At 31.0% G+C, this 59,075-nt stretch overlaps 2 protein-coding genes across 2 annotated transcripts; both read left to right on the top strand.

The window, feature by feature from the left end:
- Window positions 1–1,782: 1,782 nt before the first annotated feature.
- LOC143252638 (MOB kinase activator-like 4) lies at window positions 1,783–28,957 on the top strand. Its single transcript, XM_076505070.1, has 7 exons — window positions 1,783–1,915; window positions 9,368–9,430; window positions 14,708–14,808; window positions 16,340–16,382; window positions 21,516–21,682; window positions 23,710–23,821; window positions 27,757–28,957. Exons 1-7 carry the CDS (start codon window positions 1,856–1,858, stop codon window positions 27,877–27,879), a joined length of 669 nt encoding a protein of 222 aa, XP_076361185.1. The 5' UTR covers window positions 1,783–1,855; the 3' UTR covers window positions 27,880–28,957.
- A 2,615-nt stretch (window positions 28,958–31,572) lies between these two features.
- On the top strand, window positions 31,573–53,240 carry LOC143251621 (sepiapterin reductase-like; the record flags this gene model as incomplete). The annotated part of the gene is made up of 7 exons (XM_076502889.1): window positions 31,573–32,071; window positions 32,362–32,388; window positions 34,941–35,090; window positions 36,364–36,478; window positions 48,681–48,979; window positions 51,332–51,481; window positions 52,756–53,240. Coding segments are annotated over 7 exons (1,359 nt in total), but the record flags the coding sequence as incomplete, so codon positions are not given.
- Window positions 53,241–59,075: the final 5,835 nt, after the last annotated feature.

The following is a 59,075-nucleotide window of genomic DNA, read 5'->3' as shown; positions in this document are numbered from 1 at the left end:
TGATAATAAAGCATTTTACTTCTTTGACTACAAGTTTTAATGTGCTCTCATCTTGCAGAAGAAATCAAATGTTCTGAATGAAACAGAGCAAACATGTTTATGATGCTACCATAAAATATTGTTATACTATCCTAACTTCACACATTACCAAGTAAATAACTGAAAGCTTCGTTAGAGCAAGGTTTGAAGCATAAACTAGACTGACGTTTTATGACGTAAGAGTACTTTCACCATAAGTCCATCCTTATGACATGTTACAATAAACATTTTTTCATTACTCAGCTGAGTCGTCTCAAAACTTTTATTTTATTAAAAGTGGTTTCCTTTTCATCAAGTTTTAACGTATATATTTCAGTTTTGAGATTTCCCTGTGTCAAACAAAGCTGTGCCTTTGTTCTCAGGCTTAATGGAGCTCTCGATTTTGCCTGCTTATCAGTCGCAACTCGCAAGTACTTTGCTGCGTACAAGAAAAAGTAATAGATGTACTGAAGAGATATTTAGCAGAAGTAGGAAATGAAAAGACAAATGCTATGTTAGGAATAAAAAGTGGTTTACCAGTTTTTTTTTATGCAAAGTTTCGTGGCACTATATCTATGTCAATGTCTTTGGTCAACAAACTGGAACTAGTTCAATGTGATTACATTTCACATGTTCTAGAGATTACAGATTAATATTTTCTGTGTTTAAAATTTATTGTAGTGCATATCATGAAGCTTAAAACCAGATGAAATTATGGAATGTGCTCCAGAGCCCAAAATGGGGACAAAATATTAACAAAACACTAATTATTAGATGTTACTTCAAGTACGACAGCAGATGTTGCAGCTAGAAATTGGATGAAATTATCTATTAACATATTGATAAAGTTATGTGTAGATCGGAACGAAGATAGAAAAGTAAATATAGCATACTTGGGACTAGCAACTATGTTGGTCAGCAAAAATTTTACTGAAAGCGTACAGTTATGAAGATGCTCTGAAAGATGTCTTGCAAGTTACAAAGACGAAGTTTAACACTTTTTGGAATACGTTTATCTTTACCACTTAAACCAAATTGTTGAAATCATTAATGGATAAATAAAGAAAGCATCACTCAGAATAGTATAGAATTTAAGAGCCTTTCTCCACAAGTTCTTGGCACAGAGTTTGTTACTAGCAATATAAAAACCAATTCTATGAGTCAGGTGAACAGCATGACTAGTTATTCCATAGTTGCCTCTCAAAAAGTTTTGTCTCTTGAGATGAGGAACGCCTGCAAGAAACAATGCAATGTATAAATTAATTAATTTTTTCTTCTCTAAAAAACAAATAAACTGTCATTAAAGTCATAACCCCTTTTAGAAAACACAAGAAAGCAGTTCGAATTTTTGAAAAATTACACTTTGTGAGTGTAGGCAGTAATCTTTCCACTGGTAGATACGATGGTACTTAATAATTGCTATACATGATCATGTCTCACCGTTAGGAACAAAATGTTTTACAGAACTACATCTCTTATTTCACAAATAGCTGTTTAAAACTTAATACTGTTCGTAAGTTAAGCTTAGTACTTCTTAAAAGCAATAAAACTATACAAATAGCCTTCCCAACACGAATAGTTATTATCACCTAAGGTATTTCATATAAACTACTAATCTATAAAACATGACAGAATACAAACATCACACATATTCCACAGGTATTAATAGATTTGAAATGTAATGTAAGTATTTACACAAAATAAAAATAAATAATTGAATATTTCATTTTTAATATAACTTAAAAAGAATGTAGATGGCAATAATATTTTATGTAATTTATAGAGGGATTACCAGCAGTAAAATTATTCTTATTTTAAGTTAAATTCAGTAAGCAAAATGAAGATGGCTGACAGTGCTGTTGTTCTGAGGCGTAATCGGCCAGGAACAAAATCAGAAGTTAGTTTATTAATACTAATTCCTTGTAAACTTATTACACTTGTAATTTCAAATCAATGTGAAAAAGAGTTTTTCGTCGAAATACATGCTACTGCTTAATGTAACCAGTATTTGTTTAACTTTTAAGCCTAATCACAGCACAGCCAGCTGTAACAAATAATGAAGCATACTAAATAAGTTAATTACCACGAGTACTGATAAAGAATGAAGTGTGACACTGATATAGTTTAGTAATATTAAAAGAAAACGGTCATTGTAACATAAATTTACAAAATTCACGCCAAATATCGTAATTGAAAGCCATTAATAATGATAATGATTATCTAAATTGAAATTGGCCATGTGAACCGAGTCTGAAGCAATAAAAGTTTTATTAAAACTGAGGTATATCCCACTTTTGTTTATTAAATTGAAGTGAGAGATAATTTTATTTGCTTTTAAGATTAATTTGTATCGTGACTTAGAACTTGCAAACTTTTATAGTTGTATAGATTTTATTCAACTAATTTTTCTTGTAAATGAGATGGTTTGAGTTGTAATGAATTTTTATTTAAAATTCAGTTTAAAGTAGTGATTCAAGATGTTGCTCTCATGAGATATTGCTAACTAGTATAGTAACGTCAACCATAATTGTTGCACTATTCCATGGGAATAAATCTGTCATATGTGCTTAACTCTTTCATGCTATGGCTTTCAGATTTTTGACACAGTGTCAGTGTAGGTGTATGATATAAATAAAGAGACTGATTTTTAACATGAGGATGGCAACAACAATTTGATCATACAAGGCTGTCTCTATATATCTGCCCATAAGAAAAGTAATAATTTAAACCAACCTTTTATTTTTCATAATATCAATTCCTCTGATAACTTCCTCAGAAGTGTTGGATACCACTACTGCCAATGACAACTCATTCCATAACATCTTGGGGCAACATGAGACCTATTTGAACTAAACTAAAATTGATAATAAATAAGTTGAAAAAAATCAAAAAATCTTAAAGCTAACTATTAGCATTCACATACTTATCAAACTTTCTTTTAAACTTACTTAAATTTACTAAAATTAAATGCAGCTTTCTTGGACCACACTGGGGAATACATAATCACTCCCTGGCTTCCAGGCATTCTCAAGGAAGCATTTTTTGGTTTCAGCATTTATCTAAAGAGACAGAAAGACATAGTTCTAATTAAGTTATTTTGTACATAGGAAAGTTTGTTATGAGAGTACAATAACCTCGAAGAGAAAGGCTTAGAGCTGTACTTCACAGAGCAGGCCTAACATCCTGTGGCTGTAGGCCTACAATCACTAGCAGCAATGAATATTCAGTCTAAAACTCATCAGAGTGTTTGCATGATTTTTAATACAAAAGTAATATAATGAGGAGTCAACTTACTTGTTTACCAATGCTGACATCATCAGAAATGTAATTTCCAATGTCCCAGACTGGATCTGAGGTGGTAGTGGCAGCACTGGTAGAAGGCCATGGTGATGACTCTGACAATTCAGTTGACAATTCTGATTCAACCTGATTGGCTGCAGCAGATTGATCAGGTTCAGCCTCATGAATGGGTTTAAAGAACCCGTGCAGTATTTTTTGCATTTTCAGGCTTGACATAGTGAATGATTGTTTATCGCAACTTCTGTTTGTCAACGTCACATTCTTTTTGTCAACATTACATTCACAATACCATTGGCACCATCTATAGTGAATGATTCACTATAGATGGTGCCAATGGTACTAGGTTAGTACCATGGTGCTGCCAGCCTGCTACAGCGCCACCCACTGTTTATTTGTGAAGTTAATTCTTGAAATCCAGGGAATCTGAACATACACTGTCCATAATATTTGAATACAGATTATAGACATTATACATATATTTTGCACTCTCATGAGTGACTCTATATTTTGTGTTGTTGACAGGACTTCAGGCCTACTTTGCTGGGCCTGATAACTTTAAGTTATATATTATATATATAGGCCTATATATTTATTTATGATTAAAAAAATAAGACAAAAACCTCAGTGTGCCATTCTCAAATTTGCCAAAAAGGTAATCTCAGAATGCATAATTCAGGCTTTTCTTTTATGTTTTTATTTAAAAAATTTTCTGGGGGGGGGATGCCCTCAGACCCCCCTAGCATGGCTTTGTGCCTGCAGTACTTGCATCAAGCACCAATGGCCATTTCTGGCTACACCCTGAAACTTACTGGCCCATTTCTCTTTAACATCTACTTCTATCAATTTTTTCTGAATACCAAGCCATTTCGTATTCTCGAGAACAAGCTTACCAACGATGCAGCTAAGTCTGTCTGCTCTGGTGCTATCACTGCTGTGCCTGTTCCATCCATGGACTACGCTCCTGCATTCAAGGCTCATTTCCATGCCAGTTGGCAGTCGACTTGGAGTGAGCAATATGAAAACTAGCTTTTTGAGATAAAAACCATCTTTTAGACTCTGGCCATCTTGTTTCTGTAAGGATCAGAAAGAAGTTGTCCTAACCAGACTATGCATTGGTCACAGTTTCTTGATTCATCATTTTTTTTCATCTGGGACTGATGCACCAGTGTATGGTCTGTGGAACACTCAGGTCACAATAGACCACATTTTACTGTCATGCAGTTGTTATTACTCTAAATGATAGCACCATTTTAGACAGCATTTTTGTTCCAGTGTTTACCCCTGACACTGGACAGTGTCATTGGCAATGGTGACACTGTCCACCTTACAAATATTTTTAGTTTTTTAAGGGCTATTGGCCTTTTTAATACTGTTTAAGTTTTGAATTCAAAAATTAGACTTTGTTATGTCATATTTGGTATTCTGTTATATCTGAAATCAATTTGAAAGATGTACTTTTAATTTATCAATGAATATTTCAATAATCACTTTACTCAGTGGGGGAAACAAGTTTTTAAAAATGTGACAGTAAAGTGTTGCAATTGATTAATCAGTGTAATCAATTATCTATGAGCATTGTTTACAATGATTAGTGAAACATAAAATAATCAGCTAATGAAAATTAGTGTTTCTGTTTGTTACTGTTCTTAATTATTCTTACTGTCCAAGTGATTAAAATATTGCTGTTATGATTATTCATTATTATTATTGATTAAATCAAGATCGTTCAGTTGGATTGATTAGTATCGTGAGTCGTGAAGATAATCAACTAATCAAAATTAGTTGCTCTGATTATTACTGTTTTATATGCAAAAACGGCTCGTTTGGGTTGAGAAAATATTTTATATGGAAGAGAACACGTTTTCGACCTTCTAAGGTCATCGTCAGGTTCACAAAGAGGGTAACTGAGAGCGAAGCTGACCACATGTTACACAAAGGGTTGTGTAACATGTGTCAAATGTAGAGGCGGTACATCTTTTTTTGTGAACCTGACGATGACCTTCAATCGAATGCTCAGCTTCTATCTATAAAATATTTTCTCAAACGATGCGCTTTTCTATGCTCTCAACAAGTGGGTTTCTCGACATCACTGATTACTGTTTTTTGTTATTCTAACTACATAAGTCTCCAGAGAAGTTATTAACCAAACATAATTGATTAATGAATTCACAATCACTTATCATATTCCACTAATCACCCAGCTGTATATTTGTGTGTATGGAAGCTGCTTGAGTACTTGTGAAACAACAGTTGAACCAAGTAGATATTCTTTAAGATTGAAGGGCAGCTTTGGCATAATAAAAATTAGTTCTTTTACAGTTGAAACTGGTCTTTCACACCATTATATGTAACAGGTGTGAGAGGAGGCATATCATGTGTCTTACACATGTAGTACATATATAAATATCATGTATATTTATCTTATTTGACCAGGTATGCCTATTACACAAGATATAGATAACATTCATTGTTTTATTCCTGTGTTCTATGTGTGATCTTTCAATATAGTGCATGTGGATGGAACATATGTACTTGATGCATGCGAGGTAAAGTCATTAGCCTATTACATGTGATAGTTATAATACATTACAAATAACTAATACAGTGTACTCTGTAGAAATATAACAAAATTAATCTAATCTTGACAGTAAAGTTTCAAACATTGAATTACAAAATAAAGTAGCTAAAGAGTGATCAACAGAAAGCAATAAAAGTACATTGTGTAGATTTTCCATTCAGATAAAGCAAAATAATATTGTAGCTCTTCCAACATAATTAACATTAAGGAATAGATTGAAAAATACACATATCATAGTTTTTGTTTTTTTACCAGGCTGTACATTTCAAAGTTTGTAAATAACAACTAAAAATGTAAGGTGACAAAATTCATGGTTGCATAGCCAAAAAATAACCCTTAAAATGATTTTAATAAAATAAATGTACATTTATATGTTATTAACAAGGGCTTCGTAAGTGTATATTTTCATATTCATTATTGATAACAGTTTATGTACGGGGAATAAGTTATTACAATATATATATGTATAATTTGAATGGGAATGAAATAATAATATGTGTATTTTTATATGTAATTAATTTAATACACTTGTCTGTTCAATGATATTTTTGTAGCAACACTATGATTTTCAGTCTGGTCTTTTTTCATTACTTGGCAAGTTTATGTGTGTGTGTGTGTGTATACATATATATTCGAGAATCCTCTGCAACATCCACTCTGCCCTTGATGTTATTATCAAACATCTTACATCATTTTAAGGACAGATTATTGCTTAGTGTTGTTATCAGTAGCTGAAATTATATTGCAAAAAACAACTCTGTTTAGTAATTTTTAAGAGCAAAATAAAACATGATAAACTATTTCACTAAATCAAAATCACAGAATACATAGATTTAGCTGAAAATATTTGTTCTGTGACATGATGTAAAACCTCTAGAAGATTAATTGTTCTGCAACCTGATGTGAAGCCTATAGTAAGTTAATTGTTCAGTGACCTAATGTCAAACCTAATTGGTTAATTGCAACATTCTTTCCTTAATGTGACGTTTGAACTGTAATATCATACACTATGAAGAAAGATGCATCTATTTAAGTATCATTCATATACTAGAAGTCAAGGTTTACAATTGGTTAAATGATATCAATTGACTTCTTAAATTTTGACTGTTTGAAAACTGGTTAAGTAATCTAAAACTTATCTTAAATTTGAAAAGGAATGAGTTTTTAATCCAAACAAAAAATTATGTTCATTGTGTCATAGCATAATATTTCTTGTTTTATGTACTATGTAAATATATGTACATTAATACTAGATACATTTGTGTGTGATCCTCAAAATTGTTCTGTTTCAAGAGTAAACAAAACTCAAAATAAAAGTTAAAATTTTTTTTTGCTTTTGAAGTTTGTATTTCATGCTGTTCTATAGTATATACAGTGCATAATTCTTCTCATGATTCATGATATACACACATTTTACTGATGTCATGACAATACAAACTGCAATGTTAAGCTTTCCTTATATGACATTGTTTAAATGCCTGATGATTGGCTGACAGACAACACACTACAGTATAGTGATGTAAATTGGTGAAATGTATTATCCTTCCAAGTGGCCTTTCCCACCCTCCATATTGTGAAAATAATGAGTTTTTGCTCTTTTTTTTTTATATGCGAGTGATTTTATATTATTCTGATTTGTAATGTTGCAATTTTAAAGCAACCAATAGCTATGAGCTTCATAAACTTTCCCTGTACTTTCATAGTAGTGACATATTATTACAAAAGAGATCATAATTTAATATGATAACTGTTAAGATCATTGATTTATGATCACAACAAAATTGCAACATGTTATATAGCACTGGCTAATTGGTAAGCTAGAGACAAACATTAAAGTGATTTTTTTTTATACTTTTGGTTTATTTACACCAAACTAAGAAAAATTCAGAATAAACAGTAAAGGTAAAAAAAATAATATGTAAAATGTTTGACTGCATGTGACAATAATTTACTGATCAGATTCTCAACCATGGCAAATTTACTTACTCTTGATGAACTAAGAAACAATGGAATACATAATAATGAAATACCTCTCCTAAAGTTACAATTCCAAAGGTCTTACTGTGTTTATTAATAAACTGGAATGGGTAAATTTCCTGATTTTGGTTTGTTTTGTTTTGAATTTTGCTCAAAGCTACACAAGGGCTATCTGTGCTAGCCATCCCTAATTTAGCAGTGTAAGACTAGAGGAAAGGTAGCTAGGCATCACTACCCACTGCCAGCTCTTGGGCTACTTTTTACCAAAAAACAGTGTGATTGACTGTCACATTATAATGTCCCCACACCTGAAAGGGCAAGCATGTTTGATGCGACAAGGGTCCGAGCCTGCAACCCTCAGATTACGAGTTGAACGCCTTAACCACCTTTGTGGGCCTGCTAGTAAGGTATGATTCAGTTAATGCAAAGGGAGACACATCCAAGTCTCACATGCTTGTTCCTTTTCAAGGTACAAGTGTAAATTAGGATTTGTGATATACAATTTTAGAAATCTTCCATGGATTTCTGTACCTCACAGTTGTTTAGATGGGCCCTTAAAATTCATCATTCCATATATTTGAAGATTATAGACAGTGCTGATCTTGGTATATTTGACAAAAGCATCTTGCAGTGCAAATTACACTTCAGAATGATAAGCCTTAACGAGTATCATCACATTAACACCATTGGTGGTAGGAGAAACTGCTGTAAAGCATGGGCACTAACTTCTGTATTGTTATATATTGTGAACACACTTTATATATTCTATGTGCTCTGTATTTGTGTCCTGATAAAAGTTTCAGATGTTCACATGGTTAAGCTTATTTGTAATTATTAAATTTGAGACTGAAATAAGTAATATGTAGTTATGCGTAATATTTTAAGTGTATAACTACTGTAGACACCATCACACGGTTATTTTTTCTGTAAGTAGTTATTATTTGCAATTATTGTTAGACACCACATTTTTCAGTTGATGATTTGTATAAACAAATAAGAATGCAGTGATATTCCTAACCATAATAAAGAATTTCACAAACCATTTTTTTCATAGTGTTTGTATTTGTTAATACTGTGTAATAAAAGTAATTATGTTGAATGAGTGATTTATTAATATGTATTAATAACTAGATACAGTCTCACAAAAGTAATGTTTATCTTTACATGACAGTTATATTGAAAAAAGAAATACTCTTAATAATCACTATTTTTATAAATATTTTTCAAATTCATGTAAAATACATTTGATAAAATTTTAGTTGTATTAAATTAACTTATGTTCAAACCCAGGTATATGTAGGCTATTTATCAATGTTTCAATATATCTTGTGTAATGGTATAATATGAGAGTGTCTTTTAATGATTAACTGTCACACAGTTATTTTACTTTCATAATATTTAAACACACAAAACATTGTTATTAAATTAAATAATTTTGATCTTACGTATATGTAGGAAAATAATAAATATGTTATTCTCTCTTTTTATCTTTAGAATTTTTGTAACTGGCCAGATGAACCATTTGAAGAAATGGATAGCACCTTGGCTGTACAACAGGTGATGATTGTAGATTTGTGTATGACTTTAATAGTAGATTAATTACAAAGTAACAAACTTCTACATTTTATCCTATGAAAGTTTACTTAAGCTGTTTTTGAATATAATTTTTTCATCCCTTTTAATGTTAAACATGAATTAAACTTGTATTTTGTAATTTTTATATTGTTAAACATACAAAAAATGTGGACATTTAAGCAAAACTTATTGTCCTTTTTTAATGATATTTTGACATATATTTGTATTAAATTTTATTAGGCTCACATTTCTTAATCTTATGTGTTTGGTGTTGCAGCATCAATTACAAATGTTTTCATGCTATGTGCAAAAATTGATTTAGAGTAACATAATATTAATGGACAACTGGTGACCTTTTGCTTTACCTAGGCTTTCCTATCCATGAAATTAAACAATAATAATAATAAAAATATTAAAACCAGTCTTTATTATTTGTTGGCTTTTCACCAAGATGCTGTACGGTGCTAAGCTTTTAACAGTGTAGCATATCTCTTTGTTATGCTTCAAGATAAGTCAGGGACAATGGGTACTAACATTTTATCTTTCATTGTGGATAAAAAACATTTAACAAACAGACTTACCATCAAACAAACACAAGCCAGAAATTCTACAGACACACAGTTAACAACTTTCAAATACTTATTCAGTACTTTCTAGTACTTGTCAGAAACATCCCTTAGTATGACATCTCAATGTTTCACTCAAACAAGTTAGTGAAGAAGTTCCGATTTGGAAACACACTGATAAAAACCTCAAGACCACAAGACAGTGAATGCCTTTTGAAATATGCCACACGTGTAGTTTTCATCAGTGTCTTCATTCATCATACCATCACACTACTCCTTTCCTTGTCGCTAGATAAAAAGTTATCTAACAAATCATGATGATTTTATCAAGCTAATGCCATTTTCCTTCATCATTATGAGAGACTTAAATGAACACAATTCACACTGGGATGGTGAAAACATGGTGGGAGGGATTAATCTGTGTAGCATGTTTTTTCTGATTCGTCTTTCTTTCTCCAGCCCTAGAGATTATCCCTAATTACATTTCCTGAGTCAGGCATCATTTAGTGCCATTGACAAAGCCTCTTATTCCCTAATTTTCTTGGAAGATAGGAAATGATCCACAAGACCATAATAATTTATCCATAATTTGAGGAGGATTGGCTACAGTTAATATCATTGAACTTGTATGCCATTGTAAAAACTGAAAAGAATAAACTGGCTTATCTTAACCCTTTAATTACATAATTAGATCTCATGGTCAGTTCCATTCAGTGTTATTTCTCCATCAAAAAACATTGTAAATTAGTAGTATATTTCATTGTGTTATACATAATGATACTTAAGACATGCTTACTTTGCATATCTGGATGTTACGTGTCGATAAATTACCTAAATTATGTAAAACACAGTGAAAATATAACAGTCAGTTGATATCTTCTTGCATGGGTACTTTGCATCATCTGATGGCTAGGGCCCCAGCCAAATGATTGTTGCTTATACTTGTATTTTGCACTGATGCTTCCAGATGTTAGCACACCTGGTGTCAGATGGTCAGTTCAAGCTCATGGAGGGTTGTCACTTTTTGCTGCAGAGGGAAAAATTTCTTGACCATGGAGAAAAAGTGTATATCTACTTTCAAATACAATTAACCTTCCATTAACTTTTATTGCTATCTGTGGTGAAAGGGTGAACTTAGAACTTAATCCAACCATAACTAACACACCATTTATTAATGATTGGAAAAGGAGAAGTAATAGATCACATTATCCAACAGCTGTACCTACAATCCCTACTTGTTGATCATAGTTCATGAAGTAGATGCTGAGAAAGTAACATAGAGAAAACAAACTCATAAAAATGAATGGATAAAGTAGGTTTTTTTTTAAAATTCTTTCACACGTTATCCAAAAATGGTATGGTGATCTTAGATTTAGGATGTTGGAAAATTTTCATCACTGATAGTGTTACAGACACATGCTGCTTTATAATATATCAACATAGTGTAAATCTTCTTTAAAAATAAAGTTTTCCTTCTGCGTCCAAGGTTTCAGAAATTTTTCATGTGTTGTGCCAGTTCAGAGTTCTTTGAAACATATTTATAAAAATCATTATTTATAGTTTGTTTATTGTTTTGTTTTTTTTAATAGAATAAAACAAGGAAGATCATTACAAAATTATTAAGATGGATAAACTGAGAATCTGCAAAAGGTTTTGTAATAGTTTCACAACATTTACTTTTGTAAAAGTTACAGGGAATTTGTTAGCAATTTTAAAGTAATGGCTTTATGAAACAAGTAATACTTGTTGTAATTATATATATTGTTTTTTTTATTCTAATTATTGTGTTTGAAAAATTTTAATAGAAAATTGAACACAAGTTTTGAATACTCATTTTGAAACAATTCAACAGGCCGTCAACCACACTGTTATTAACGTTAATGCTACTTATAGAACTATTTATGTTACTCAGGTGTGGGTGATTGTATTGTTTAAAAGTTGTGCCTAAAGAAGGTATGGTAGAATATTGTTAATTCCTTTCTGAATGGCCCATTAACTTTAGTATGAAGGAACAGAAGTACTGATTCATCAAATACATAATATGTTTCATTTTGAAATTGGTAAAATGTGGAAGGTTTATTAGATGTATAGCTCAACCATATCACACTATTTCAGTTTTGCTTTCTGTTGCATCATTAATCATTTCAGCTCTTATCTGAATATTTAAGCTTGATACTTGCCTCTCTTTATACAGTGTGCATTAGGGTGCTCAAAAAAACAAAAGTTGTGACACTCAGTCGCCGCTTATAATTTGATTCCATTCAATGAGAAACATATGCTAGCGTAAAAATCAATCCAATACATTAATATTTTGGGGTTGTGCAATGCGCACAAAATAACAACATGCTTCCGGAACCAAACGAAAAGTTGACATTAGTGAAAGGCTAGCTTCGGCTTTAGACAGAACCCAGATCAGTGACCGAAAAGCCGCGCAAATTTTGCTTCCTTTGCAGCTCATATTGGACATAATATAGAGGATCTTGCCATTAGCCCAAGTTCCATAAGGAGGAAACGAATTACTAATCGTACTCTTCTAGCAGCTGAATTGAAGGAAAGTTTTTCTCCAAACGTTCCTTTGACATTACATTGGGATGGTAAGCTGATGCCTGACTTGGTTAGCAGAGAAGATTGAACGTTTGGCAATTTTAGTTTCAGGTAAAGGTGAGAAGATTCTTTCAGTGCCCAAGATTGATAGTGGAGATGCAAATTCAGTAGCTTCTGAAATCGGATCAGTTTTAGTAGAATAGAATGTAAAAGACAGAATTAAATTGCTTTGCTTTGACACCACGGCGACCAATACAGGATCCAAATCTGGCGTCTGTCTGAGGATTGAAATGTTACTTGAACGTGAGCTCTTGCACCTTGCCTGTAGACATCACATTTTGGAGATTCTTCTGAGCTGTATTCTCTACTCGTGATAGAGACATCATTATGTATTTTTGAAACTTTTGTTTTTACCAGCATCAATAAACGGAGAGAGCAATGGATGCTTCCGAACGCCAGATTAGTCTCATGTTTCACATAATTATATGCCAAGAGCAGCTGTCTGGAAAGCCAGAAAGCTTAGTTGGTCACCAAGACTTTTTCTAATGCCTTTGTTGCAGGACCTACTTTTTCATGATCCTCACAAGGTAATAGGATAAGCTTCCTCTGGGTGTTATTAGATTCTCCTCAGTATCATTTCTCTCCTCCTGTGGGCTTATTGTGCAAAATAAAATAATGGATTTATCCTCCAGATTCTCCGGTGTTGAAATGGAAATTACAAGAATGATTAGGCTCAAAAAAAGACTTGAATAGAACTGTTTGTTGTATATGCATCAGTATCACATATATGAACTCATGGTTCTCCAGTACACCTTGCATTGGAAACTTTTTACGTGATATTTGAATTTTTGTATTGTGGATTTTGTATAAAAGAAAATTACTTAAGGTATCATCAATAACACCGTGTATGGTGTTATAGGGGGATCAGATAGTGTGTAGTCTTTGTATGTTTGTGTAAGCCTTTAATTATGAAGACTTTCTTTTTCAGATGAGATATCAGTTATATTTACATTCTGATCTCATCATTTTCAAAGATATATAAATATTAAAATATTAAAGAACTTAATCTTTATTTTGTTATTTTGTTGTCTTTGGATCTCGTGAGATAACATAGGGAAAGTTTAGTGTTAAACGACAACTTGTTTATTCAAGACATGATTTAGTTGAAGGCTTGCATTACCTTTAACTTTTATTCCTTTATTACAGGACGTCTTTTCAATCTTTATTGCCAGTGACTGTTTTATGTAACTTTTGTCGCTCAAATCGTACATCATTTTAATTCAACAGTTTACGGCAAAGGGCAGCACCAAGAACGAAGATCAATTTCAGTATATGATTCAGGTGGCAGAAGAACATCGGCGAACATAATGCGAAGGGGGCAGGCAAGATAAAACTTCAATGAAATAAATTTTTCTTTCACGTTTTTATGTTTTTGCTAATTGTATAATCAATAAATATTAAATAATTTCTTTAAATAATTTAATTACCATTAACAATGTAATGTAGGGTAAATTTAAGGAAAATAGTGAACTTTGCGAGGGATGTGCGACCCCTAAATACTTCGCAATTGAAATGAAACTTTGTCTATGTTCTTTTCTCATGCAGTGGCACAACTGAGCAAAAAAATTGGGACATTTTAATTTTTATCCTTTATCCACTGACGCACCCTAGTGTGCATACTGAAGGTGAGCTGAATAGGTTATCTGACAAGAAGGTCTGGAAAAGTGCACAGAGCACGTTTTATGGCAGATATCTGTGGTAGCAACCACAAAGCAGAGGTGAAAATTACAGACCCTATCCGTGATAATCATTGTCCCACAATAGTAATCAATGGATATGACACACTGTAGAACAAATGCTAAACAGAATAGGATTTATATATAGGCAGAGAAGTGTTCTTAAGAATTACATTTTGTCTGTGCTGACCAAGTAGGTATATTAAGAACAGTGCATCTGGTGACTATAAAATAATACAAATATAGTTGTTTTTTTATGAATTGAACATGTATAAATTAAATGAAGAAGTTGGCAACTGGAGATTGCAGTTTATTATAATTATCTATGTTACAGTACACATATTAAATAAAGTGTTATATATTCCATGTAATAGATGTAATTGTAAAAACATGGTGTTCGGTTTGTCTTATAGTTCATCCAACAAACGATAAGGAAAGATCCTTCAAATGTTGATGAAATTCTTACTCCTCCAGAGGGACAAGATGAAGGTGTTTGGAAATATGAACATTTGAGGTATGTTTTTAACCACCTGAAATCATCACCTACGTACTTAGTGTAGATGTATTTCCTATCTCTTGTTTGCATTTACAGAAATTTATTTTTTAGTTCAAAGAACCCTATGATAATATTAAATCAGTATATGAAATAATTCTTGAATCTTTTATTTTATTTTATAATGCTCTTTCATGGTCTGTATGTGCATGTTTTCTGAAATACATACAGTTAAAAGTTACAACTGTTAATGTTCTGTGAGACATATATTTATGCTAGTTTTTTTATTTATGGTTTAATCATTTATTTACGGTACTGTTTTATTGTGAACTGTTATAAATCATCTTTTTTTTACATAAAATTATTTAATATATAAAAGTATGTTTATAGGCTGAAACAAACCTAACTACATGAATACCAAGCTGGTGACAATCCAGTTCAATCACTTTACAGTTGACAAAATCTTTTCAGGTTTAAGACTGCACTTAGAAAATATTAGTTCAACCAAATCATATTTATGATTAGGTAGCTGTATTTATTTACACGCTTTTAGCCTAAATGGTCAGAACTTATTTTATTCACCATTACAGTATTTTATGGATAGAACTCATGAACTTGCTCCAATTTCTTTGTAATCAAGTCATCACATTGCAAATATTAAAAACAAAATTCAACAATAGATGCATTAGTTGGTTTATTTCTAAATATTTTTGCATATACAATGAATATTCACAGTACAATATACCTTTTTGGATTGTTTTGTTTTGTTTAATCTCAGACTCTGTATAAATGTAACATGTTTATTAACTGTTTTGTAATATTCAGCTTGCAAAAAAAAAAAAAAAAAAAAAAAAAGCTTGTTCTCCCATTATTTCAAAAATGAGCTTTGTCTGCATGTGCAGCTTTTCAAACACAGTGCAGGAAGTGTGTGACATAAATGAAAGACAAAAAATGCTTGGACAGACAACATGGTTCATAATATGTATATAATAACTTAATTAAAAATGTATAAATCTGTTGCTTGTTCACCAATGTGTTGTTAAAAAATATAGCAGTGTGTGTTTAACTCCTGCCAGCAGTGAGGTTATCACTACTTAGACGGTATTTATATACAGCAGAAAAGATGCTTAATATTGCATGTTCAACTGCTGTATTTTTCTACTTATTTATTAATACACAGAAATAAATAATTAAACATATCACTGCTTCTTTCACATCTGGCAGGAAGAGACAGTGAAATCATTTTATCTCACTATGAATGATAGCTGTTGTTTTTCAATGTTTTAATTAATATTTATATGGACTTTGTATTTGAAGATACAAGACAATTAATTTTTTAAGTTTAAAACATAGAAATAATAAAAAAAGAAAATAGTGTGAAAATTAAAATTCATTTCAGATATTTTTATGTAGTAGAACTTGTTTGTTATTATTGTTTTCTTTATTTACCAGATATTAACTGTTAAACAAATAGTATGATAATGAAATATTGTGGTATATTTTTAACAGATTTGTATATTGGTCACATGCGATTTATTATTATTATTCACAGACAATTCTGTTTGGAATTGAATGGATTAGCTGTGAAATTGCAGGTAAGATCAAGTATTTCTTCTTTCCAACTACATAAAAAGGAGGAATTGTTGTTAAGTGAATTAAAAAAGGCTTATTTTTAAATATGATCTTTACATCTGAGTAAACATATTTTCACAGTGGTGCTGCTGCAGAAGCCCTAAGGTTTTGAAAATCTAAGTCACTTTTAAGTTACAAACCTGAAAATGATTTTTAGGTCAACTGAATTTAAACAGCTATGTGTTTCAATTCAGTGCACTTGTTATTTGGTTTGTTTCATTGGAAAATAAAAATTACTGGATGAAATAGTTTGAAACTTCAAGTGAATCTTTTGTAAATTTTATACATCTTCTAAAAAGTGAAATATTTCATATGTGATATTTGTATAAATTTGCAGCTTGAAAATTTTCAAAAGATGCCAGTGCATTATTTATTTTTTCAAAAGACAATTAAACGTGATCTTCTTTGTTATAAATTTTAATTTCTGTTTTTTTTATATAATCATATATTCTTATAGAATTTTCTTATATACTATAATGCCCTCTCTTATTATAATTTCCATCCCTGTTTTATGCACTTACCTTATGTGACAGCAACAGTAATACTACATAAAATCCAGTTTTATTATCATAATTTTGATCTGAAAGAAAAGTAAGAAAAACACAAACACACTTATTACAGTTTGAAATTGCCCTTTAATGTACTTTTCACCTTACTTGGTTACAATCAACTTGTGGAATAACTTTGAATAAAGTAAAAAAAAACTTTTCTTAGTTCCACCTCCAATATTGTTTACTAACTCGTTCACACTATTGATTTAACCATATCCTAACCATGTTATTCAATTGAATGTGAAATGACAGTACATTACATACAGAGAGCTTAGGCAAGAAACGTTTGGCAAGTCCACCACAAGGGTAATCATAGTTCTTCTACAGGCCTCAGGGACTCTGCAACTGCTTGACTTTTTAACTGGCTATTTTGACAGCAACAGTTACTGTGACCCTTTTGACTCCTGTTTGACTGCAACTTCTTTCTTGACTGTCTATTTTGACTCTTTGACTGACTTTTTCACCTCAAATATGGGTTTTTTGTGCAAAATCTTTCTGATATTACAATCTTCCAAATAGTGGATGTATGTATATATATATAACTACTCACAAGTATATCTGATACTTAATTTTTATGTTGGTTTGATCATTCCATAATTCTCAAAACCAAAACCACTCACTCGTTCATTGGTTATAGATAAAAATTAGTAACTTGGAAGCCTTCTTATGCACACTCTTGATTTCACATGAATTCTACATCAAAGTTCCACTTATTCATTTCTTTTGAACTTTATACGAGACAATGTAAACATTTCCTGTAGCTTTCTCACTGCTGTAGTGGTGCCAGTTTGTACATAACAATCTAATTTCCAGTCTGTGTAATGAGGATTTTATAAACTTTTTTATGACTTCAGTAGCATTGTTTGTAGATAGCATAAACAAAAACGATTCTCAACATATTTCTCTTCTTGGTCAAACGTCGTTATATAATCAGTTTTTTTATGTCTTTGTGAGCAAGTATCACACTTCTACTTACTAAATATATTTGCTCAATACTTAAAGCATTTGAAATGCAGCAAATGCTTGAGGTAGCTTTGTTGGTGTAATAAAACCTTATAAAGTTAGGTGAAAAATAACTTAACTAGGAAAAAGTCAACCTAATTTTTTAAATGAAAAACCTTACTTTTCTTATCGTAGTGCAACATCATAATTCAAATGAATTATAGAATAATAAAGCAGGTTTGTTTGTTTTTGCAAGCTCTAAATAACTGTAATTGCTCACAAACATCTTCTAATACTTTGTTCTGATTTTTGTGTGATTTATTACTGGACTAAAATCTGTGTTAGATTATACAACTGATTTCCTAATTAAATTTGATACATTCTGTATAACTAGCCTATGGGTTCTCAAAGCTTAAATTATTTAAATTATATTACACCAAGATTGAGGAATGATGAATAATTAAAAGCAGTAAAACTACACTTAAGTAGTCAATATTGGTATTATTTCACCCAAAATTATTTCATATTTTTTTCCTAGTTAGCTAAAACTGTGGAATTATATGAAAAATAATTCAGGAAGTTTATAATCACCAGCATTTTAATTTGAAGCTTGTTGAAATAAACACAAAATCAAGATTTGTTGGGTTTTTTATATATAAAATTAAATAACTAATTTTTTTTATTAAATGTATTCCAATTCTGAAGTTGTATTTCCTAATTTTGCAAAAAAAGTTAGTTCAATTCTGCCATCAAGTGTGATGCAACCCTTTAGGACTGCTTTAAAAAAATTTTTTTTCTGCTCCAACATCCATGTAATCACTCTAGACTTTTGTATTAGTTAAATAATTAATCATGTGATCAGTCACATGACCACTCAACACTCTTCATTGGTGTCTTGATTTTGTGTGGTGCCCCCACAAAACAGAATGAAATAAAAACATAATTCAACAAATTTTTGTTGTTCTTCTTTGATGTTTCTTAAATCCTTCATCTTAGGCAGTTGTTTACTCTGTATATGGAAATATAATTATTCTGATGTGGGTGAGTAATTCAAACTTCATTATCAGTATTTGCATGGTAAAAACCTGTGACATCATGTACAAAATAATTGATTTCTTTGTGGAAATTTCAGCAGATCAGTATCACTTCTATATATTGATCTGGATATTTTTTGGTTTGTAAAACGAGAATTTGCTCTGTATTAGAAAAAGGAATTGTTAAAACATTTTAATTTTTACAGTACTCTACTGGAATGCCTGCATTATAATAGTTTCATCGTGACAGATATGTTATTATGTGTATCACTGCAAATTCATTGTGTAAATTTAAATAACCTTTATTACTAGGTCCAATATGTTCCAGATATAAAAATACATTATATTGCAATTACCACATCACTTTAAACTGCAGTATTAATTTTCATTTGCCATTACAAGTACTACATTCACTGTTAAATGTTATTTTTTTGTCATTGTGTCCCTTCCTTCTGTCTTTCATTTTTTAGTTTTCTAGGTCACTTAACTGATGTGGTCCTTTAAAGTTTCAACTGTTTTTTCTATTTTCCATCATAGTCTAAAACCTTGCTAAAGACAAAACAATACATTTGATGTATCTACATGAACAAATTTTCCTGAATTTTGTAATCCAATCTGTTGGCTTAACCCTTTTGTGATGTATGTTTATGTGTATATAAATATACATATGCTAAATATTTATACTATAACTTTTAATGCTGTATATATACATTCATAAAATTTGATAGAATTTTAGTAATGACTCCAAGTTTTTTGTTCACAAAACCTCTGATTTTTTAATGGAATATTTTTACTAAAGTTTTGTTTGAGAAAATATTGTGCTTGTTTCATCACTAGTTTAAGTGTGAAGTGATTTTTATATCGGGATTAAAAACTATTCTTCATCCCAGAAAACTTGAGTATTTATTTAATCTATAAAACCTCCTAAATACATTTCAGATATTTGTTTTCACTAAAACTATATTTTGTCTGCAATTTTTTCTGTTCTAACTGTACATATTCTGTCAACTTGACTGGCTTTGTTTGTAATCACCGTATAAAATTAGGAAATAAATACAGATCAAGCTTTTTTATTCAAGAATGGCTACAACTTTTAACACAAAAACATAACTGTTTAGTCTAAATAGCTAAGATCTCATAACATTATACATTTATATATCTGTATATTATTTTGACCTTCCAGTTTGCCTGGCTAATATTAGTGAAATTAGAGAAGTTACAGTAACATGGTACCTGCGCACATGAGTTACCAATAATATAAAATTGACCTTTAGCTGTTTTGGCTGAGCTTTAGTGGACTAGTATTTTGTAAGATGCAGTTATAATAAGTTATGTATATATTTTTTTTTCTATATAAATTATTACTATTTACAAACAAGTTTTTAAAATGTAAAACAGTAAATAAATAAATATAGCAAACAATTATACCCTCTAGTTATGGCTTTTGTAGTCAATTACTGCTTCTTATAGCTCCCTAAGCCCTAAGAAATTTTGTACATGGAGGGTATGAAATGAAATTGTTTTTTTTTGTTTAAAGATTTTATACATACACTTGAATCACCAAAAAATCATGAATTACTGAATCAGTACCATAGAATTCCATTATAACTTATTAAAGTTAATAACTAATCTTTATTTTGGTGTATAAAATGCGAAATGTTGAGCAAACTAAAGACACAACCTAATTCCTTAAAATCTGGTTAAAAAAAAAACAAACCAAGATGACATTCTAACACATATGAAAATACCTGAGCTTATGATTGGTAATTCACATGTCATATACACAAATAAGTGTTTATTAGGGACTGTTTCCAAAAACGAAATAAGTTGAATGGGGCCACTGTGATTGATTTAATACATAAGCAAAATCTTGGGAAGTAGAAAGATAGTTCTTCTTCTTCTTTTATATTCTATCTTTTTAACCCATTAACTGCCAAGTATTTCAGCTGCTACAATACAACTCTAATGCTTCTTCATTTTGTAACTTCTCTGTGATGCCATTTTGGATCGAAAGTAAAACAATTTGTAAGTTGGTCAAATGCATGTATGGTGCTACCATCTAGCGTTGAAGTTAGGTATTATTGAGAACGAGTTAACTCGTCCGTGGCACTATGTTACCAATCGACTTGGACGAGTTATCTCGTCTACGGGACTGTACAGGTTAAAATTGGTAATTTCAGTTTTTATTTCGAACGAAACTATAGACTTTTTGCTTTCTTTTGTTATCTAATTTGAACAGAAAAATCAAAGTTTAAGTGTGTTTTTAGTGTTTACTTTTAAACCAAGAAATTGACTAATGTATAATACTAAAATTTGAATTATAATTACATTTGATACCAAACTTATTGACATAAATTCATAAAACAGTAGTTCAGTAAAAGTTAAAATATGTTTTTTCTTCAGAGAAATGTAGAAAGTGAACAGATTTGAATGGATGATCACATGGAACAGAAAAGCCTCATTGCAGTGTAGAACATATATTGTTTAAAATTGACCATAGACAACTCACTTAATTTATTACAAAAATTTACAATAAATGCTAGCCATTTTTTAATTTATTTTCCATTAGAATGAGTGCAACCCTGAAACCTGTACACAAATGACAGCTACAGAACAGTGGATTTTTCTGTGTGCTGCTCACAAAACTCCAAAGGAGTGTCCTGCAATTGATTACACTAGACACACATTAGATGGTGCTGCTTGTTTATTAAACAGTAATAAATACTTTCCTAGTAGGTAAGTTAAATGTTATGTTTTCCTAAGAATATTTGTGTTTTGTGTTCATTTGAAGGAGTAAGAGTTTAATATAGAACATTTATTGGTGATGTAAGTAATACTTAAAAAAAGGAGACTATGAATATAACTTTATTTTCATTCTATAAAAGTTATTTTTTATTTCAATACATTGGCCATTTGTTAAAAAACATTGCAGACTGTAGATTAATGTGTTTATAATTTTTTTATTTTGATATTAAATGAAGTCTTTGGTAAATTGACTGAAAAATTTGAGTGGAACTGAATAATTTTTTTTTTATCTGGATACGTATCAAATATTCATAGTCAAGAAAAAGGTATCAGTCAAACTACAGGTTACATATAAGTACTACCATTATTATAAAAATTTTACTGTCAAAACAAAAATTTATATGTTGTTAAACTTGCCTGTAAATGAGTGTAGTTATGTACTACTGTAATTTCATCTTACATAACTTGACTACACCAACAATTTATTTATCTATCCACTGTTCATTTGTGATATATTTACTGTATGACTGGTCTGGTAACCTATAAAATATGATAATGCATAAATTTGTTGCTTGACATGCCCTGATGGTTAGAGCTCTTGACGTGCAATCTGCTCATCCTTTTAGCCATTTACATTTAATGGTCAGTCCCACTATTTGTTGGTAAAGTGTTATAAGTCAGTGGTGTTGATTAGCTGCCTTCCTTCAGTTTTTATCACCTGGAAATTAGGGATGACCAGCATAGACATCTGTCAAGTCCATTTGTATAAAATTCAGTAAAACAAAATGTTCACATTGTTTTACACATGGAAGTAATTATTATTTAACAGTGGCTTTTATAGTTAAGAAGTGTTCAAACAAACGAGACAGACAGCACACTCTTTAATGTTTTGAGAAATATACAATTCTTTAAATTGTTTTGTTATTGTTAAAATGAGTTCTAATTTATCTACACATAGATTTAATATTGTTACAAGTATTTTTTAATTATTATAAAAAAACAAATCCAAAACATAAATGAATTTTTAAAATGTTAATTTATGCAGCTTAAAAATAGGGACTGATGAAAACATATTCAGGTATCTCTGACTAATAAAAAAACATATAAAGTGGCATCCACTTAAGATACATTACAGTTGGCTTCCATTACTGTACTTTAAATAGTAAAATTTGTTGTTTATGATCAGTGAGAGTTAAGTGTTTGCATTCACTCTGATACCTTGTAGCTGTGTATGCTGGATTCCAAATTTGACAAGTCAGTTACAGTTTTTATTCTGTTTCATATATAATCTGTGAAGGCTGTACCGACTGAAAATAAAAGGTCTTCTAAGTTGTAGAGATTCCATATCATTATGGTTTTCCTAGCTGTGATAATGTAATACTTTATTAGCTAACATAAAACTGGCATTTATATTACTGTCTTACTGAAACTTGACTTTATACAAGCTTTCTTATGGTGTTTTAAGAGTACAAAAGTATATGAAAAAACACAATTATTTGTTACTTTAAATATTAACTTGCAAGATTTTTACTATTATTTTGTTTGTGTTTTAATGCATTTAACTGTCAGTTAATGGCAGTTGAGATTGTGGATAAACTAAAAATTGTCTGGTTAGAGAATTTCTAAAAACACAGGTTGGAAATCTTGCACCTTTATTATTTAACTGTCAGTTGATGGTTGTAGTTATAGTTGTGGATAAACTTAATAGGGAAAAATGAGTTAAAAATTTATGAAATGAGACTACTGGTAAAATGTAACAGTATAAAATAGGACTTTTTTTTTTCCAAAGGTAATGGTAAAGTAAGTGATAGTTTTCTGAAAGAGAAAGTGTTAAATCTTGTTCTTTGTAGTAAACTTATTACATGAAGTAAAAGTTCACATTAATAGTACTTAGAACAGTAGTGCTCATAACATATTTTACCTATTCCTTGTCAAGTTAATGCTTAATGTTATATTAAGCTGGTTGTACCTAGCAAATGCCACAGCGCAAATACAAAAATTTGTAATATTCAATGCAGGGTCAGCATCAAAGAATCATCAGTGGCCAAGTTAGGATCAGTATGTCGACGAGTGTACAGGATTTTTTCCCATGCTTATTTCCATCATAGAGCAATTTTTGATGAGTTTGAAGTAAGTTTTTTTTGCTAGAAGTACTTATTATCATGGAAGTTTGCTTTTAGTAAAGTTGATTTATTAATATATAGAAGAAAACAGATATTATTTTAGACATCTGAAATTTAAATACTGTATTCAATATGGAACCATGATTATACTAAAAGAGTGAAAGTGAAGTCAGACAAGAGCTGTCAGTGAATGGTGTTGACTATATCTACAAAAATAAGTTACTTGGTTCAGTAACTACCTTACCTGTAAAAATTGTACTGACCCTAAAATTTTATGGCTAAGAAATATATATGCATACACACAAACAAAATTGTTTTACTATTCAGTTAGTTAAGATTTAAAAAATGAAATGCTAATTGCCAGTTGCAAACTGCTAATTCTGGCCATTGGTCATATATATATATATGAATATTTTAGTTTCAAAAAACAAACATATTTTGTGTGAAATAATATACACTTTTATTGACATCATCTAAACATATGTTTATTTATTGTTATTTAGCAAGTTGGGTGTATGTTTCATTTTATTTAAAAATGTTCTTAGGAGCAATCATTTTGTTTTAGAAAATAATGCTACACACCTAAGAGGATATAAAATTGTTGTCAGGCAGTACCTTTGAATTTGTATTGACATCATTACACTTATAAAAATGACAACATTATGTGCCTCTGTTGTTTTTGTTTACCTGAAGTGGTGTAAACATGAATCAAAAGAATGCATTTTAAGCAACGCATAAATCACTCATTAGCACTGAGAAACTTGAAGGACATTTTCTTTGTGATATAAAATATGTAACAAAAATTTCTTTCTCTACAAAAGTAACATCATTAACAGTCCTGGATGATTCATAGCAGAACACAGATCATGTTCTAGTGGTGATTATATTGATTTAATTTCGAAACAGGTTTATGTTGGAGTTGACAAGATTTTATTAAATTATGTTTCTATGCAAACCTTTACTACTGCCTGTTTGTCAATTATAAACTATGTGCATTCATAACTAAAACTGACTTTAAAATACTAGACTGTAAACACCGAGGACTTGCTACATTCTTGCCCTGTATTATATCACTTAATGCTACCATTATTCAATGGTTTGAAAATAATGAAACTGTGCTACATAGCAATTTTCACATGCTACTATAACAGTAGAGTGTATTTTTCAGGCCTAACCTGTAGTCTGTTAGTTTTAAATAGAGCTGTTTACTGTGTGTGGAGAAATCTTCATGTGAAACCTCAAAACAAACCATGAAAGTCCTGTAAATAATCAATTATTTATGTAATTGTTTATTTTCCTTAAATACTTACCTCATCACATCATTTTCCTAATCACGCCCACCTCTGAAAATATTTTCAAAAATAAATTGTTTTATGAGGTGAGCTTACGTAATCAATTTCTACGTAATAAGGTTAACTTCAGTGGATAATTTAAATGTGCTTTATATTTCAACACAACTAATCTTGGGTTTTGATGATTACTGTCCCTCTGATTGTTAATTTTAGAAAATTGGTTTAAAATAAAATGTGTTTCTATGACTGTTGTCCCAGTCAGTGTAAACTTTAAATTGTTTGCAAACAGTAAAATTACAGTAGCAAATAAAAAATGTTTTGTTATTAGATTTTACTTGTAAGCTAAAAGTTATAAAATTTAAATTAATACAGGTTTTTGTGTAGCACCATTTTTTTTCCTAAGTCCTACCTTTGAAATGTATTCATTGGGATGATTTCCATATGCTGTTGCAAAGTTAATGACATCTAAAGCAGTCACCCTAAGAGAAAAAAATATTAGTGAAACACATCTGTAATTTACAAGTGTAAAGTAATGATGAGATTTTAAAATAACTTGATGCTAGGAAACTTACGTTACCCAATATCATGCTTTAAAAATTTCTTTTCTTTTCCATGAAAAATCTTTTTTATTATTATTTTCTTCTTTCTTTCTTTTTTTTATGTAAGAATTACACTTACACACTTTCTTCATGACGAGAAACCCACTTGAAATAAAGTTATCTCAAAACGGCTAGTTTAGTTGATAAGCATAAAACAACATTTCAACCTTCTCAGGTTATCTTCAGGTTAACTGTGTCAGCTCTTATCAGTTATTGTGCAGTTGCATGTACATCATTGAAAAGCCATATTGAATCACATGTCATATCTCAACTTGAAATACTCCTGAGCAAAGTTTAAATGTGTTATCTATAAAAATGATTCTGGCAGTATAGTAAATATCTTTAATTAATTGTGACTATTTCTGAAGCTATCAGAGAATATGGCAGCCAAAGGCAGTAAAATCAAGAAGAAAGAGATTACATATAAGAATTCCATCTGTATCAAAACTAAGGATACAACACTAAGAGATCAAACAGTAAAAGAAAGCATCCATAAGAGTGTTTATTAATGATACAAATATGGTGACCAGGTATCTTGAACATACTAGTATTGTGTAGTGTGATAAAATCAACAATTCTGGTAATAAAATACACATATTCTTAATATTAAAGAGCAGACGTATTGTTACTTTTAGCTATCATAAAACATAATTCTAAGCACCCATGGGATTCGAGGGTGCAAGTGAGCATGTGCTTGTGATTCACCATGTGCATGTAGTTTTTCTTATGCAAAGAATAATCAGAAAAAAAACACTCAAAAGTTGAATTTAATAACCAAATGTGCATAACATTGTTTGTAAGGCACCCAACAGCAACATTAGTGCTCCCATGAGGTTATAAAGAAGAAATGTTAGCCAATACATCACAGTCCTGTACAAATGAAATAGAAACCCTGTAACCCGAGCACTTTCAATAGTGTCACAGGATTTCTATTTCGTTTTTAATGGTACAGTAGAAATTGTGTTAATAAGTTGTAAAATCAGATGCTTTTCTTTACTAAAACTTTTATAATAAGTAATATAGTTTTTCATATTTGCAAATATAAATGAAGAGAGATTCACTGATATGTGCATGCCTTTAATATTGTCTATTAAGTTAGTAATTAGGTACATTATTAAACTGGGTTGAAGAAATCTCAGTAGTGCAAACACTTGGTGGTGTTAACGTTTTCCATTTACTTCATAATTTTATTGGACAAGTTATATTTCATCAAAGTAAAAATTGAAAAGTGTCCTGAAATACATATTATATAAATGGACATCAGTATAACTGATTGACTAAGTGTCCTACACTACAAGTGCACTACGTATTCAAAATATGGATATTTTCCTCAGTGTAATATAAAACAGATACATATTTAAAGCCATATTATGGATTCGAGCACCATAATAATTCTAATAATTCAGATGTTTCTACTAATAATCAAAATCACAGCACGAGTGGTGAAATGAAAGATAAATGAAGATTATATTTCTGCAGTTTTCTGCAGTGTATTTTCCAGTTTGTAAATTATTACATATTTTCTCTCGTAGATATTTTACACATGTACTACTGCAGGAAAATTGTTTGTTTTAAAATAATAATAATAAAGAAAACAACCAAAACAACTAGCTGTGGTATCTCAGGATTTTTTTATTTTATTTGTTAGTTTAATTTTGAAAACAGTGTTATTGTACTTTTTTTTTACTGTCATTGTTAGAACATGATAAAGAGACCAAGATAATTTTACAAACACAACGGTAGGCAAATTTTTTCAAGACAGAGGATGAACAAATATGATAATGTTTAAAATTACCTTCAGAGATCAAGTCTGTCTATTGCACTGATCTGTACTAATATTGTATTTAAATATTAGATTTATTTTCAATTGAAATTATAAAATCCTTTAATTATTATTTTTTAAACATATTAGAAAGTATCAGTAGCTTTCACTGATTTTATATTGTAATATGTCAGTTTATATGATTCTCTTCTGTCATTACGATCTTGAATGAATGATTGAGTGTATAAAAGAGTTTAAGAGAACAGACTTTTTTATTTTGTTTTGACAGAATGACACCTTCCTCTGTCGACGGTTCACAGTTTTTGTCACCAAGTATAACTTAATGCCCAAGGACAATCTCATTGTTCCAATATTAGGAGATGAAGCCAGCATGAATGAAAGTGAAGCGTGAAGGCTTACCAGTATCAAACTTGTTAATCTGTATTTACTGAGCATCTTACTATTAGTATTGTTATTTAATGTTCTTACTATTTGTGCTTGTAAGATGTGTTGTGTATCTTTAACCTTTATATATAACGTGATATCTGTACAATTCTCTTGTATTATAATTGGCCATTTTGTTTATTAGTAGATAAAAAATGAAGGACATTACCTGTCTGCAGGGGAATGTGCTTTCCTGTTTGGACTCACACAACACTTACTGGATTGTAGTGTGAAAATAAATCATTCTGTTATCACAGTGTGTGTGTTTTTGTGAAGTAAGTTTTATTTGACTGGGAGCTGTTTGGTATACAAATTGTTGATAAAAGAAGTAATCATGCATGTTGAAGCTCAGGCAGTTTATGTCAACTGTTAATAGCTCAGTGAAGTTAAATCTCTGTGTTTAACATACTGTATATGACCCTGCTGTGTGTACATACTTCTAAAATATTAGAGAAAGTAGCATTTGGTATCTGTTCTAAGTAATTTTATTTTGAAACATAAGTGTCTGTGGACAAAACTGTTGAACCTTAATATGCAATCAAGTAGGTTGGTTCTTGTCTTTTATTATATTTCTTTTAATTGAGCAGGGGAAGATTGGAGATTTTCCATCTTTCTTTTTTTTTTTTAATTAAGTCAACCAATTACTTCATAGAAGGAAAGACAGATGGTAAATAAGTTAATCAGTTGAAAATAAAAACCATATTTCAGCAATATCTTGTTGTAGTTTTAATTTCTTCTAAATAGATACATCAGAACTTGAGTCTTTACATTTTGACTATATATAAATTATAAAAAAGTTATAAAATTATTAAAATGTACATAAATTATAAAAACAGTAGAGGAAGAGTTTGAAATTATTCAAGAAAAAATAATTCGAATTAAGAACAGTTATTTTTAAATTTAGATGCTGTTCAATTTAAAATTTGTATAGAATAAAATTTAAGACAATCGTGTACTAAAATTTGTTAAACAATTTTCATGGTTTATTCATGACTTTTTTATACATAAATTTTTTATATAAATAAAATCAGTCTTAAGTAAAGTAATATTGGTTTGTGTGCATGATTTTTCAAATATAAAATTAAACTGGAGATGCATTTTGATCTTTAACAAATAATACATTGTAACTTTACATATTTTGATATGTTTTTCAGTAAGCTTTTTCTCAGAACAAGAGTCACTTAGATGCTTCTGAAATCAAGCCTTATTTAATGCCATTCTACATTCAATACAAGAGCTTTAGAGTTTCTTTAAATACTAGGACTGGTCAATGAGAGAGAAAAGATTACCTGATATACTATTTATATATACAGTATAATACCTTAAATATTGTGATATAAAATGATGAAAGCTGGCAAAGCATTAGAAATCGAATGGCCTAAAATATGTTATAAAAATCACTTAATCTGCAGGTTTTTTTGATTTTGTTGTTGCATTTATCCCAACATGACTACTTCAGGTTGAAAATCAGGGGGAGATTAAAATATAATTTAGAATCTTTAGTTACCAACAAGTCCCTGCCCAAAGAACTTTTCATTCAGTACCACAGCTGGGTGATGACAGACAAAAGATGGCCCACCAGTGGCAAAAGGGTACATCTGCGGACTTAAAACGGTAAAAAACTGGGGTTCTTTACCTATGGTGACAGAGCACAGTAGCCCATTGTGTAGCTTTGTGCCTAACTTCAAACAAAAAAGGAATATTTCCTGAAACTGTTTATGGATGCAATATCATACAAATTACAGCTACGAAAGGTAACTGCTTGACTCGTTTTCCTGATAACTGAAAACCATTTTGTTCACTGACATTGGTTATTGGATGTTTCTTTTATAACGAAATGTTTCTGTGTTGTGCTATATTTGACTAGCCAAATACTGGTATGCAACTTCTTTAGAATGCATAATAACTTGATTAAATATATAGTTGTTATGAAGGAATGCCTTTTCACAGCGTATTAGCTGGTCAGAAGTTCGATGGTCGATATAAGCATTTGCAGAAGGCTGGCTAGAAGGTTATTCCAAGTGGTGAAGATGGCTTCACGAAGATCATGCACCGTTTGGAATTGACGTCCATTTCTATAGACTTGCCTTGCCATCCACTTCCAAACATTTTCAATGCGGTTCAGTTCGGGCGAACACGGTGGATGGTTCAAAAGAATCACGTTATTTGCCATGAAAAAGTTCTTTGTCCTGCGGTCATTGTGGATTGTAGCATTTTTATGCTGAAAGATCCAGTCATTTCCACACAAGAGAGGGTCTTCAGTCAATTAGGATGCTCTCTCCAACATGCCAATGTAGCCAGCTGCATTATGTTCTTTTTTTGTCGTCATTATTCTGGAAATCTTTATTTGAAAGAACGATTGACTGTACTTTTGGTCGCATTTGCTGATTGAAGACTAGAGAAACCATGGGTTATAGGTAAAAGTGAAAATCCGCGCTGTTTCAAAAATTTAAGGAAGAATCAACTTCCTGTAGAATGGAAAGCGAGTAATAAAGCGTGGATGACAAGTGCTATTTTTTGAACAAATTAAACATAAGGATGGAACAAAAAAAAAAATAGGAATATTCTACTTTTCCTAGATAATGCAACTTGTCACCCAAAAGTTCAACTTTCAAATGTTCGTTTAGTCTTTCTACCTCTATGTACAACATCAGTTCTATGGCTCCTATATAATGGAATTATACAATGTATAAAATTGAAATATTATTGCAAACATGGACGTCTGTAGGAGAGCATTTGAAATGACCATAAATATTGACGTGTTAGATGAAATTGCATTTTTAAGTCAAATGCGAAATAAAGTGCTTTCGAAACTATGGATTTATTCTTGATAATGGCGGAAATTGTGGAGAAGTTGTTTCTTATAACGATTCTAGTAAAATCCGACCTATGAATATAGAAGATTGATGCAGATGATTCTTTGAAGGCGGAAAGTTTTGTGAACGTTGACAAGAATGTTTCAACAGAAACTGATGAAATTGATATAATAGAATCGCAATATGGTAACAGTGTGAGAGATTCAGAAGATGAACAGAATGGAAAAGACAGTGAGGAAATAAAAATTCCTATTTCATCGCAAGCATCTTAGGTGTGACAGGGATTCGAACCCGCGATCCTTGGATTAGAAGTTATGTGCCTTAGCCACCTGGCCATACCATATGAATGAATGAAAAAAATTTATTTTTTTCTAAATTCGTTTCCCTTTATTCTCGAAAAGAAGAAATTTTATGAAACTCAAACATTTAAAAAGTAAAAAACAACAACAAAATAAAATAATAACAGTGTTCTGAAAAACACTGACAAAAATGAGCAAAGAATTAATGAATCATGTCATGAGAAAGACGTCAAGATGACTGAGACTTAACATTTCAGAAGCTCGTTTGATTTGATTTACGTACCGTAAATGCTCGTATTTCTATATCACGAGTGTTAAGTTTTTAATATAAGTATGTTTACGAATATTAATAAGCCTGATTCCTGATAAACGAATGAGCACTAAATGCTTCAGCATTTCGCTATTCAAGTAATTCTAGAGTTCGTTTGAGATCTGGTAATAGATAAGGGGAACACAGTCACTTGTGCTCCTATAAAGGTGACTAGCAATCCTTAACGTTTTCTTTAGCAAACGTGTTAATAACTGCAGAAAATGAACGCAACATAAGTGAATTGGGAGATTCCTTTCCTGTGCGTAATTACCGGTGCAAGTCGAGGATTAGGTAGAGTACTTAGTTTAAGCTTAATCAAGAAATTACCGCGAAATTCGATTATTGCATTGATTGCTCGAAGTGAAGACGGATTAAAAGGAACAGAGCAATTAATTGAAGAATGTGGTAAAGAAACACAAGTAATAACAGCACCAATGGACTTGAATACAGTTTCTGCAACAGAGGTGGAACAGCTTTTGGCCAAATTATGTCAATGTGTAGAAAGTTCCCCAGTGAAAATTGATCAAGCATTTTTGATTCATAATGCCGGTACCATTGGTGATATATCCCGGCATGCTTCATCATTTAAAGACAGTGATGAAATAACAAGATATTTTAACTTAAATTTTAACTCGGCTGTAGTTTTAACCTCAGTTTTCCTTGAAAAGATTCTTAAATATAAAACTAAATTTCGACACATAATTAACATTTCTTCTTTAGCATCACAAAAAGCTGGCCTGGCATGGCCAAGCGCGTAAGACGTGCGACTCGTAATCCGAGGGTCGCGGGTTCGCGCCCGCGTCGTGCTAAACATGCTCGCCCTCCCAGCCGTGGGGGTGTATAATGTAACGGTCAATCCCACTATTCGTTGGTAAAAGAGTAGCCCAAGAGTTGGCGGTGGGTAGTGATGACTAGCTGCCTTCCCTCTAGTCTTACACTGCTAAATTCGGGACGGCTAGCACAGATAGCCCTCGAGTAGCTTTGTGCGAAATTCCAAAAACAAAACAAACAAACACAAAAAGCTGTTAATGGCTGGGCTCTTTACTGTTCAGGTAAGTTTATATAAGGTAATTTCTTAAACTAGATTGAATTATGTATTAATTTTTTAAGAATAGAAGAAAAAAAACCCAAAAAATACGAATAATAGGTATTTAATATTAATGGTATGAAAGTAAGAATCAATGTTTAATTGTCGATGATAACCTGGTAAAAATGACATTCTTTATTATAAACTTCGGGATTTTGAATCTAGTAATAATATAAGACATACAAAGAAAATGTTAAAACAACAGACTAAATTACGAACAACTACACATATCCTTCATGAAAAATAATAGCTAAGTTCAGTGTACGTTTAAAATTTGTCCAAAGTAAACATTTTTTCTGCTGTGTAAAGTACACTAAATATATGAACATAAAATTGTGATCATTATAAAAGAAATCTACATCTTGTATCTTATAATAAAATTGTCTTTCAACTTAAAATACATTCTTTAAAAATAAAGCTAATCTGTGTATTAAAAATGTTGTTCTGAACGTTAGGCTAAAAAACAAGTATGGAAAGGGTATTACAAGTATGACTGTGGTGCTGTTATTTTAGATTAAACATGAGAACAAAGTCTGACATATATATGCCTGTATGTAATTCAAATATATTTAGCCAATAATTTTCCTATAATATTATATTTTTATATAAATAAGAAATTCATAGTATCTTTTCCATACTCTCATGATTTAATGAAAAGTGCTTTTATGTTCAGTTTTTGAAACTTTAACAACTTTTATGACAAAAATACATTTTTAAGCAAAGTTTATATTATTTTGAAAAATGGACAAATAGTTCTAGTTACATACTTTATTTACATATTTTTATATAAATAAGAAATTCATAGTATCTTTTCCATACTCTCATGATTTAATGAAAAGTGCTTTTATGTTCAGTTTTTGAAACTTTAACAACTTTTATGACAAAAATACATTTTTAAGCAAAGTTTATATTATTTTGAAAAATGGACAAATAGTTCTAGTTACATACTTTATTTGTTATATTTTTCATTAAACAATGACCATTTTAATTTGCTCTGTATTAGCTCTATGTATAGCTACAGTATACTGTTTAGATGACTTAATTGGTATTCTTATCATAACCAAGATCTTTTCCTACAAACACAGTATTTAAGGTATTCCCATTTAAATTGTAACAATAATTTGAATTGTGAAAACTTGCATGCATCACCTTATGTTTAACACACACAGTTAAACAACATCTATCATGTATTAGCCTAATGCATCAAATGACCTAAATCTCCCAGTAAGTCTGCAGCATCTCTGATACAGTTAGTCACCACAAAAAATCTTAATGCTATTTGCAAACTTCAATTTTTTTATTTTTTTTACCATTCCTGAGTCAACATTATTAATATGGATCATAAATAACAGAGGTACCTGCACAGAGCCCTGAAGCACACCACTTGTAACTGTGAACCAGTCAGATGTAACTCCATTTTTTTTATTACTTTCTGCATTATACCATCCAGTCGTTTTCTATACAGATTAATAACATTTCTGCTACACCTACAGATGTAATTTTTGTAACAAATCTTTTGTGAGAGACACTTTATTAAATACTTTCTGAAAAGCAAGGTAAATTAAAACTAAAATATTTCCTTCATCAACTTTTGTAGTTACCTTCTCAAACAACTTTCCTTTAGTGAAACCATGCCGGCTTTTTAACAATGTATCAAACAACTGTAAATGCCTCTGAAATGCATCTTTATTTAATCATACTCTACAAAACCTTTCCAACTACTGATGTAAGACTGACTGTCCTATAATTGCCTGTACAATGTTTATCACCATCTTTAATTACTGTACTGACATTAGCCAACTTCCAGTCTTCTGATACTCTTTCATTAGTCAGGGAAATTTCTTAATAAAAATATTAGCCAGCAGTTCATGAATAAAATCTTTAAGTTCCTTTAAAACTCAATGATGAAAGTTGTCTGGTCCAAGGGATTTATCAGTTTTTTAGGTTTCCCAGTGTTACAATTTCAGAACTCAGAATTTAACAGTAAAATCACCAAGACTTCTTGATCCACATATTAATGACTAAATGTCTAATTTTGATGTTAATCTAAACAGCATAAAATAGAATTTTTTTTTTGGAGTTTCTTATTGGATTCAATATAAGATATAAATATTTTTTGATTTATATACTATATACAAATCCAAGTTAAAGTTTTAGGCATGTAAATATTTAAAATAGTGCTTGTTAATTGTTTCATGGTTGAACTTTGATAATATAATATATAAGATCATATGGTTGATTTCTGTCAGTTATATTATTGTGTTTGATTATGTTAGTGCAAACATATGCAACATATTTCTTCAGAAATACATCAAATATAAATCATTAATGTTGAACAATGTTTTGTTGGATAGTATTATCTTTCTTACAAAGCATTTAATGAATACTGTTTTCCATGATTTTTGAGCCAATGAATTAATATAGTTGTTTTTTTTTTTCATTCTATATTTAAGATAAATTATTTATATGCTTTAAATTGTGATATTCATTGATATACTTTTTTTTTGCACACTGTAGGAAAGGCTGCCAGAGACATGTATTTCAAAGTTCTAGCCCAGGAAGACCCAAGTTTGAATGTTATTTGTTATGGGCCAGGACCATTGGAAACAGATATGATGAAGGATATACTTGAACATGCTTTCCCAGATGTCAGAGCTTTCATTCAAAGTAAATTGTGTCTATACCATAAAACAAATCGGTCACTATGGTTTTTTAATGAAGCATTTGGATCTGCGTTATCTGTTGTGCTCGTTCAATCACTTTGACTTTTTTGTTAGTGTAGTACTGTTATCATGGCTATAATTTTGGCCCAAAACTTACCACAGTGTTTAAGCTTATAGGAATATTAAAGGAGAAAATAAACTAATTTTTCATCATTATGATTGGATGTTGAAATATTTTCCCTAGAAACCTTAAAAGAACCTGCCAATAAAGGAGCATAGTTATAAAAGTAAATTGTATTGTGTGCAATATTTACTGAATAAACATGCCAAAGTTTAACCTAACCTGAGTTTCATATCTATGTATATAATTATTATTTCTATTTTAAAACCAAGAAAATGTGATATATACAAAACAGTGTTTTCAAACTTTTCAACTTAATATTTTTGCCCTATTCTCATATGTGTACTATGTAATAGCAACATAAGCTATGGTCCCAGTTTTCTAGGTTTTCTTTACTGAGGTCCAAAAAGGCACACAGTGAGGTCAGATTAAAGTTAGATTAATGGATGGTATGAGAAAAAATAAGTAGAATAATACAACCAAAGTAAACAACTTTTATTTGTCAATGCTTCAAGTACGTGCTTTTTACTAGTCATTATTAGCTGAGGCTTACCAAGAAAAAAAAAGTGTTTGCTCAAAATGCTGTTTGATATCGATTTAAATCAAACCTAAATCTCACTAGCTGGTCAAACCTTATGAGATATTATTGAGATTATGTTATATAAATCACTAACAGTAAGAACACTGAACTGATAATTTGGTGTATCTTAATTATTATAGGTAAAAATGGTATATCAAGTTAACCTTTAGTTAATGTTTATGTAAATATTTTGTTATTATGAGAAATTGATAATAATCCCATAATTTTAATATTGATTAACACGAAAAACTTTGTTTACTTATTCTATTATTTTTAAATGCAATTTTTAGATGTATACACTAATTGTGATTTTCTTTCTTTCGATGAATATATCTAGGAATAGTTATTTAAATGTTATTTGTTAACATATATTTAAATGTACAATTCACTGTTTTTGATTCTTTCTATCACTATGATAACTTTGTTTATGTACTAAACAAAAAAGATATTAAAAAAAAACTATTTGGTTCATTTATTATCATTAGTGATTTAAGTATTTTTCTTTAATAAAATTTTACCTGTTAGTTTAATATATCCTAAATATAATAACTCAGTTTTTTATCATTTAATTTCCAGAACTTTCCAACGAAGGAAAAGTTTTAAAATGCGAAACTACAGTGGCTCGGCTGTTCGCTGTTCTGGAGGAAGGCAAGTTTAAGTCTGGAAACTATGTAGATGTGTTTGAGAAGTTGTAAATTTTTATACAGTGCACAGAATGTTGTGTCTTTGGCTGCCAAATATTAATGTGTATACATTAGTAAAGTTACATAATATATATAACCACTTTTTCAAACCAGACAAGATAACACTGAATGTACTAGTGAAATTGATTATAGTCGTTTTGATTAATGTGATGATAAATATTGATAAAAACAAAAGAAAATACATATTAAAGATGAGATAAGTATGTTGTTTACTAGGATAATTATGCCAGTTATAGTTTAAGACTGGTAAATTGAGGTATTTATAACTTGTAATTTCTGAGAAAAGAAACGTCAAAATTTTATTTCAGTGAATAATTCTTGTTTTTGAAATACATAATTAAAGACTTAAATTTATAATACTTTATGTCGATGCTTTTGAAACAATTTTCCACTTCTTTGGTTATTTAAAAAAAAAGCTGTTAAAATTATGTTTATTGTGAAACAATTACACTTCAAATACACTTTATTAAAGGTTTACAAACAGAATAAATTGTTATAATGATTTTATTGACCATACACTGCAGCCAAAGTTGTTATTCTCTAACGTTTTTGTTTGCCACCCATTACACTTATCTATATTAATACATATTGCTGTGTATTCAAGAAAATGACACATTGGTGTAAAGTTATTTTATGTAACATATCTGAGTAATGTTTAATATCTATGACTGTATAGATTTGGTTAGGTTTAGCTTGTGTGGGAGTATTGGCTTGGTAAACAAGTTCACTCCACTTGTGATGAACTGTCAAAATGGACTATTCCTCCTCTGTATCATATTCAACACAAAACGTTGTTTAACCAACCGCTTTTATGTTAACTCTGTACTGTTATCCTTCTTCCTATTAGATTTGTAGTTAGTTTTACACTTTTTTGGTTTCATTTCCTTGGTGTTTCAGTCTCTCTTGTTAACCTTTTTGCTTTAAAAGTAAATAATTAATAGTCTGGCCTCTAGCTCAGATATCTGAACTCAAGTGATGCCATCTGTTACACATTATATTAAAGGGGAAAAAAAAAAAGAGTAGGATATTGTCAATACTATGTGCTTGTCTGTTGAAAGCTGGTACTGAGGCTTTTGATTTTTAGAAATGTTTAAGGCTCACTTAAATATGCAGTGGAATTGCTCTTATTACTCTACAGCACTTGTAATAAATACTGAAGATTATTTTTCTGAGTAGACTGGCACAAAGGAGATGTTTTTGTGATATATTGGGCCAGTGAATAGTGTACAATGTTAGAATCATCCTTCCCTTCTCCTGTTCAGTCACAAAACACACCCATAACCATGAAGTTACTGGCCTAGCTAATTAACACATTATATCTTCCAATAAGGACGCACAAATGTTCATTTTGAGGAAAAGCCATGAGAGAGTAGTTTTGAACATCTGTTGTGTTTGTTTCGAAAGAAATCGCCTCGTTTTTAACAGTAGCACTACATATTTTTTTGGGTGAGACTTTGTAACACTGCTACAGTAACATAATTGGTTTATTTGGAGAAAACATTTTGAATGTCAAAATGGAAATTGTTTCAAATAGAAAAAACAAAAACAACTTAAGTGACAATAATATTTCACTACATACAGCAATATGGATATGTAACTTTGAACTGCAAATCTGTTATTTGTTGTCTAGGTTTACACAGAGATAGATATATTTACATTTATATAAATTTACATGTAACTAGTAGTAATGACAACATTATGTCATGAATTGTACGTGAAATAATGTTTAATTACTGCTTGAAGATTATACTTGTGATTGCCTGACTGCATGTATATTAATGTGTTTTTAAATTAGTGGTTAATTAATAATGTACTGATGAACTATTCAGACCACACAAAATCAATTATTTGGTTCTTAGACACAAAGGGTGTCTTCATTACCCATGAATGAAATATTCCTTTTCCTTTTACAGTTAGTGTTAATAAATAATGTATGAACCAGTGTATTACTATGTGTGTGCACAATAAATGCTTGCTTTCATTGAAATGATTTTGTTTAAATATGTGTTATAACCCACCAAGACATAAAGAAAGCCTGCTTTCTTGTTTCATAAAAATATTTATCTGTTTAATTCATGTGGTATGAAATATATTTTGTGCAAATTAATTGGAATCAGACTTACAGTGAAGAACACTTGTCTGTTGCATTGTGATACTTATGATTGCATAAGAAGTTTTGAGATGTTTTCACATTTCTAAAAGTACTACTTTTTATTACTTATATTACCAATCCACTATATTAAAAAGAAATTAAATTTTTTTTAAAAAGTATATTAAGCAATAGTTTGCATAAAATTCAGTAGATCATATATGGTAATATGAAGGTTTCATGACATTTGTTCTTTGATTCTGTTACAGACAATAAAATAAATGTTAGTTGTTATGGATGTACAACCTTGTAACAAAGTAAAGCAGATTACCGTGAAAATGAAATACATTTATTCTTGAAACATTTATTCTTATGTATTTAAAACTATTATTTTACATACCAGTGATAGATGAGATCTTACACAATCTGTACTTAAAACATTATGATATTCAGAATATTGTTCAGCCAAAAGATATTTTAAAGATTGCATAAGAAGTTTTGAGATGTTTTTACATTTCTAATAACACATATTATCCAGGAACAAAATTTGTGTTACATAGTGTAACAGTTTATAAACATCTTACTGTCAATGGTTAATAAAATGTATATCACTTTGAACCCCACACAGGCCTAATTCATACCAGTATTTTTTCCAATGAAACGCACACTAAACATATCGTTTAACAAAGCCAATTCTGCTTTTGTTTTGTAACTTTTAAGAATGTCTGAATTAATATTTTATTAAAGAAGTTACACTTTATTGCAGTAATTGAGACTTTTCACTCAATCAACTAATGTGTAAAAAAAGAAAAATGAAGAATAGGAGGTTTAATCTGGAAAAGCTTGTTATAATGTTGCTCACTCCAAGTCAACTTCCAACTGGCACAAAGCCAAGCCTTCAAGGTAGGGGTAGGCATGGCTTTGATACCAGAGCAGGTGGACTTTGCCAAGGTGTTAGTGATCTCACTCCTGTGAATAGGAATGTGGCCAGAAAAAATGGATACATATACAAGATAAAGAAAAATTAGCCAGTTGTTGAATATTGATAAGAAAGAGTGAAAACTGTTGAACCTAACATGCAATCAAGAAGGTTGGTTCTTGTCTTTTATTATATTTCTTTTAATTGAGCAGGTGAAAGATTGGAGATTTTCTTTCTTCCTTTTTTTTGTCAAGTAAGTAAACCAATTACTTCATAGAAGGAAAGACAGATGGTAAATAAGTTAATCAGTTGAAAATAAAAACCATATTTCAGCAATATCTTATTGTGGTTTTAATTTCTTCTAAATAGATACATCAGAACTTGAATCTTTACAATTTTGACTATATATAAATTATAAAAAAAGTTATAAATAATTAAAATGTACATAAATTATAAAAAAAAAGTAGAGGAAGAGTTTGAAATTATTCAAGAAAAAATAATTCGAATTAAGAACAGTTATTTTTAAATTTAGATGCTGTTCAATTTAAAATTTGTATAGAATAAAATTTAAGACAATCGTGTACTAAAATTTGTTAAACAATTTTCATGGTTTATTCATGACTTTTTTATACATAATTTGTTGATATAAATAAAATCAGACTTAAGTAAAGTAATATTGGTTTGTGTGCATGATTTTTCAAATATAATTTAAACTGGAGATGCTTTTTTGATCTTTAACAAATAATATATTGTAACTTTATATATTTTGATATGTTTTTCAGCAAGCTTTTTCTCAGAACAAGAGTCACTTAGATGCTTCTGAAATCAAGCCTTATTTTATGCCATTCTACTTTCAATACAAGGGCTTTAGAGTTTCTTTAAATACTAGGACTGGTCAATGAGAGAGAAAAGATTACCTGAAATACAATTTATATATGCAGTATAATACCTTAAATATTGTGATATAAAATGATGAAAGCTGGCAAAGCATCATAAATCGATTGGCCTAAAATATGTTAGAAAAATCACTTAATCTGCAGGTTTTTTTGATTGTTGTTGCATTTATCCCAACATGACTACTTCAGGTTGAAAATCAGGGGTGAGTAGAAATATCATTTAGAATCTTTAGTTACCAACAAGTCCCTGCCCAAAGAACTTTTCATTCAGTACCACAGCTAGGTGATGACAGACAAAAGATGGCCCACCAGTGGCAAAAGGGTACATCTGTGGACTTAAAACGATAAAAACTGGGGTGCGATACCTATGGTGACAGAGCACAGTAGCCCATTGTGTAGCTTTGTGCTTAACTTCAAACATAAAAGAAATATTTCCTGAAACTGTTTATAGATGCAATATGATACAAATTACAGCTACGAAAGGTAACTGCTTGATTCGTTTTCCTGATAGCTGATAACTATTTTGTTCACTTACGTTGGTTATTGGATGTTTCTTAAATTATTTTTATAACGAAATGTTTCTGTGTTGTGCTATATTTGACTAGCCAAATACTGGTATGAAAATTCTTTATAATGCATAATAACTTGATTAAATATATAGTTGTTATGAAGGAATGTCTTTTCACAGCGTATTAGCTGGTCAAAAGTTTAAGACCATACCAAAATGGTCCATACCATACGTCCATTTCTATAGACTTCCTTTGCCATTCACTCCCTAACATTTTCAATGGGGTTCAGTTCAGGCGAACACGGTGGATGGTTCAAAAGAATCACGTTATTTGCCATGAAAAAAGTTCTTTGTCCTGCGGTCATTGTGGATTGCAGCATTTTTCTGCTGAAAGATCCAGTCATTTCCACACAAGCGAGGGCCTTCAGTCAATATGAATGCCCTCTCCAACATGCCAGTGTAGCCAGCTGCTGTTTGACGCCCCTGTATAACCTGAAGCTACCATTGTTCCATGGAAGGAGAAAGTTCCTCAGATCATGATGGAACCTCCTCCACCGTGTCGTGTAGAAAACGTCTCCGGTAGGATATCCTTATTGTGCCAGTAACGTTGGAAGCTATCTGGACCATCCAGGTTAAATTTTTTCTCATCTGAGAACAAAACCTTCGTCCTCTTTTTCTACGTCCCATGTTTGGTGCTTTTCTGCAAATTTTAATGTTTCGTGATGTGGAAGGAGGCGTGGCTTTTGAAGACGTTTACGGTTTTTTAAAGCCTTTCTCTCGTAGATGGTGTCTTGTTCTTGAGCTGCATTATGTATTCGTAAGGGAATTAATATGGTTCGACGATCGGCTGGTGTCTTGCCGGACAACTCGTCGAATCCTCCTGCTCAATGCCGGCGAAATGGGCCGACCACTTGAAATTCTCGTTCCGTATCCGTCAGGGTCTTTTAAGAAATTTGCAACAGCAGTTTTAGTCCGCCCAATCTCACCAGCGATGGCACGTTGAGAGAGACCTCACTTTTACAGCTCGACTATTCTGCCACGTTCAAACTCTGTCACCTTTTTTGTCTTTGCCATGTTTTTACCCAATGTAACACAGGAGATGTCATTGAGAGATGCTGACAACGCTAATGCTTGAACACAAATGACTAAATGTCGTTACGTGTTTTCCGATTAACGCTTCGTTTTAGTATAGTCTTAAACGTTTGACCCGCTAGTATTTAGACTAATTTCATAGTGTTCACATTTTCCTTATTAAATGTTAAAAAAAAGTTTTTATTTTTATTTTCATCTTTCGAAGCTCTACTCAAGTATGTGATTGAGTCTAACAACGGAACATGCATAGTTTTTCTTTATATTCATTGGCATTAAGATTTTGGCCAGCAGTGTATATATATATATTATCAGACTACTTATATAATACGCTTATTTACAATAATCAGTGATGACGAGAAACCCACTTGTTGAGAAATTTATATGCAAAAACGGCTCGTTTGGGCTGAGAAAACACTTTACATAGAAGAGCGAACAACGTTTCGACCTTCTTCGGTCATCGTCAGGTTCACAAAAAACCTTTTTTTGCATATAAACGCTTATTTACAAGTTTTTATTGCAATATTTTTTCAAATCTAGGAAAGTCTTGGAGCGTCCACTGGTGGGACAGTAGTAACTTTATATATTTACCATCTTGCGTAGGATTGGTTGGTTTGGCGTTTAATGGCGCAAAGCAACTAGGCTATCTGCGCCTCTTGCGTAGGAAAAGCTCCGACAGCCCATTGTGTATCCAACAAACAATTAATTCCTAGAAGCAAAGTGTTATTTGTTTTGTTTCTTAGCATCAGTCTTACCAAAAAGACCATTTTAATTTTTCTAAAACGATTTTTCAAAGGATTATTGTGAGAAAGTAGTGAGTAGGGTAGGAATTAAGCGATATATAACTTATGTACATCCACCTGTAGATAATTTAATTTATTACAGTTAAAATTGAATTGTTTAAAAAAATACTTACTGACAATCCAGCAACTTACTTTTTATCCTTCATTTGCCTAAGTATCGAGTTTTGTATTTCTTCAAAATTTAACTTGCATTCCTGCTTATTATTTTTCTTATAACTATATCAAGAATTCAGTTTATAGAACACAAAAATAAAAAAATTCCAAATTGTGACTTAATTTTGTTTATCATACAAAGAGGTAGTATTATGAAGCTAGACTTACTTCTACAATTAGATCTTCAGAATTCAATAATAAATGTGTAATACTTTGGACAGATATTTATTAAAACATTCAGCGTTTTATTTCTTTTACCTTGTTGGATTTTTGTTCTAAATAATGTAATGTTGCTAATTGAAAGCATTTTTCTGTACCGTTGTTTTGATATTGCCACAAACGTAACACAGTATTACCTAATCACACATTTTGTTGAGGACAAACTCAATACAAAGTGTAACCTCCCTGCGGCAAAGTGGTATTTTCTCGGACTTAGAACGCTAAAAATTGCGTTTCGATACTCGTGGTTGGCAGGGTATAGATAGTTCCTTGTTTAGCTTTCTGCTTAACTTCAAATACCAACAAAATGTATTTTAACAAAAAGTGTTCCCATAATTTTTTTGAATTAATGGTGGATACAGAGAACTCAGAACGTAACATTTAAAATGAGATTGAATATGTAAATTAGCAAGTCGCATGACAACTAAAACATAAATACATTGTTTGTTTGTTTTGAATTTCATGCAAAGCTATAAGAGGGCTACAGTTACATCAGAAAGTGTTCGTACCCCTGCGTCGTTTGTAGTTTTTATCTCATAACTTAACAAGTATCACGATTAGGACAATTAACTAGAGCATATTATAAATATTATACTAACACACATCTACATAAATTTTTATGTAAATTAAACGACAAATAAACTGTTTATAAACAAATAACCAAACATAGGAGGAGCAGAAAGTGTTCGTGCATCTACTTTAATGGTCAGTTGTGTGGCCTTTCAGGTGAATTACTTGGCGCAATCTCTCCTCATTGCCTTCCGTGATCGTTTGATAATACTCGACTGGTATTTTCTTTCATTCTTCTTTACAGAAGGCCTCCAACTCTTGCAAGATTTTCGTATGATGCTGATGATTTCTGGTTTTCAACTCATGCCAAACGTTTTCAATTGGATCGAGATCGGGTGACTGCAATGGCCACTTTAGAACGCTTTTATGGTTCCTCTGCAACCAGAATTGCACATATTTCGAATGTGTGCTTAGGGTCATTGTTTTGCTGGAAGATCCAACGACGCCAAAACCGCAAGTTCCGAGCATCATTCTTGATATAAGTGCCTAATATATCAACGTACCCTTCTTTTTTCATGATTCCGTTGATGCGGTGAAGGCTGCCTACACCAGAAAAGCTGAAGGAACCCTATAGCATGATCGAGCCACCTCCGTGTTTAACTTAGGGACGGTGTTCTTTGGAAGATTTCGTTCTCCCTTCTCACGTAAAATATAGCGAACATCATTGCGGCCGAAAAGCTTGATTTTAGTCTTGTCTGACCAAAGAATACTTTTTTCAATAGGTAATGGGTTTATCTACATGCTTACTTTGATACCTCAATCGTGCTTCTAAATGAAGAGGCTTTAAATATGGAGTTCTACGAGGGCGGCATGCTTTGAACCCAGAAGAGCGTAACATGTTCGTAACTGTAGAGGTGCTTACTTCAACCCCAGTTTCCCTTACCAGTTTCTGTATGTCATTACGTGTTAAACGAGGGTTTTTACTAACTTCTCTGAGAACCTTTCTCTTGGTTCTCTCTGGAATATTTGTGGGAACGAGGGAGGTTAGCAGTTGATCTGTAAGCTTAAACTAAGCAGTTATCCTTTTAACGGAAAAAGATACACGAGACTTGTATTTTACAATAATTCGGTTTTTTAAATCACTGGACAGTTTGTTTCCTGTTCGCCATGATGACCAAACAGATAATGACGGAGACGGCACAAAATTGCCGGAAGTACATTTTTTTTGCTGGCTAAATTCCAATAATTATGAACCCAGTGTCTAGTTCTGGAATGCTATAATGTAGTTTATTCGCCAAACTAAACGAAATTTTTACGGGAATATCAGTTCTTCACACGTTCTGAACTGTACGAACACTTTATGCTCCTCCTATTTTTGATTCTTTGTCTATAAACAGTTTATTTGTCGTTTAATTTCATAAAAAATTATGTAGACGTGTGTTAGTATAATATTTATAATATATTATAAGTCTATTAGTCTAATCATGATACTTTTTAAGTTATGAGCAAAAAACTACTCGGGACGCAGGGGTACGAACACTTTCTGTCGTAACTGAATCTGCGCAAGCCGTCCCCAATTTAGCAGTGTAAGACTAGAAGGAAGGCAGCTATTCATCACTACCCACCGTCAACTCTTAGGCTACTTTTTTACTAACAAATAGTGGGATTAACCGTGACATTATAACGCCCCCACAGCTTATAGAACAAGCATATTTGATGTGACGAGTATTCGAACCCACGACCATCAGATTACGAGTCGAGTGCCTTAACCATTTGGCTATGCTGTGCTTAACTACGTTATGACACTTTACGTTGGATTTGGCAACAGCACAGTGCTACCGAAAATCGACCGCTTTGGGAATGTTATGTGACAGCCGTTTCTCACTCAAAGTATTCATACACTCAAATCATAAAGATGTGTTCAGAAGGAGCAAAAAACCCTTGATTTGTGACTGGTGTTGTTCTCACTTGAAAAATCTTCATTTGCTTGAAATGGATGATAAATATGACGTAACTACTGCATGGCTGGCCATGACCATTATAGTCTATTTGAAAAGAATCTTGACACGTAGCGTAGAGAATGCAGGGAAGCTGGATTAATTGTTTTTCAAAATAATTTAAAATATTCTACATCATACATGCGTTAATTCTGATAAATAGACACACAAGTGTTTAAAAATTTATAACATTTTATAGAAAGCTTTTTGTGCAGAAATGCTGATTAATAGTGTTTTACCAATTTTATTTCATTGGTGATGTTTTTGAAAGTTATTTGGCGAAAACTTCCAATTCATGTAAAAAATTACAAATTAGTTCGATTTCTTCCTCAACGTTTCTCTATAGGTTTGTAAACTTGGTGACTTGTTGTAAGCTTATGTTTACAATCGTTATGTTTGCAAAACAGCAAGGTAAAAAATTAAGTTACTTTTATTATGTACCTCATTACGTGTGACAGCTATCACAGATCCAAAAAACGTTAGCATGCTGCCAGATTCACTCCATAAGACTATTTTACCTTTTCTTGATGCCTCACTTCAAGCTTACTTGGCCAGCTCACTGGCTTACCCGTATTTATGATTTATTTTTATAATAGATATTTTACAAATCCTCTCCTTCGTTAATATTTTCAAATATCTTGGAACAAAAGTGATCTTAATACGAGGCGCCCTCCGGCTAGCATGTAAATTACTAAGATAAAGATATAGCTCATAACAACAGGGCCCGGCTTGGCCAGGTGGATTAAAGCGTTCGACTCGTGATCCGAGTGTCGCGAGTTCGAATCACCATTGCACTAAACATGCTCGCCCTTTCAGCCGTGGGGCGTTATAATGTGATGCTCAATCCCACTATTCGTTGGTAAAAGAGTAGCACAAGAGTTGGCAGTGGGTGGTGATGACTAGCTGCCTTCCGTCTAGTCTTACACTGCAAAATTGCGGACGGCTAACGCAGATAGCCCTCGTGTACCTATGCGCGAAATTTAAAAATAAAAGAAACATAATAATGTAAATTTATCCTGCTCAAAATAGATCCTCGGGGATAATAAGCTACAGGAAATCGCTGTAGAAAGATTCTGTGCCTGTGTGTGTGTCACGTAGCTCCTCCTAAACCACTGGTTGAACTGACTTCTAATTGTTACAAAAACGTCAGCCGTGACGTTTGCATGAATATAAAACTGTTCGCCCAACCCATTAGCACACAACCGTTAATATCGATATGCCTCAAGAAAACTTCAACTTACCATAGATTTTTACAATCTAAGACTCATGAGAACTATCGCAAAATGTATATACAGCAAGACCTGTCTAAGGCAGAATCGCACGGGACCGAGTAAAATTTCCGGCTTAAGCAGGGTTTCTGGAACATGTATTTCCTTAATTATAATTTTTGAGCGAAACGTTACACTTGCTTGACTAAAAGAAAGTAAGACGTTTGTGAATAAAGTTATTATACTGTTTATGTTATATTTATTAGAATAAGAACAAAATAGACATTCAAAATATACATAAGTACACAAAATTTTAATCAAATCTATTCCAAGAAAGATAGCATTAATATTAATAACTTAACACTTGCGATGAAATAGGAATTTTTATTTCCTCACTGTCTTTTCCATTTTGTTCATCTTCTGAATCTCTCACACTGTTACCATATTGCGATTCTATTATATCAATTTCATCAGTTTCTGTTGAAACATTCTTGTCAACGTTCACAAAACTTTCCGCCTTCAAAGAATCATCTGCATCAATCTTCTATATTCAAAGGTCGGATTTTACTAGAATCGTTATAACAAACAACTTCTCCACAATTTCCGCCATTATCAAGAATAAATCCATAGTTTCAAAAGCACTTTATTTCGCATTTGACTTAAAAATGCAATTTCATCTAACACGTCAATATTTATGGTCATTTCAAATGCTCTCCTACAGACGTCCATGTTTGCAATAATATTTCAATTTTATACATTCAAATAGCTTGTTTGGTTTGTTTGTTTTTGGAATTTCGCACAAAGCTACTCGAGGTCTATCTGTGCTAGCCGTCCCTAATTTTGCAGTGTAAGACTAGAGGGAAGGCAGCTAGTCATCACCACTCACAGCCAACTCTTGGGCTACTCTTTTACCAACGAATAGTGGGATTGACCGTCACATTATAACGCACCCACGGCTGAAAGGGCGAGTATCTTAGGTGTGACAGGGATTCGAACCCGCGATCCTTGGATTAGAAGTCATGTGCCTTAGCCACCTGGCCAAGTGAAAAAGGTCAAACTTTATTCAAGATGAATGAATGAAAAAAATGTTGTTTTTTTCTAAATTCGTTTCCCTTTATTCTCGAAAACAAGAAATTTTATGAAACTCAAACATTTAAAAAGTAAAAAACAACAACAAAATAAAATAATAACAGTGTTCTGAAAAACACTGACAAAAATGAGCAAGGAATTAATTAATCATGTCATGAGAAAGACGTCAAGATGACTGAGACTTAACATTTCAGAAGCTCATTTGATTTGATTTACGTACCGTAAGTGCTCGTATTTCTATATCACGAGTGTTAAGTTTTTAATATAAGTATGTTTACGAATATTAATAAGCCTGATTCCTGATAAACGAATGAGCACTAAATGCTTCAGCATTTCGCTATTCAAGTAATTCTAGAGTTCGTTTGAGATCTGGTAATAGATAAGGGGAACACAGTCACTTGTGCTCCTATAAAGGTGACTAGCAATCCTTAACGTTTTCTTTAGCAAACGTGTTAATAACTGCAGAAAATGAACGCAACAAAAGTGAATTGGGAGATTCCTTCTCTCTGCGTAATTACCGGTGCAAGTCGAGGATTAGGTAGAGTACTTAGTTTAAGCTTAATCAAGAAATTACCGCGAAATTCGATTATTGCATTGATTGCTCGAAGTGAAGACGGATTAAAAGGAACAAAGCAATTAATTAAAGAATGTGGTAAAGAAACACAAGTAATAACAGCACCAATGGACTTGAATACAGTTTCTGCAATAGAGGTGGAACAGCTTTTGGCCAAATTATGTCAATGTGTAGAAAGTTCCCAGTGAAAATTGATCAAGCATTTTTGATTCATAATGCCGGTACCATTGGTGATATATCCAGGCATGCTTCATCATTTAAAGACAGTGATGAAATAACAAGATATTTTAACTTAAATTTTAACTCGGCTGTAGTTTTAACCTCAGTATTCCTTGAAAAGATTCTTAAATATAAAACTAAATTTCGACACATAATTAACATTTCTTCTTTAGCATCACAAAAAGCTGTTAATGGCTGGGCCCTTTACTGTTCAGGTAAGTTTATATAAGGTAATTTCTTAAACTAGATTCAATTATGTATTAATTTTTTAAGAATAGAAGAAAAAACAAAAAAATACGAATAATAGATATTTAATATTAATGTTATGAAAGTAAGAATCAATGTTTATATGTCGATGATATCCTGGTAAAAATGACATTCTGTATTATAAACTTCGGGTTTTTGAATCTAGTAATAATATAAGACATACAAAGAAAATGTTAAAACAACAGACTAAATTACGAACAACTACGCATATCCTTCATTAAAAATAATAGCTAAGTTCAGTGTACGTTTAAAATTTGTCCAAAGTAAACATTTTTTCTGCTGTGTAAAGTACACTAAATATATGAACATAAAATTGTGATCATTATAAAAGAAATCTACATCTTGTATCTTATAATAAAATTGTCTTTCAACTTAAAATACATTCTTTAAAAATAAAGCTAATCTGTGTATTAAAAATGTTGTTCTGAACGTTAGGCTACAAAACAAGTATGGAAAGGGTATTACAAGTATGACTGTGGTGCTGTTATTTTAGATTAAACATGAGAACAAAGTCTGACATATATATGCCTGTATGTAATTCAAATATATTTAGCCAATAATTTGCCTATAAAATTATATTTTTATATAAGTAAGAAATTCATAGTATCTTTTCCATACTCTCATAATTTAATGAAAAGTGCTTTTATGTTCAGTTTTTGAAACTTTAACAACTTTTATGACAAAAATACATTTTTAAGCAAAGTTTATATTATTTTGAAAAATGGACAAATAGTTCTAGTTACATTCTTTATTTGTTATATTTTTCATTAAACAATGACCATTTTAATTTGCTCTGTATTAGCTCTATGTATAGCTACAGTATACTGTTTAGATGACTTAATTGGTATTCTTATCATAACCAAGATCTTTTCCTACAAACACAGTATTTAAGGTATTCCCATTTAAATTGTAACAATAATTTGAATTGTGAAAACTTGCATGCATCACCTTATGTTTAACACAGTTAAACAACATCTATCATGTTGTTGCATGATATGACCTAAATCTCCCAGTAAGTCTGCAGCATCTCTGATACAGTTAACCACCACAAAAATCTTAAAGCCATTTGCAAACTTCAATTCTTTTTATTTTTTTTACCATTCCTGAGTCAACATTATTAATATAGATCATAAATAACAGAGGTACCTGCACAGTTCCCTGAAGCACACCACTTGTAACTGTGAACCAGTCAGATGTAACTCCATTTTTTTTATTACTTTCTGCTTTATACCTTCCAGTCATTTTCTATACAGATTAATAACATTTCTGCTACACCTACAGATGTAAGTTTTGTAACAAATCTTTTGTGAGAGACACTTTATTAAATACTTTCTGAAAAGCAAGGTAAATCAAAACTAAAATATTTCCTTCATCAACTTTTGTAGTTACCTTCTCAAACAACTTTCCTTTAGTGAAACCATGCCGGCTTTTTAACAATGTATCAAACAACTGTAAATGCCTCTGAAATGCATCTTTATTTAATCATACTCTACAAAATCTTTCCAACTACTGATGTAAGACTGACTGTCCTATAATTGCCTGTACAATGTTTATCACCATCTTCAATTACTGTACTGACATTAGCCAACTTCCAGTCTTCTGATACTCTTTCATTAGTCAGGGAAATTTCTTAATAAAAATATTAGCCAGCAGTTCATGAATAAAATCTTTAAGTTCCTTTAAAACTCAATGATGAAAGTTGTCTGGTCCAAGGGATTATCAGTTTTTAGGTTTCCCAGTGTTACAGTTTCAGAACTCACAATTTAACAGTAAAATCACCAAGACTTGTTGATCCACATATCAATGACTAAAAGTCTAATTTTGATGTTAATCTAAACAGCATAAAATAGAATTTTTTTTGGAGTTTCTTATTGGATTCAATATAAGATATAAATATTTTTGATTTATATACTAGATACAAATCCAAGTTAAAGTTTTAGGCATGTAAATATTTAAAATAGTGCTTGTTAATGGTTTCATGGTTGAACTTTGATAATATAATATATAAGATCATATGGTTGATTTCTGTCAGTTATATTATTGTGTTTGATTATGTTAGTGCAAACATATGCAACATATTTCTTCAGAAATACATCAAATATAAATCATTAATGTTGAACAATGTTTTGTTGGATAGTATTATCTTTCTTACAAAGCATTTAATGAATACTGTTTTCCATGATTTTTGAGCCAATGAATTAATATAGTTGTTGTTTTTTGGTATTCTATATTTAAGATAAATTATTTATATGCTTTAAATTGTGATATTCATTGATATACTTTTTTTTTGCACACTGTAGGAAAGGCTGCCAGAGACATGTATTTCAAAGTTCTAGCCCAGGAAGACCCAAGTTTGAATGTTATTTGTTATGGGCCAGGACCATTGGAAACAGATATGATGAAGGATATACTTGAACATGCTTTCCCAGAAGTCAGAGCTTTCATTCAAAGTAAATTGTGTCTATACCATAAAACAAATCTGTCACTATGGTTTTTTAATGAAGCATTTGGATCTGCGTTATCTGTTGTGCTCGTTCAATCACTTTGACTTTTTTGTTAGTGTAGTACTGTTATCATGGCTATAATTTTGGCCCAAAACTTACCACAGTGTTTAAGCTTATAGGAATATTAAAGGAGAAAATAAACTAATTTTTCATCATTATGATTGGATGTTGAATTATTTTCCCTAGAAAATTTAAAAGAACCTGCCAATAAAGGAGCATAGTTATAAAAGTAAATTGTATTGTGTGCAATATTTACTGAATAAACATGCCAAAGTTTAACCTAACCTGAGTTTCATATCCATGCATATAATTATTATTTCTATTTTAAAACCAAGAAAATGTGATATATACAAAACAGTGTTTTCAAACTTTTCAACTTAATATTTTTGCCCTATTCTCATATGTGTACTATGTAATAGCAACAAAGCTATGGTCCCAGTAGTCTAGTTTTTCTTTACTGAGGTCCAAAAAGGCACACAGTGAGGTCAGATTAAAGTTAGATTAATGGATGGTATGAGAAAAAATAAGTAGAATAATACAACCAAAGTAAACAACTTTTATTTGTCAATGCTTCAAGTATGTGCTTTTTACTAGTCATTATTAGCTGAGGCTTACCAAGAAAAAAAAAAGTGTTTGCTCAAAATGCTGTTTGATATCGATTTAAATCAAACCTAAATCTCACTAGCTGGTCAAACCTTATGAGATATTATTGAGATTATGTTATATAAATCACTAACAGTAAGAACACTGAACTGATAATTTGGTGTATCTTAATTATTATAGGTAAAAATGGTATATCAAGTTAACCTTTAGTTAATGTTTATGTAAATATTTTGTTATTATGAGAAATTGATAATAATCCCATAATTTTAATATTGATTAACACGAAAAACTTTGTTTACTTATTCTATTATTTTTAAATGAAATTTTTAGATGTATACACTAATTGTGATTTTCTTTCTTTCGATGAATATATCTAGGAATAGTTATTTAAATGTTATTTGTTAACATATATTTAAATGTACAATTCACTGTTTTTGATTCTTTCTATCACTATGATAACTTTGTTTATGTACTAAACAAAAAAGATATTAAAAAAAAAACTATTTGGTTCATTTATTATCATTAGTGATTTAAGTATTTCTCTTTAATAAAATTTTACCTGTTAGTTTAATATATCCTAAATATAATAACTCAGTTTTTTATCATTTAATTTCCAGAACTTTCCAATGAAGGAAAAGTTTTAAAATGCGAAACTACAGTGGCTCGGCTGTTCACTGTTCTGGAGGAAGGCAAGTTTAAGTCTGGAAACTATGTAGATGTGTTTGAGAAGTTGTAAATTTTTATACAGTGCACAGAATGTTGTGTCTTTGGCTGCCAAATATTAATGTGTATACATTAGTAAAGTTACATAATATATATAACCACTTTTTCAAACCAGACAAGATAACACTGAATGTACTAGTGAAATTGATTATAGTCGTTTTGATTAATGTGATGATAAATAGTGATAAAAACAAAAGAAAGTACATATTAAAGATGAGATAAGTATGTTGTTTACTAGGATTATTATGCCAGTTATAGTTTAAGACTGGTAAATTGAGGTATTTATAACTTGTAATTTCTGAGAAAAGAAACGTCAAAATTTCATTTCAGTGAATAATTCTTGTTTTTGAAATACATAATTAAAGACTTAAATTTATAATACTTTATGTCGATGCTTTTGAAACAATTTTCCACTTCTTTGGTTATTTAAAAAAAAGCTGTTAAAGTATGTTTATGTTTAACAATTACACTTCAAATACACATTATTAAAGGTTTACAAACAGAATAAATTGTTATAATGATTTTATTGACCATACACTGCAGGCAAAGTTGTTATTCTCTAACGTTTTTGTTTGCCACCCATTACACTTATCTATATTAATACATATTGCTGTGTGTATTCATAGCAGAAAATAATGACACATTGGTGTAAAAGTTATTTTTTATGTAACATATCTGAGTAATGTTTAATATCTATGACTGTATAGATTTGGTTAGGTTTAGCTTGTGTGGGGAGTATTGGCTTGGTAAACAAGTTCACTTTCCACTTGTGATGAACTGTCAAAATGGACTATTCCTCCTCTGTATCATATTCAACACAAAAGCGTTGTTTTAACCAACCGCTTTTATGTTAACTCTGTACTGTTATCCTTCTTCCTATTAGATTTGTAGTTAGTTTTACACTTTTTTTGGTTTCATTTCCTTGGTGTTTCAGTCTCTCTTGTTAACCTTTTTTGCTTTAAAAGTAAATAATTAATAGTCTGGCCTCTAGCTCAGATATCTGAACTCAAGTGATGCCATCTGTTACACATTATATATATTAAGGGAAAAAAAAAAAAGTAGGATATTGTCAATACTATGTGCTTGTCTGTTGAAAGCTGGTACTGAGGGCTTTTTGATTTTTTAGAAATGTTTAAGGCTCACTTAAATATGCAGTGGAATTAATCTTATTACTCTACAGCACTTGTAATAAATACTGAAGATTATTTTTCTTAGTAGACTGGCACAAAGGAGATGTTTTTTGTGATATACTGGGCCAGTGAATAGTGTACAATGTTAGAATCATCCTTCCCTCCTCCTGTTCAGTCACAAAACACACCCATAACCATGAAGTTACTGGCCTAGCTAATTAACACATTATATCTTCCAATAAGGCCGCACAAATGTTCATTTTGAGGAAAAGCCATGAGAGTAGTTTTGAACATCTGTTGTGTTTGTTTGAAAGAAATGCCTCTGTTTTTAACAGTAGCACTACATATTTTTTTGGGTGAGACTTTGTAACACTGCTACAGTAACATAATTGGTTTATTTGGAGAAAACATTTTGAATGTCAAAATGGAAATTGTTTCAAATAGAAAAAACAAAAACAACTTAAGTGACAATAATATTTCACTACATACAGTAATATGGATATGTAACTTTGAACTGCAAATCTATTTGTTGTCTAGGTTTACACAGAGATAGATATATTTACATTTATATAAATTTACATGTAACTAGTAGTAATGACAACATTATGTCATGAATTGTACATGAAATAATGTTTAATTACTGCTTGAAGATTATACTTGTGATTGGCTGACTGCATGTATATTAATGTGTTTTTAAATTAGTGGTTAATTAATAATGTACTGATGAACTATTAAGACCACACAAAATCAGTTATTTGGTTCTTAGACACAAAGGGTGTCTTCATTACCCATGAATGAAATATTCCTTTTCCTTTTACAGTTAGTGTTAATAAATAATGTATGAACCAGTGTATTACTATGTGTGTGCACAATAAATGCTTGCTTTCATTGAAATGATTTTGTTTAAATATGTGTTATAACCCACCAAGACATAAAGAAAGCCTGCTTTCTTGTTTCATTAAAATATTTATCTGTTTAATTCATGTGGTATGAAATATATTTCGTGCAAATTAATTGGAATCAGACTTACAGTGAAGAACACTTGTCTGTTGCATTGTGATACTTATGATTGCATAAGAAGTTTTGAGATATTTTCACATTTCTAAAAGTACTACTTTTTATTACTTATATTACCAATCCACTATATTAAAAAGAAATTAAATTTTTTTAAAAAGTATATTAAGCAATAGTTTGCATAAAATTCACTAGATCATATATGGTAATATGAAGGTTTCATGACATTTGTTCTTTGATTCTGTTACAGACAATAAAATAAATGTTAGTTGTTATGGATGTAGTCAACCTTGTAACAAAGTAAAGCAGATTACAGCGGTGAAAATGAAATACATTTATTCTTATGTATTTAAAACTATTATTTTACATACCAGTGATAGATGAGATCTTACACAATCTATAGTTTTAAAACATTATGATATTCAGAATATTGTTCAGCCAAAAAAGATATATTTTAAAAATTGCATAAGAAGTTTTGAGATGCTTCTTTTACATTTCTAATAACACATATTATCCAGGAACAAAATTTGTGTTACATAGTGTAACAGTTTATAAACATCTTACTGTCAATGGTTAATAAAATGTATATCACTTTTAACCCTACACAGGCCTAATTCATACCAGTATTTTTTCCAATGAAGCGTGACACTAAACATATATCGTTTAACAAAAGCCAATTCTGCTTTTGTTTTGTAACTTTTAAGAATGTCTGAATTAATATTTTATTAAAGAAGTTACACTTTATTACAGTAATTGAGACTTTTCACTCAATCAACTAATGTGTAAAAAAAGAAAAATGAAGAATGGGAGGTTTAATCTGGAAAAGCTTGTTATAATGTTGCTCACTCCAAGTCAACTTCCAACTGGCACAAAAGCCAAGCCTTCAAGGTAGGGGTAAGCATGGCTTTGATACCAGAGCAGGTGGACTTTGCCAAGGTGTTAGTGATCTCACTCCTGTGAATAGGAATGTGGCCAGAAAAAATGGATACATATACAAGATAAAGAAAAATTAGCCAGTTGTTGAATATTGATAAGAAAGAGGTAAAACTGATGCTAAGCCATTCCAGGGCAGTAGAAAACTAAGAGAGTTAGTGTAAATAGCACATTCTATGTTATGCATAGCTTTACATGATCCAGGGCAAAAGAAATGACATATATCTGGCAGTAAGCACAGAAACTGGGAGCAACCACTGAGTCACAACAAACGATAGCAGATCCCACAGAGTTACTGCATTTGAAACAAACAACACAAAAGGAATGAAAGAATGGTTTGGAAGATCTTCTGCAGAGGAAACAGAAGACAGTAATTCCAATCAGGAGTGCCCATCTTCCTCAGAAGACTCAAAGAAAGGTCACAGGTAGGTATGGTAATAAGCCATGGTGAGATGGGATGACCAGTGGAGACAGCAACATTGTTCAAGGACAGACTCAATTCAGCCAGCTGCACTTAGATAAGAAGCTCAAAAGGAAGAATGGCCGATCATCTGTTATAAAAGAGTATAGAACCCCAGGTGGGATGTTGTCGTTAGGGTTAAAGTTCTGAATAAAATATGTAACAAAAATTTCTTTCTCTACAAAAGTAAGATCATTAACAGTCCTGGATGATTCATAGCAGAACACAGATCAAGTTCCAGTGGTGATTATATTGATTTAATTTCAAAACAGGTATATGTTGGAGTTGACAATATTTTATTAAATTATGTTTCTCTGCAAACTTTTACTACTGCCTGTTTGTCAATTATAAACTATGTGCATTCATAACTAAAACTGACTTTAAAATCCTAAACTTTAAACACCCAGGACTTGCTACATTCTTGCCCTGTATTATATAACTTAATGCTACCATTATTCAGAGTGGTTTGAAAATAATGAAACTGTGCTACATAGCAATTTTTCACATGCCACTATAGCAGTAGAGTGTATTTTTCAGGCCTAACCTGTAGTCTGTTAGTTTTAAATAGAGCTGTTTACTGTGTGTGGAGAAATCTTCATGTGAAAACTCAAAACAAACCATGAAAGTCCTGTAAATAATCATTTATTTATGTAATGGTTTATTTTTCTTAAATACTTACCTCATCGCATCATTTTCCTAATCACGCCCACCTCTGAAAGTATTTTCAAAAATAAATTGTTTTTTGAGGTGAGCTTACGTAATCAATTTCTATGTAATAAGGTCAGCTTCAGTGGATAATTTAAATGTGCTTTATATTTCAACACAACTAATCTTGGGTTTTGATGATTTCTGTCCCTCTGATTGTTAATTTTAGAAAATTGGTTTAAAATAAAATGTGTTTTTATGACTGTTGTCCCAGTCAGTGTAAACTTTAAATTGTTTGCAAACATTTAAATTACAGTAGCAAATAATGTTTTTGTTATTAGATTTTTACTTGTAAGCTAAAAGTTATAAAATTTAAATTAATACAGGTTTTTGTGTACCACTTTTTTTTTTCCTAAGTCCTACCTTTGAAATGTATTCATTGGGATGATTTCCATATGCTGTTGCAAGTTAATGACATCTAAAGCAGTCACCCTAAGAGAAAAAATATCAGTGAAACACATCTGTAATTTACAAGTGTAAAGTAATGATGAGATTTTAAAATAACTTGATGCTAGGAAACTTATGTTACCCAATATCATGCTTTAAAAATTTATTTTGTTTTCCATTAAAAATCTGTTTTTTATTATTATTAATAAGAATTACACTTACACACTTTCTTCATGACGAGAAACCCATTTGAAATGAAGTTATTTCAAAACTGCTAGTTTAGTTGATAAGTATAAAACAACATTTCAACCTTCTCAGGTTATCTTCAGGTTAACTTTGTCAGCTCTTATCAGTTATGTGTGTGTGTTGCATGTACATCATTGAAAAAGCCATATTGAATCACATGTCATATCACAACTTGGAAATACCCTGAGCAAAGTTTAAATGTGTTATCTATAAAAATGATTCTGGCAGTATAGTAAATATCTTTAATTAATTGTGACAATTTGTGAAGCTATCAGAGAAGATGGCAGCCAAAGGCAGTAAAATCAAGAAGAAAGAGAATACATATAAGAATTCCATCTGTTGTAACATCTGTACCAAAAATAAGGATACAACACTAAGAGATCAAACAGTAAAAGAAATCATCATAAGAGTGTTTATTAATGATACAGAGTATGGTGACCAGGTATCTTGAACATACTAGTATTGTGTAGTGTGATAAAATCAACAATTCTGGTAATAAAATACACATATTTTTAATATTAAAGAGTAGACGTATTATTGTTACTTTTAGCTGTCATAAAACATAATTCTAAGCATGAAGATTCGAGGGTGCAAGTGAGCTATGTGCTTGTGATTCACCATGTGCATGTAGTTTTTCTTATGCAAGAAGAATCAGAAAAAACGCACTTTAAACTTGAATTTAATAACCAAATGTGCATAACATTGTTTGTAAAGCACCTAACTGCAACATTAGTGTTTCCATGAGGTTGTAAAGAAGAAATGTTAGCCAGTATATCACAGTCCTGTACAAATGAAATAGAAACCCTGTAACCCAGCACTTTCAATAGTGTCACAGGATTTCTATTTCGTTTTAATGGTACAGTACAAATTGTGTTAAACAGTTGTAAAATCAAATGCTTTTCTTTAATAAAACAGTTATCACAAGTAATATAGTTTTTCATATTTGCAAATATAAATGAAGAGAGATTCACTGATATGTGCATGCCTTTAATATTGTCTATTAAGTTAGTAATAAGGTATATTATTAACCTTGGTTGAAGAAATCTCAGTAGTGCAAACACTGTTGGTGGTGTATTAACGTTTTCCATTTACTTCATAATTTTATTGGACAAGTATATTATTTCATCAAAGTAAAATTGAAAAATGTCCTGAAATACATATTATATAAATGGACATCAGTATAACTGATTGACTAAGTGTCTTACACTACAAGTGCACTAAGTATTCAAAATATGGATATTTTTCTCAGTGTAATATAAAGAGATACATATTTAAGGCCATATATTTGGATTCGAGCACCATGTAATTAAATTCAGATGTTTCTCCTAATAATCAAAAT

Source organism: Tachypleus tridentatus, chromosome 6 (assembly GCF_004210375.1).
Source record: "Tachypleus tridentatus isolate NWPU-2018 chromosome 6, ASM421037v1, whole genome shotgun sequence".
NCBI lineage: Eukaryota > Metazoa > Arthropoda > Merostomata > Xiphosura > Limulidae > Tachypleus > Tachypleus tridentatus.
This window is presented reverse-complemented; position numbering and strand designations above follow the sequence as displayed.

What these genes read in the sequence shown, in the direction of transcription:
- LOC143252638 (XM_076505070.1), top strand. Translation starts at nt 1,856, where the DNA reads ATGAAGATGGCTGACAGTGCTGTTGTTCTGAGGCGTAATCGGCCAGGA. An exon ending in GGCCAGGAACAAAATCAGAA is followed by an intron (nt 1,916 to 9,367) that starts GTTAGTTTATTA and finishes TTTTATCTTTAG; the next exon opens with AATTTTTGTAACTGGCCAGA. An exon ending in CAATTTTTGATGAGTTTGAA is followed by an intron (nt 23,822 to 27,756) that starts GTAAGTTTTTTT and finishes TTGTTTTGACAG; the next exon opens with AATGACACCTTCCTCTGTCG.